At 45.1% G+C, this 72089-nt stretch overlaps 2 protein-coding genes across 2 annotated transcripts; one reads left to right on the top strand and one right to left on the bottom strand.

The window, feature by feature from the left end:
* Positions 1-1285: 1285 nt before the first annotated feature.
* Positions 1286-3381, bottom strand: LOC139567794 (ecto-ADP-ribosyltransferase 5-like). The gene is made up of 2 exons (XM_071389316.1): positions 3231-3381; positions 1286-2965 (listed from the first exon to the last, which is right to left on the bottom strand). Exons 1-2 carry the CDS (start codon positions 3327-3329, stop codon positions 2159-2161), a joined length of 906 nt encoding a protein of 301 aa, XP_071245417.1. The 5' UTR covers positions 3330-3381; the 3' UTR covers positions 1286-2158.
* Positions 3382-16903: 13522 nt separating this feature from the next.
* LOC139572936 (voltage-dependent calcium channel gamma-1 subunit-like) lies at positions 16904-46124 on the top strand. The gene is made up of 4 exons (XM_071395832.1): positions 16904-17419; positions 41327-41401; positions 43989-44126; positions 44335-46124. Exons 1-4 carry the CDS (start codon positions 17179-17181, stop codon positions 44574-44576), a joined length of 696 nt encoding a protein of 231 aa, XP_071251933.1. The 5' UTR covers positions 16904-17178; the 3' UTR covers positions 44577-46124.
* Positions 46125-72089: the final 25965 nt, after the last annotated feature.

Raw genomic sequence — 72089 nt, forward strand, 5'->3', positions numbered from 1 at the left:
TGTTGTTTCACTATGTAACTTCCAGATTTTTTTCTCCAGATTTCACATAAATGTAACATTATTTCATAAAGAGCACATGTTCAACTTAATAAAAATATGTTTCCCATCTCAAGAGGTTAAATAAAATAAGTATTTCTAGCCTGTCTTTCAATGGGTAACAGGGATGTTGTGTTATGCTCGACCCGCTCAGTTTCCCACCACAAAACAGCAGATAATGGCAAAGTAAAAAGCAATGGCAGTTTTAAGACTTTATTCATATAAAAAAACGGATTTGTTGAATGTTCCATTTGGTCTTTATTGAAGGGCACTTCATTTAATATAGCAGGCTTTAAAAATTAAATATTGTGCACAAAATCTAAAAAAAAAAAACATATTTGGCAATGACATGCAGTACAAGTAGTGGAATGTTCGATAAACAGAATGATACCCAGGCTACACTGATAGTGAAGCATATTTCAAACTAGATACAGTTTTGCTTCGAGGCTGAAGGTAATATTTGTTTACATGTAACGTGTAGTTGCTTTAGATGAGGTGGAATATATCATTCTCAGAACAGAAGCGGTGGATAAAAAGGACTGTCATAATGCTTTCTTTTTCTGTTTTTACTTAATGCTTTCAACACAAGCAGCAGTGCACATGCTAACAAAATGTCTATCAATCACACTGCTTTCAATACAAGCAGCAGTGCACATGCTAACAAAATGTCCCTCAATCACACTGCTTTCAAAACATTCAACAGTGCACATGCTAACACAATGTTCATCAATCACACTGCTTTCAATACACGCAACAGTGCACATGCTAACAAAAGGTCCATCAATCACACTGCTTTCAATACAAGCAGCAGTGCACATGCTAACAAAATGTCCATCAATCACACTGCTTTCAATACAAGCAACAGTGCACATGCTAACAAAATGTCCATCAATCACATCGCTTTCAATACAAGCAACAGTGCACATGCTAACAAAATGTCTATCAATCACATTGCTTTCAATACAAGCAGCAGTGGACATGCTAACAAAATGTCCATCAATCACACTGCTTTCAATACAAGCAGCAGTGGACATGCTAACAAAATGTCCATCGATCACACTGTCAGGGGAAATATAATCAATCCATGAAAATAATGCAGGTATAACGTTTTTAACAGGATAGATGTAATGGAGCTGATAGATTCCACAAGAAAGACATGTCTGCTCTTCACAGTATATGTCTTCCAGAAGGATCCGTAACTGAAGACGACACGGAACTGTGCTCCTTGAAGGATCTGAAGTGCCTTTAACTCTTCTTCATGTGATTGTTGGGTTCTAACCTGAATTATAAACTGGGTGGTTCAAGCCCTAAACGCTGATTGGCTGACAGCTGTGGTATTTCAGACCATATACCACGGGTATGACAAAACATGTATTTTTACTGCTATAGTTACGTTGGTAACCAGTTTATAATAACAATAAATCTCCTCGGGTGGTTGTGGTATATTGGCCATATACTACACCCCCTTGTGCCTTATTGCTTAAATATACTTCTTCATGTCACCAGATTAGAACTGATTGATTATGTTACATGAACAATAAATAAACATGTTAGGGGTCAATGAAGGGTGAAGCGGAACTTTGTGAATGGAAAGTTACTGTGAGAGAAAAGGGGAACAGAGTATATGACCCAGGTCTGTTGAGTAAGGTGAACAGGAGGTCACTGATAAACATCATGGAGAAGTGACTAGAGAAAGAGCAACTGCTACCAGACTGCTCGACCTCGAAGGCAACAGCACAACAGTTAGGCAATATTGGGCAACAGATGAGAAGTTCCAAGAAGTTGTACCCTTCTCTTGCCCTGACATATACATGGTTGTTTGATCATGTGCAGAGTGTGCTTGTAGCTGAGGCACCCAGTGGGGTTAAGACACTTTTTATAGTCTTTTTACTCAGTTTGTTCAGAACCTAACTCTGTCATTTAACTGTACAATATCCACAGATTAACTATACAATGTCAGGAGAAAAAAATAAATAAATCTTAACTGAGAAAGCAACGCAAGTTAAAACAGTTTTTTTTTAAACATTTTTATCTGAGAGCTGAACCTTTGTAAAAGCACAAATTAGATGGAACTGTTTTCTTTGTTTCAGATGACGTATCATTGTACATTGCTGGGGAATGATCAGTAATATACAGTAAATATGAACATAAAATAGAGCATTATGAAGCCTGCAGGCTTATCTGATATTCTGCTGAATGGAAAAAAGCTACCTCTCTGGTTTGATTGCACTCCATTTAGCAATCTACAATTCAGGTTGCTCTGAGATCTAGTGCTCTCTACCTTGTAGACAACCTCACACCACTGGTTCTTCTGGACTTCAGTGACTTTGAATACCTCATAGGGCGGAATTAAAACCTCACTCTCATTTGCATAGGCAGAGTAATATGTCAGGTTAGCCCCAAAACATGTTTTGATCTCAAAGCAGGAAACGTTACCGAAAGTGTATAAGGTTTTGAGTTGAGAGCTTGAGGTGAAAGAACCGAAACGGATCTCTTTGTCAACAACACTCTGATCAAAATACGTGCCAGTTCTGCGGTAGGTGGTCCTACATGTTGTTTGACTTAGTTTAAGGATGCGAATGGCATCAGTCAGATAGAAGTGCAGGGAATGGTACTGGAATGTTTTTCCATACAGTGATTTGCCATTTTTAACCGCTTTGTTGAAGTGAAAGTAGAAGGATTGTGATTTAGATTTGGTTTTGGGTTTGTTATTTGTGTACAAATACATAGCAATGGAATGCTCTCTGTTCAGACCACGTTTAGGTGACTTTGCTTTTTGTTCGGCTATCTTCCAGGCTTCATTGAACTTTGAGTTTGAATTTCTCTCTTCCTGGAGATACTTGGCCGCCTTAGTGTACATTTCCATTGTGCAACCATCATATTTGTCATCAACAGAATCTGGTGCCATGTCCAGTGTGAACGGCTTGAACTGTAAAAACAACATTTCATAGTGTCAAATAAAGACATGCCAGGTCCCTACATCCCAGAGGATTTTTTTAATGGAAACAGTCCAGTGCTTGAAATCACATTTGCATACAGCAGTAGTGGTGAGGATGGATTGTATGATGGAGCCTTGGCTTGGCTACCCCACGATGAAGGTGCTTGTAATAGAGTTTGGTAAACACTGATCGAGGGCAATCAATGACAGTTAAATATGTATAATATAATAAATGAAGAGTGAATAAATAACTCACCACTGCGTAGTAAAGACCGACGATCAACAAGATGATCAACACCAAAGATACAAAAACACCAACCAGCCATCTTTTCTTATTCTCACACTCACACCCCATATCTAAAAACGAGAGAGAAATCAGTCAAATATGATACAAGAGATTTCAACAAGAACCCAGGACTAACTGTTCCTGTTCCAATGACAGTAATACAGAAGCGCAATGACATAATTCAGCTCTGTCCTAATGTTCTAAATGTGACTTTCTATTTCTCCATTCGTCTTACGGTGGCAAAGGTTCACCTCACACATTTAAGATTAGAAGTAACTTAGTCAAGAAAGGTCTTATTTCAACAAGGATCCAGGTCTTACTAAGCCTGGTCCAAAGACAGTCATACAAACGCACAGCCTGTCAAATAGTGGGTCACTGACCTGTACTGAAGGTTGACACGAGATGTTTGAATCTCTGCAGTGAAACTCTTTCTATTCTATATTCCAGTAAATGGTCAATCATTTGTATGTTTTAATTACCTTGACAAGGACGTTATGGACATGAAAAGGTAAGATCAGATAATATAAGAAATCTTTCTTCCACACGCTGACCTAACACTCGTCACTTGTCCTGGCTCAGTGCGGTATAACGACTCTTTATGATTGTTGTTTCAGTATGTAACTTCCAGATTTTTTCCCTCCAGATTTCACATAAATGTAACATTCTTTCATAAAGAGCACATGTTCAACATAATAAAAAAATGTTTCCCATCTCAGAGGTGAAATAAAATAAGTGTTTCTAGTCTGTCTTTCAATGGGTAACAGGGATGTCGTGTTATGCTCGACCCGCTCAGTTTCCCACCACAAAACAGCAGATAATGGCAAAGTAAAAGCAATGGCAGTTTTAACAAGACTTTATTCATATAAAAAACTGATTTGTTGAATGTTCCATTTGGTCTTTATTGAAGGGCACTTCCTTTAATATAGCAGGCTTTTAAAATTAAATATTTGTGCACAAAATCTAATTAAAAAAAAACATATTTGGCAATGACATGCAGTACAAGTAGTGGAATGTTCGATAACCAGACTGGTACCCAGGCTACACTGATAGTGAAACATATTTCAAACTAGATACAGTTTTGCTTCGAGGCTGAAGGTAATATTTGTTTACATGTAACGTGTAGTTGCTTTAGATGAGGTGGAATATATCCTTCTCAGAACAGAAGCAGTGGATAAAAAGGACTGTCATAATGCTTTCTTTTTCTGTTTTTACTTATTGCTTTCAATACAAGCAGCAGTGGACATACTAACAAAATGTCCATCAATCACACTGCTTTCAAAACAAGCAGCAGAGGACATACTAACAAAATGTCCATCAATCACATTGCTTTCAAAACAAGCAGCAGTGGACATACTAACAAAATGTCCATCAATCACACTGCTTTCAATACAAGCAGCAGTGGACATACTAACAAAATGTCCATCAATCACATTGCTTTCAAAACAAGCAGCAGAGGACATACTAACAAAATGTCCATCAATCACATTGCTTTCAAAACAAGCAGCAGTGGACATACTAACAAAATGTCCATCAATCACACTGCTTTCAATACAAGCAGCAGAGGACATACTAACAAAATGTCCATCAATCACACTGCTTTCAATACAAGCAGCAGAGGACATACTAACAAAATGTCCATCAATCACACTGCTTTCAATACAAGCAGCAGTGCACATGCTAACAAAATGTCCATCAATCACACTGCTTTCAATACAAGCAGCAGTGGACATACTAACAAAATGTCCATCAATCACATTGCTTTCAATACAAGCAGCAGAGGACATACTAACAAAATGTCCATCAATCACACTGCTTTCAATACAAGCAGCAGAGGACATACTAACAAAATGTCCATCAATCACATTGCTTTCAAAACAAGCAGCAGTGGACATACTAACAAAATGTCCATCAATCACACTGCTTTCAATACAAGCAGCAGTGGACATGCTAACAAAATGTCCATCAATCACACTGCTTTCAATACAAGCAGCAGAGGACATACTAACAAAATGTCCATCAATCACATTGCTTTCAAAACAAGCAGCAGTGGACATACTAACAAAATGTCCATCAGTCACACTGCTTTCAATACAAGCAGCAGTGGACATACTAACAAAATGTCCATCAATCACACTGTCAGGGGAAATATAATCAATCCATGAAAATAATGCAGGTATAACGTTTTTAACAGAATAGATGTAATGGAGCTGATAGATTCCACAAGAAAGACATGTCTGCTCTTCACAGTATATGTCTTCCAGAAGGATCCGTAACTGAAGACGACACGGAACTGTGCTCCTTGAAGGATCTGAAGTGCCCCTTTAACTCTTCTTCATGTGATTGTTGGGTTCTAACTTGAATTATAAACTGGGTGGTTCAAGCCCTAAACGCTGATTGGCTGACAGCTGTGGTATTTCAGACCATATACCACGGGTATGACAAGACATGTATTTTTACTGCTATAATTACGTTGGTAACCAGTTTATAATAACAATAAATCTCCTCGGGTGGTTGTGGTATATTGGCCATATACTACACCCCCTTGTGCCTTATTGCTTAAATATACTTTTCCTGTCACCACATTAGAACTAATTGATTATGTTAAATGAACAATAAACAAACATGTTAGGGGTCAATGAAGAGTGAAGCGGAACTTTGTGAATGGAAAGTTACTGTGAGAGAAAAGGGTAACAGAGTACATGACCCAGGTCTGTTGAGTAAGGTGAACAGGAGGTCACTGATAAACATCATGGAGAAGTGACTAGAGAAAGAGCAACTGCTACCAGACTGCTCGACCCCGAAGGCAACAGCACAACAGTTAGGCAATATTGGGCAACAGATGAGAAGTTCCAAGAAGTTGTACCCTTCTCTTGTCCTGACATATAAATGGTTGTTTGATCATGTGCAGAGTGTGCTTGTAGCTGAGGCACCAGGTGGGTTGAAGACACTTTTTAGAGTCTTTTTACTCAGTTTGTTCAGAACCGAACTCTGTCATTTTAGAGTGAAATATGACTCACTTTGGCCTCTGCTCTGAGACTCAGCATTGTTTGCAGAGGTAGATCGATATACCTGTTTTTAAGGAATGACACTGCTCTTAGATCAAAATGTTAAAACACAGTCACCTTGGCCCACAGACAGGAACTAACAGAGAGAGTGGCTCCATTTGTTTCAACCTCCACCAATCAACTGATTGGTTTCAGATCAGTCACCCACTGGGCATAGACGTCAATTCAATGTCTAGTTTTGATTTACATTTCAACTAATGTGAATTCAATGTGAAATCAACAAAATATTTAATGTCATTGGATTTAGGTTAAATGTGTGGTGAAAAAAATATGAAATTCCTTACGTTGATAGCTTTTTGCAAATTCAATCAGTTTCCCACATTGGTTCAATGTCATCACATTGATTTTGTTTTTAAATTATGTGGAAACAATGTTGATTCAACCAGTTTTGGCTCAGCGGGCAGCGTCACACGGAGGAAAGTGATGCTGTGGTCGGGCAGTGTCACACAGAGGAAAGTGATGCTGTGGTCGGGCAGTGTCACACGGAGGAAAGTGATGCTGTGGTCGGGCAGTGTCAGACGGAGGAAAGTGATGCTGTGGTCGGGCAGTGTCACACGGAGGAAAGTGATGCTGTGGTCGGGCAGTGTCACACGGAGGAAAGTGATGCTGTGGTCGGGCAGTGTCACACGGAGGAAAGTGATGCTGTGGTCGGGCAGTGTCACTCGGAGGAAAGTGATGCTGTGGTCGGGCAGTGTCACACGGAGGAAAGTGATGCTGTGGTCGGGCAGTGTCACTCGGAGGAAAGTGATGCTGTGGTTGGGCAGCGTCACACGGAGGAAAGTGATGCTGTGGTCGGGCAGTGTCACACGGAGGAAAGTGATGCTGTGGTCGGGCAGTGTCACACGGAGGAAAGTGATGCTGTGGTCGGGCAGTGTCACACGGAGGAAAGTGATGCTGTGGTTGGGCAGTGTCACACGGAGGAAAGTGATGCTGTGGTCGGGCAGTGTCACACGGAGGAAAGTGATGCTGTGGTCGGGCAGTGTCACACGGAGGAAAGTGATGCTGTGGTCGGGCAGTGTCACACGGAAGAAAGTGATGCTGTGGTCGGGCAGCGTCACACGGAGGAAATTGATGCTGTGGTCGGGCAGTGTCACACGGAGGAAAGTGATGCTGTGGTCGGGCAACGTCACACAGAGGAAAGTGATGCTGTGGTCGGGCAGTGTCACTCGGAGGAAAGTGATGCTGTGGTCGGGCAGTGTCACACGGAGGAAAGTGGTGCTGTGGTCGGGCAGTGTCACACGGAGGAAAGTGATGCTGTGGTTGGACTCACTCGATCAACATACCAACCACATTGGACCAATCAATCAATTGAACCATTTCCCCTCCTGTCCTTCCCTCCCTTGCTCTATAAAACCATGAATAAAATAACAGAGTGGTAGAATGAGAGGAGAGGTTGAAGAATGAGAGGAGAGTTTGAAGAATGAGAGGAGAGGTTGAAGAATGAGAGGAGAGGTTGAAGAATGAGAGGAGAGGTTGAAGAATGAGAGGAGAGGTTGAAGAATGAGAGGAGAGGTTGAAGAATGAGAGGAGAGGTTGAAGAATGAGAGGAGAGGTTGAAGAATGAGAGGAGAGTTTGAAGAATGAGAGGAGAGGTTGAAGAATGAGAGGAGAGGTTGAAGAATGAGAGGAGAGGTTGAAGAATGAGAGGAGAGGTTGAAGAATGAGAGGAGAGGTTGAAGAATGAGAGGAGAGGTTGAAGAATGAGAGGAGAGGTTGAAGAATGAGAGGAGAGGTTGAAGAATGAGAGGAGAGGTTGAAGAATGAGAGGAGAGGTTGAAGAATGAGAGGAGAGGTTGAAGAATGAGAGGAGAGGTTGAAGAATGAGAGGAGAGGTTGAAGAATGAGAGGAGAGGTTGAAGAATGAGAGGAGAGGTTGAAGAATGAGAGGAGAGGTTGAAGAATGAGAGGAGAGGTTGAAGAATGAGAGGAGAGGTTGAATCAAATCAAATGTATTTAAATAGCCCTTCGTACATCAGCTGATATCTCAAAGTGCTGTACAGAAACCCAGCCTAAAACCCCAAACAGCAAGCAATGCAGGTGTAGAAGCACGGTGGCTAGGAAAAACTCCCTAGAAAGGCCAAAACCTAGGAAGAAACCTAGAGAGGAAGCAGGCTATGAGGGGTGGCCAGTCCTCTTCTGGCTGTGCCGGGTGGAGATTATAACAGAACATGGCCAAGATGTTCAAATGTTCATAAATGACCAGCATGGTCAAATAATAATAATCACAGTAGTTGTCGAGAGTGCAGCAAGTCAGCACCTCAGAAGTAAATGTCAGTTGGCTTTTCATAGCCGATCATTAAGAGTATCTCTACCGCTCCTGCGGTCTCTAGAGAGTTGAAAACAGCAGGTCTGGGACAGGTAGCACGTCCGGTGAACAGGTCAGGGTTCCATAGCCACAGGCAGAACAGTTGAAACTGGAGCAGCAGCACGGCCAGGTGGACTGGGGACAGCAAGGAGTCATCATGCCAGGTAGTCCTGACGCATGGTCCTAGGGCTCAGGTCCTCCGAGAGAGAGAAAGAAAGCGAGAAAGAGAGAATTAGAGAAAGCATACTTAAATTCACACAGGACACCGGATAAGACAGAAGAAGTACTCCAGATATAACAAACTGACCCTAGCCCCCCGACACATAAACTACTGCAGCATAAATACTGGAGGCTGAGACAGGAGGGGTCAGGAGACACTGTGGCCCCATCCGATGATACCCCCGGACAGGGCCAAACAGGAAGGATATAACCCCACCCACTTTGCCAAAGCACAGCCCCCACACCACTAGAGGGATAACTTCAACCACCAACTTACCATCCTAAGACGGTCCAACTTACCATCCTTGAAGAATGAGAGAAGTCACAGGCTGCAGATGGAGACAGAGGCAGTGGGTTTAGATGACCCCAGTTGTGACGACAGTCCTGCCTCTGAAACTAGCCAATCGCCAGTGGCCGAAAAAGCAGCGTGTCGAATGACCAACTTCTGTTGGAGGCCATTCATACCACATGATGATGCAATCTCAAACAAATGATGTTCTCTCTCTTTTCCTCTCTCTTTTCTTTGTCATCATGCACCAAACCTTCATGTTGGCCCATCACTTTGTAATTGACCTTTCACAATAGAAGGAGACGTTCAGAGGCGTGATGTGGTCTTTGAAATGCCTTATCAGACGTAAAGTGAAGGATCTGTGCATCAAATCTATAGCCCATCAGTCAACTAAAAATACTTTATTTGGAGAAAAATGCTTACAGTCCCATTACTCCAGTGGAAAAATACTATTATCTAAGATTCTAATCAACCTTTAACTGTTATAAAACGGTAAATACAGATAGACGTAGAAACTGTATGAACACGATAGTGTATTGACACTCACTGCAAAGGCGACATCTTCCTCACTGTCTAGGTTGTACTGAGGTTGTAGAATGTTATTTATAATAAAGAGGCATCAGCGCAATTGATCTAGCAGGGGAAATTATCCTTGGATATGAATATCTGATACCAGACTACAAAGGCGATGCGAGCCCTTGAACATTTACATTTAATTGAGTTTTGTATGATATTACACTCATTAACTGCCAGCCCTCATGATTGCATAATTGCACCTCATAATGTTCCTGTTTTGAATTCTGTTCTGATCCGTGGTCGAAGCTAGCGCAACGTTAGCATAACAACAGGCACATTAGCGTAAACTAGCACTAATGCTAAACGCTTGTTGATTCATTGTGTGATAGCTAAGTATTAACATGACCCTACTAGAAATGGCCTGGGGCCGGGCTAATCTCATTTAGCTTGAGTAATGTTGTCTGTCATTAGCAAAGGAATACAATCGGTCACTCAGAAGGCCCTAAAATTATGATCTGCGCCCGGTAAAATTAGCCACCAATTAAGGCTGTTTTTCTAAAGAAAAAAAGAATAACTCAGATACGATTAAGGGAGAACATTAAGGAGATACGGTATTAAAGGAAAATCGCCTCAGAGTTCACTGAATAACACTCCCAGGTGAGAGACAGAGACAGACAGTCTCCTGCCGTACGGTGTTGAGCCTATTCACTGTTTCTCATCCTTCACAGGTTGACAGAGGTTCCGTGGTGTGATGATGTTGACCATCATTGCCAGGGACGCTAGGGACATGTGTTGTCGCTGTTGGCTGTTGCTTGGCGACACCGCAGGTGGATGGTGTTTGATTCTACACCGGCACAGATAGGAGGTTAGCTGGGGAGACAGGCGGCACGGAAATATACCATTATTACAAATATAGAAAGGTCTCCCAACTGACATGTCATCAGAGATAGAGAGAGAGAGAGGGAGGAAGAGAAAGGGAGAGAAAGAGAGTGAAAGTGAGAGAAGGAGAGGGAGAGAGCTCAAAAGAGAGAGAGAGAAATTGCTAATCTTTCTCTCAAGAAGGGTGGGAGGAGGGTTGGGTTGAGAAAGAGAGAGAGAGAGAGAAATTGCTAATCTTTCTCTCAAGAAGTGTGGGAGGAGGGTTGGGTTGAGAAAGAGAGAGGTTTCACCTGAATCCAGGTGAACAAAAGTGCTAATGAACACAAAGGTCTTGATTCAACTCCATGGGCCTTAGTTTGTCTTCCAGTGTTGCTGATTGCTGTCCATCTGCTGGTTCAGTAGGCTTCTGATTGTGTTTCTGAAGAGCACGTTAGTTCTATCAGAGTGCATTCTGTTTCTGTAAGTGTGAAACATTATGATTCTCTGGGGCTTTTTAAGCACATACACACGCGCATTCGTGCACGTGCACATAAACACACAAAATTGCACGCACACACAATTGCACACACACACACCGCAGAGTGTGCCTTTTTCCCCTTTTGTCACATCGTCGCCCTCCATTTATTGTGTTAAAACCGCGGGCTGTGATAGACTTGTCACTACAGAAAATGGGCCAGAGTCCCTGCCTAAAGTGGGGCACAGTAGTTTATAAAAAGCCCAGACATCCGTATCCTCATGTCTTACACAGTGAAATACAGTATGAAAGGTTGAATTAATGTGTCTATAATGACGATTCTACTATTTTACACATTTTCTTTGATTCTGTTTCATCCCACACACACACCCTCTGAACCCAAACACACCCTCTTAACCCACACACCCTCTGAACCCACACACACCCTCTGAACCCACACACACCCTCTTAACCCACACACCCTCTGAACCCACACACACCCTCTGAACCAACACACACCCTCTGAACCCACACACCCTCTGAACCCACACACACCCTCTTAACCCACACACACCCTCTGAACCCAAACACACCCTCTGAACCCACACACACCCTCTGAACCCACACACACACCCTCTGAACCCACACACACCCTCTGAACCCACACACACCCTATGAACCCACACACACCCTCTGAACCCACACACACCCTCTGAACCCACACACACCCTCTGAACCCACACACACCCTATGAACCCACACACACCCTATGAACCCACACACACCCTATGAACCCACACACCCTCTGAACCCACACACCCTCTGAAACCACACACACACCCTATGAACCCACACACACCCTCTGAACCCACACACACCCTCTGTACCCACGCACACCCTCTGAACCCACACACACCCTATGAACCCACACACCCTATGAACCCACACACACACTATGAACCCACACACCCTCTGAACCCACACACCCTATGAACCCACACACACCCTATGAACCCACACACACCCTATGAACCCACACACCCTCTGAACCCACAAACACCCTCTGAACCCACACACACCCTCTGAACCCACACACCCTCTGAACCCACACACACACACCCTCTGAACCCACACACACCCTCTGAACCCACACACACCATCTGAACCCACACACACCCTCTGAACCCACACACCCTCTGAACCCACACACACCCTCTGAACCCACACACACCCTCTGAACCCACACACCCTCTGAACCCACACATACTCTCTGAACCCAAACACACCCTCTGAACCCACACACCCTCTGAACCCAAACACACCCTCTGAACCCACACACACACCCTCTGAACCCACACACACCCTCTGAACCCACACACACCCTCTGAACCCACACACCCTCTGAACCCACACACACTCTCTGAACCCACACACCCTCTGAACCCACACACCCTCTGAACCCACACACACCCTCTGAACCCACACACACCCTCTGAACCCACACACCCTCTGAACCCACACACCCTCTGAACCCACACACACCCTCTGAACCCACATACTCTCTGAACCCAAACACACCCTCTGAACCCACACACACCCTCTGAACCCACACACACCCTCTGAACCCACACACACTCTCTGAACCCACACACCCTCTGAACCCACACACACCCTCTGAACCCACACACCCTCTGAACCCACACACCCTCTGAACCCAAACACACCCTCTGAACCCACACACACCCTCTGAACCCACACACACCCTCTGAACCCACACACCCTCTGAACCCAAACACACCCTCTGAACCCACACACACCCTCTGAACCCACACACACCCTCTGAACCCACACACCCTCTGAACCCACACACACCCTCTGAACCCACATACTCTCTGAACCCACACACACCCTCTGAACCCACATACTCTCTGAACCCAAACACACCCTCTGAACCCACACACTCTCTGAACCCACACACACCCTCTGAACCCACACACCCTCTGAACCCACATACTCTCTGAACCCACACACACCCTCTGAACCCACATACTCTCTGAACCCAAACACACCCTCTGAACCCACACACACCCTCTGAACCCACACACACCCTCTGAACCCACACACCCTCTGAACCCACACACACCCTCTGAACCCACACACCCTCTGAACCCACACATACTCTCTGAACCCACACACACCCTCTGAACCCACATACTCTCTGAACCCAAACACACCCTCTGAACCCACACACCCTCTGAACCCACACATACTCTCTGAACCCACACACCCTCTGAACCCACATACTCTCTGAACCCACACACACCCTCTGAACCCACACACCCTCTGAAACCACACACACCCTCTGAACCCACACACACCCTCTGAACCCACACACCCTCTGAACCCACACACCCTCTGAACCCACATACTCTCTGAACCCAAACACACCCTCTGAACCCACACACCCTCTGAACCCACACATACTCTCTGAACCCACACACACCCTCTGAACCTACATACTCTCTGAACCCAAACACACCCTCTGAACCCACACATACTCTCTGAACCCACACACACCCTCTGAACCCACATACTCTCTGAACCCAAACACACCCTCTGAACCCACACACCCTCTGAACCCACACATACTCTCTGAACCCACACACACCCTCTGAACCCACATACTCTCTGAACCCACACACACCCTCTGAACCCACACACCCTCTGAACCCACACACACCCTCTGAACCCACACACCCTCTGAACCCACACATACTTTCTGAACCCACACACACCCTCTGAACCCACATACTCTCTGAACCCAAACACACCCTCTGAACCCACACACCCTCTGAACCCACACATACTCTCTGAACCCACACACCCTCTGAACCCACATACTCTCTGAACCCACACACACCCTCTGAACCCACACACCCTCTGAACCCACACACACCCTCTGAACCCACACACACCCTCTGAACCCACACACACCCTCTGAACCCACATACTCTCTGAACCCACACACACCCTCTGAACCCACATACTCTCTGAACCCAAACACACCCTCTGAACCCACACACCCTCTGAACCCACACACACCCTCTGAACCCACATACTCTCTGAACCCACACACACCCTCTGAACCCACATACTCTCTGAACCCAAACACACCCTCTGAACCCACACACTCTCTGAACCCACACACACCCTCTGAACCCACACACCCTCTGAACCCACATACTCTCTGAACCCACACACACCCTCTGAACCCACATACTCTCTGAACCCAAACACACCCTCTGAACCCACACACACCCTCTGAACCCACACACACCCTCTGAACCCACACACCCTCTGAACCCACACACACCCTCTGAACCCACACACCCTCTGAACCCACACATACTCTCTGAACCCACACACACCCTCTGAACCCACATACTCTCTGAACCCAAACACACCCTCTGAACCCACACACCCTCTGAACCCACACATACTCTCTGAACCCACACACCCTCTGAACCCACATACTCTCTGAACCCACACACACCCTCTGAACCCACACACCCTCTGAAACCACACACACCCTCTGAACCCACACACACCCTCTGAACCCACACACCCTCTGAACCCACACACCCTCTGAACCCACATACTCTCTGAACCCAAACACACCCTCTGAACCCACACACCCTCTGAACCCACACATACTCTCTGAACCCACACACACCCTCTGAACCTACATACTCTCTGAACCCAAACACACCCTCTGAACCCACACATACTCTCTGAACCCACACACACCCTCTGAACCCACATACTCTCTGAACCCAAACACACCCTCTGAACCCACACACCCTCTGAACCCACACATACTCTCTGAACCCACACACACCCTCTGAACCCACATACTCTCTGAACCCACACACACCCTCTGAACCCACACACCCTCTGAACCCACACACACCCTCTGAACCCACACATACTTTCTGAACCCACACACACCCTCTGAACCCACATACTCTCTGAACCCAAACACACCCTCTGAACCCACACACCCTCTGAACCCACACATACTCTCTGAACCCACACACCCTCTGAACCCACATACTCTCTGAACCCACACACACCCTCTGAACCCACACACCCTCTGAACCCACACACACCCTCTGAACCCACACACACCCTCTGAACCCACACACCCTCTGAACCCACACACCCTCTGAACCCACATACTCTCTGAACCCAAACACACCCTCTGAACCCACACACCCTCTGAACCCACACATACTCTCTGAACCCACACACACCCTCTGAACCCACATACTCTCTGAACCCAAACACACCCTCTGAACCCACACATACTCTCTGAACCCACACACACCCTCTGAACCCACATACTCTCTGAACCCAAACACACCCTCTGAACCCACACACCCTCTGAACCCACACATACTCTCTGAACCCACACACACCCTCTGAACCCACATACTCTCTGAACCCACACACACCCTCTGAACCCACACACACCCTCTGAACCCACATACTCTCTGAACCCAAACACACCCTCTGAACCCACACACCCTCTGAACCCACACATACTCTCTGAACCCACACACACCCTCTGAACCCACATACTCTCTGAACCCACACACACCCTCTGAACCCACACACCCTCTGAACCCACACACACCCTCTGAACCCACACACACCCTCTGAACCCACACACCCTCTGAACCCACACACCCTCTGAACCCACACACCCTCTGAACCCACATACTCTCTGAACCCAAACACACCCTCTGAACCCACACACTCTCACTCTCTCAGCACCATTTTGGAGGAGAAGAAGACCAAGGTGAAGATCACGTTCTTCGTCATCCTGGTGGGCATCTCCTGCATGCTGGCTGCCATGGTGACGGACCACTGGACTGTACTGAGCCCGCCGTTCGACAAGTTCAACACCACCTGTGAGACGGCCCACTTTGGCCTCTGGAAGCTCTGCATGAAGACCGTCTTCATGGTGGAGGAAGATTTCATCACACATTCTCTCTGATTCTGTTTCATTCATTAAGTCCAAGAAAGTCCCTTTTTTCACTATTTAGTCTGAGGATTCATTCCATTTACATTCCAGTATAGTATAAATGGTGGATTTAGTAGCATCTTCAAGCAGCTATATATAGAATACCAGACACTTAAAACACAACAACCAAAATAATGTGAAACAGCAAAGGAACAAGTGGAGACACCTGTTGCTATATACAATTACATGCACTTTCAAGGACAAACCCATTCATCTGCAGAATGGATGTACTTGAATGACAAAGGATTTATATCGCTAGACAGTAGATTAAAAACAATCATTTCATGATTCCTTCACTGTCAACTATTAAGGTGTAAAGATATATTATCTTTAGTCCTCTGTAGTCCTCTGTTAGATTTAAATAGATCCTTCCTTTTCCCGAATTTGGATTGGGTGCAGCCGTCAGGTGGGGGCCCCCGTGTCTCAGGCCCCTCAGTGATTGGTGGAGAAATAGATCAGCTCGTAATAAAGGAACTCTCCCATGAGCCCCTTAAATGGAGCCAGAGAGCAACAAGACACTTTCTGATAGGTAGAAATAACACAGGATTCTATTACAAAGAACATGTTCTAAATATTCACATTTGATTTCAAGGGTTTCTAGAACAACAATATCTACAGAATGTGTGCAATATTTACTTTGGCTTAGATATTAGTCTTTTCCACCTCTGAATCTTCAATGTCGTATGAAAGCTTAAACCAGATCGAGCCCTCAACCTGTCTCGTTCGATTGTACCCCATCACAGCACCTAACCCCTGACCCCAAGTAGCTCAGACTGGTCAAAGTGGGGACGGTTTTGGTAAATATTTCACATCCTTCTTCACAGCAGTGCTGTATAGACTCGGGCTAAACACTGTAAACATGTTCCTGGGAGGGAGAGTGAGAGTAGGAATCTAGGGCACTGTTATCTGGCCTCTTTTCTTCGAGCAGAAGCAGAGATCTGTGGATGGAGAGAGCTGGAGAGAGAGAGAGGAGACGTTTCGTACTTTATTGAGGCTGCTGGAGAAGACTAATTCTTAATACTGCTTTCTAGGAGCTAGACATCCTCACAGGGACCTTTACTATAATACACAACAACACACACACACTTCATACACTCTCAGCACCATGTTGGAGGAGAAGAAGACCAAGGTGAAGATCATGTTCTTCGTCATCCTGGTGGGCATCTCCTGCATGCTGGCTGCCATGGTGACGGACCACTGGACTGTACTGAGCCCGCCGTTTGACAAGTTCAACACCACCTGTGAGACGGCCCACTTTGGCCTCTGGAAGCTCTGCATGAAGACCGTCTTCATGGTGGAGGAGGACCCAGAGGGCCAGGGCTGTGGCCCCATCAGTCTGCCCGGAGGTAAGGGCTGCTTCTACCTTCTGTCTCTGTTAGGATCAGGGAGTCTACCTTCATTTAAGGTTATGGTTAGGCATAAGGTTAGCAGTGTGGTTTAGGTTAGGGTTCAGGTTAGGGTTAGGTTTAAAATCACCCTGCAGAGCTGCCTCCAGTACATGCGTCATCCCAGTAAATGCCAACCTGCAGGTGGTGCAGTGTGATTGTTTCTAACCCTCTGTGTCAGTTAGTGTAAGGCTGTGTCCCAAATGAAACCCTATTCCCTACACAGTGTACTACTTCTGACCAGACGCTACATAGGGAATAGGGTGCCATTTGGGACACAGGCAGAGTTTAATAACTAGCAGAGCAGTAAATGGCTCTTTGCCCTCCTGTCTCTGTTAATGTCTGCTTGCCAGGAAGGTGGGGTTTTTCTAACCCTGTTTCTTCTGAGGCTAAAAAAACACGGTTAACCCCTTTCTCTGTCTAGTAGTGTCTCCCCAGAGGCAAGAGGCTCTTGACCATATCTGTCTCTATTAGTGAGCTACAGTAAGTGTGAGGGGTTACATGGGCTGCAGATATTAATCTCCTGGCTTTCATTCATTGTATCATGTTGTTGCTGGTGGGGGTCCTTACCAATATGCGGCCTTCCAATTAGAATTTGGTTAAAACTTGTCAGGGATTCAGGGACTCTCCCCCTGCTTTTCTGTCTGAGTGTACAGTAGACCTGCCCCTCCACTTCCAGATCCATCTCTTCAGATGTCAGAGGGCAGAGGGTAGAGGAGAGAGAGCTGAGAGTGAGTGGTGTGAGGGTACTACCCTCTCATATACACGCACGCATACACACACACACACACACACACACACACACACACACACACACACACGCACACACATACAGCCCCCCAGAGTTACTGTGTCTGCGGGTGGAGCGAGAGGGTTTTCTTTGCCATGAAAAAGGAACAGAACATTTGACATACTAATTAGGATCTGGCAAAAAAATACTTGAATCAGTTATAGAACCCATTGCCCTTTAGGGTTGTGAGGTCTGGGGTCTGCTCACCAACCAATAATTCACAAAATGGGACAAACACCATGCAGAATTCAGAATTCACAAAATGGGACTCTACATGCAGAATTCTGCAAAGATATCCACTGTGTACAACGTAAAATACCAAATAGTGTATGCAGAGCAGAATTAGGCCGATACCCGCTAATTATCAAAATCCAGAAAAGAGACGTTAAATTCGACAAGCACCTAAAAGGAAGTGATTCCCAAACCTTCCATAACAAAGCCATCACCTACAGTGGAGTGAGGTGCGTACTGGCGGCAGAGAAGTCAGGCGCAGGAGAGCGAAAACTGATTTACAACTGTGTCGTTTAATATCCATAAACTACCGTCAACAGAACAATACAATAAATGGGTCAAACAAAACCCGGTAAATACCAGCATACCGTGCACAAGCACTACAACAAACAATTACCGACAAGGACATGGGGGGAAACAGAGGGTTAAATACACAACATGTAATTGATGGAATTGGAACCAGGTGTGATGGAAGACAAGACAAAACTAATGGAAAATGAAAAGTGGATCAGCGATGGCTAGAAGGTCGGTGACGTCGACCACTGAACGCCGCCCAAACAAGGAGAGGGACCGACTTCGGCGGAGGTCGTGACATACAGAGAAATTAACCTGGAGAAGAGCCCCCTAAGCAAGCTAGTTCTGAGGCTCTGTTCACAAACACAAACAGACCCCACAGAGCCCCAGGACAGCAACACAATTAGACCCAACCAAATCATAAGAAAACAAAAAGATAATTACTTGACACATTGGAAAGAATTAACAAAAAAACTGCCGTAGACAGACCTGGCTCTCAAGAGAAGACAGGCTATGTGCACACTGCTCACAAAATGAGGTGGAAACTGAGCTGCACTTTCAATCTTCCTGCCAAATGTATGACCATTTTAGAGACACATATTTCCCTCAGATCACATAGACCAACAAAGATTTTGAAAACAAACCCAATTTTTATAAACTCATATATCTTTTGGGTGAAATACCACAGTGTGCCATCACAGCAGTAAGATTTGTGACCTGTTGCCACAAGAAAAGGGCGACCAGTGAAGAAGAAATTGTAAATACATCCTATATTTATGTTTATTTATAACTATTTGCACATCATTACAACACTGTATATAGACATAATATGTGTAATGTTCACTGTTATTTTTTATTGTTTATTTCACTTTTGTTTATTATCTATTTCACTTGCTTTGGCAATGTTAACATATGTTCCCCATGCCAATAAAGCCCTTTAAATTGAAATTGAGAGAGAGAGGTTTAACTGTGAGGGAGATACAGAGAGAGAGAGAGAGAGAAAGAGAGAGAGATAGAGAGAGAGACAGCGAGAGAGGGAGAGTGAGAGAGACAGAAAGAGAGAGGGAGAGAGAGAGAGAGAGACAGAGAGAGAGAGGGAGAGAGAGAGAGAGACAGCGAGAGAGAGAGAGTGAGAGAGACAGAAAGAGAGAGGGAGAGAGAGAGAGAGCAAGAGAGAGGCTGGTTTGTGTGTGTGAGTGTGGACAAGACAGAGCTGCTCTTCCTCCCGGGAAAGGCCTACCCGCTCCATAACCTTTCCATCACGGTTGACAACTCCAGTGTTCCCCTCACAGAGTGCAAAGAACCTTTGCGTGATCCTGGACAACATCCTGTCGTTCTCTCCAAACATCAAAGCACTGACTTGGTATTGCAGGTTCATGCTCAACAACGTCCATAGAGTATGACCCTACCTCACACAGGAAGTGGCGCAGATCCTAATCCAGGCACTTGTCATCTCCCATCTGGACTACTGCAACTCGCTGTTGGCTGGGCTCCCTGCTTGTGCCATCAAACCCCTGCAATTGATCCAGAACACCGCAACCCGCCTTGTGTTCAGCCTTCCCAAGTTCTCCCATGTCACCCCACTCCACAGCCCATCCTACTGGCTCCAGTCGAAGCTCGCATCCACTACAGACCATGGTACTTACCTATGGAGCAGAAAGAGAAACTGTCTCTCCCTACCTTCAGGCTATGCTCAAACCGTACACCCCAACCCGAGTACTCTGTTCTGCCACCTCTGGTCTCTTGGCTCTCCCGCACCAACAGGAGGTCAGCACCCTCTCAGACCAGTCAAAGCTATTCTCCCAAATGGTGGAACCAGCTTCCCCCTGAAGCTAGGACAGCAGAGTCCCTGCCCGTCTTCCAAAAACATCTGATACCCTCCCTCTTCAAAGAGTATCTTGAATAATCCCACAGCACCCCCGTTTAGCAAATTGCCTTCCGTAAACTAACATTCAGACTCGCTAGTCGAATCGAGGTGTGTGAATTGACTCCCTAGTCCAACCGAGGTGTGTGAATTGACTAGCTAGTCCAACCGAGGTCTGTGAATTGACTCGCTAGTCCTACCGAGGTGTGTGAATTGACTAGCTAGTCCAACCGAGGTGTGTGAATTGACTCTCTAGTCCAATTGAGTTGTGTGAATTGACTCGCTAGTCCAACCGAGGTAGGGGAATTGACTTGCTAGTCCAACCGAGGTGTGTGAATTGACTCGCTAGTCCTACTGAGTGTGTGAATTGACTCGCTAGTCCAACCGAGGTGTGTGAATTGACTCGCTAGTCCAACCGAAGTGTGTGAATTGACTTGCTAGTCCTACCGAGGTGTGTGAATTGACTCGCTAGTCCAACCAAGGTGTGTGAATTGACTCACTAGTCCAACCGAGGTGTGTGAATTGACTCGCTAGTCCAACCGAGGTGTGTGAATTGACTCGCTAGTCATATCGAGGTGTGTGAATTGACTCGCTAGTCCAACCGAGGTGTGTGAATTGACTCGCTAGTCCGATCGAGGTGTGTGAATTGACTCGCTACTCCAACCGAGGTGTGTGAATTGACTCGCTAGTCCTATCGAGGTGTGTGAATTGACTCGCTAGTCCTATCGAGGTGTGTGAATTGACTCGCTAGTCCAACCGAGGTGTGTGAATTGACTCGCTAGTCCTATCGAGGTGTGTGAATTGACTCGCTAGTCCAACCGAGGTGTGTGAATTGACTCGCTAGTCCTATCGAGGTGTGTGAATTGACTCGCTAGTCCTATCGAGGTGTGTGAATTAACTCGCTAGTCCTATCGAGGTGTGTGAATTGACTCGCTAGTCCAACCGAGGTGTGTGAATTGACTCGCTAGTCCTACCGAGGTGTGTGAATTGACTCGCTAGTCCAACCGAGGTGTGTGAATTGACTCGCTAGTCCTATCGAGGTGTGTGAATTGACTCGCTAGTCCTATCGAGGTGTGTGAATTGACTCGCTAGTCCTATCGAGGTGTGTGAATTGACTCGCTAGTCCTATCGAGGTGTGTGAATTGACTCGCTAGTCCAACCGAGGTGTGTGAATTGACTCGCTAGTCCTATCGAGGTGTGTGAATTGACAAACAAACTGGATGTGCCCGATGCACTACATTCAGTCGTTCACACTTGGAAGACAGGCAGTGGGAACTGTCTAAATACAGCTGTGGAAACCATGGGGATGTGGAAGACCGGCAGTGGGAAGTGTCTAAATACAGCTGTGGAAGCCATGGGGATGTAGAAGACAGGCAGTGGGAACTGTCTAAATACAGCTGTGGAAACCATGGGGATGTGGAAGACAGGCAGTGGGAACTGTCTAAATACAGCTGTGGAAGCCATGGGGATGTAGAAGACAGGCAGTGGGAACTGTCTAAATACAGCTGTGGAAGCCATGGGGATGTGGAAGACAGGCAGTAGGAACTGTCTAAATACAGCTGTGGAAGCCATGGGGATGTAGAAGACAGGCAGTGGGAACTGTCTAAATACAGCTGTGGAAGCCATGGGGATGTAGAAGACAGGCAGTGGGAACTGTCTAAATACAGCTGTGGAAGCCATGGGGATGTGGAAGACAGGCAGTAGGAACTGTCTAAATACAGCTGTGGAAACCATGGGGATGTGGAAGACAGGCAGTGGGAACTGTCTAAATACAGCTGTGGAAGCCATGGGGATGTGGAAGCAAGGCAGTGGGAACTGTCTAAATACAGCTGTGGAAGCCATGGGGATGTAGAAGACAGGCAGTGGGAACTGTCTAAATACAGCTGTGGAAGCCATGGGGATGTGTAAATAATTCAAGGTTACAGATATGGACATGAGAATACGTTTATTTTTAAGTGCAAGTATAAAGATCGCATTGGCTTTGAATAAATACAACATTGTCAGTGTTGGAAGTGACTATTCCGCTATGTTCAGGCCAGTATTCACTCAATACTGCCTTTGAATGGGTGTTCGATTACATGCCACATGGTCTTGTTCAAGGAGGAAATTCACTGGGACAATTGCTGTTATTCAATGCATTGCTGCATACCATTCAACCACAATCTGTGGTATTGTGGATCCAGTTGTGTTTGGTGGTTATAGACTTCACTACAGACAGATGTAGGATCATAATCTGACCTATATTGTCACAGCAAAATAATCCTGCAGCACCCGGATTTGAACATTTAGTCCATACTGTTTTGATCAGTCAGGCTATTAGATTAGATTCATTTAATAGTCACATGTACAGAGTTACAGAGGTAATTACAGGGTACAGTGAAATTCAGGTAGCTGACTAGTGGTGGCTGTTCAGCAGCCTGATGCTCTGGGGTAGAAGCTATTGGCTAGTGTGTGTAGTTGCCGTACCAGGCTGGGATACAGCCTGAAAGTATGCTCTCGATGGTGCTCCTGTAGAACACAGCGAGCGCCCTTGGAGACAGGCCACATTTCTTCATCCTCCTGTTAGATTAGGGGCTGTTAGTGACCCAGAGGAAAGTGAGGCATAATGGGATTTATCCAGGTTTCCAGCCACACAGTCACCTGATGTTATGTGTTAGCTGCTCATTAAGACACACTGTTGGGGCTGGGGGTTGGACAGGGGTTGGGTGTGAGGCAGAATACATTAACACAGCGCAGCGCCAGCAAAGAATAGTCTGTGATTAAATTGTGTGAAAAACACAACAGGATCATACACACCTAACTGTCTACCCGTGGTGGGAGTCAGGGTGACTCACCTTAATAACATGCTTTGCATTCCAAAACGATTGGAGCTGATCAACGTGTGGCATGCGCTCCCGTTCATTTCCGTTCACTCCTGTTCGCCGTACACTTTTGTCATTTACCGCCGTAATTACAAGGCATTTGTCTCCCGCAACAAGATGCCTTGATGAATTTTGAAAACGACCTTCCCTATAAATGACACATGACTTCTTGACTGGTTTTAAATTGAACAAACACTTTAATGAACATCACCATCACGTCAGCCAGGAAATAACATTAGGGGCATATTGTTGGAGTGATGTATGGTTTCATGTGTGTGTGTCTTTGTCTGTATCTCTCTCTCTCTCTCTGTGTGTGTGTGTGTGTGTGTGTGTGTGTGTGTGTGTGTGTGTGTGTGTGTGTGTGTGTGTGTGTGTGTGTGTGTGTGTGTGTGTGTGTGTGTGTGTGTGTGTGTGTGTGTGTGTGTGTGTGTGTGTGTGTGTGTGTGTGTGTGTGTGTGTGTGTGTGTGTGTGTGTGGAATGTAAGTGCCTCACAGACAGATAGACAGTAGATAGTAGACAGTGGAATTACCTGTTCATTTGGCTGAACTCTCAGGAGGGTAGTATTTTTTTGGAGACACAGCTGGATAAATGGAGATGGGTGCAAACTGTAGTGTTTCTCAACCCCAGTGTTCTATAACTGTAGTGTTTCTCAACCCCGGTGTTCTATAACTGTAGTGTTTCTCAACCCCGGTGTTCTATAACTGTAGTGTTTCTCAACCCCGGTGTTCTATAACTGTAGTGTTTCTCAACCCCGGTGTTCTATAACTGTAGTGTTTCTCAACCCCGGTGTTCTATAACTGTAGTGTTTCTCAACCCCGGTGTTCTATAACTGTAGTGTTTCTCAACCTCGGTGTTCTATAACTGTAGTGTTTCTCAACCTCGGTGTTCTATAACTGTAGTGTTTCTCAACCCCAGTGTTCTATAACTGTAGTGTTTCTCAACCCCGGTGTTCTATAACTGTAGTGTTTCTCAACCCCAGTGTTCTATAACTGTAGTGTTTCTCAACCCCGGTGTTCTATAACTGTAGTGTTTCTCAACCCCGGTGTTCTATAACTGTAGTGTGTCTCAACCCCGGTGTTCTATAACTGTAGTGTTTCTCAACCCCGGTGTTCTATAACTGTAGTGTTTCTCAACCTCTGTGTTCTATAACTGTAGTGTTTCTCAACCCCGGTGTTCTAGAACTGTAGTGTTTCTCAACCCCGGTGTTCTATAACTGTAGTGTTTCTCAACCTCGGTGTTCTATAACTGTAGTGTTTCTCAACCCCAGTGTTCTATAACTGTAGTGTTTCTCAACCCCGGTGTTCTATAACTGTAGTGTTTCTCAACCCCGGTGTTCTATAACTGTAGTGTTTCTCAACCTCGGTGTTCTATAACTGTAGTGTTTCTCAACCCCAGTGTTCTATAACTGTAGTGTTTCTCAACCCCGGTGTTCTATAACTGTAGTGTTTCTCAACCCCGGTGTTCTATAACTGTAGTGTTTCTCAACCTCGGTGTTCTATAACTGTAGTGTTTCTCAACCCCGGTGTTCTATAACTGTAGTGTTTCTCAACCCCGGTGTTCTATAACTGTAGTGTTTCTCAACCCCAGTGTTCTATAACTGTAGTGTTTCTCAACCCCGGTGTTCTATAACTGTAGTGTTTCTCAACCTCGGTGTTCTATAACTGTAGTGTTTCTCAACCTCTGTGTTCTATAACTGTAGTGTTTCTCAACCCCGGTGTTCTATAACTGTAGTGTTTCTCAACCCCGGTGTTCTATAACTGTAGTGTTTCTCAACCTCTGTGTTCTATAACTGTAGTGTGTCTCAACCCCGGTGTTCTAGAACTGTAGTGTTTCTCAACCCCGGTGTTCTATAACTGTAGTGTTTCTCAACCCCGGTGTTCTATAACTGTAGTGTTTCTCAACCTCGGTGTTCTAGAACTGTAGTGTTTCTCAACCCCGGTGTTCTATAACTGTAGTGTTTCTCAACCCCGGTGTTCTATAACTGTAGTGTTTCTCAACCTCGGTGTTCTATAACTGTAGTGTTTCTCAACCTCGGTGTTCTATAACTGTAGTGTTTCTCAACCTCGGTGTTCTATAACTGTAGTGTTTCTCAACCCCGGTGTTCTATAACTTTAGTGTTTCTCAACCCCGGTGTTCTATAACTGTAGTGTTTCTCAACCTCGGTGTTCTATAACTGTAGTGTTTCTCAACCCCAGTGTTCTGAAACTGTAGTGTAAATTTGGATGAACTAAATCCAAAAAGCCATGTTGTGGCAACTGATGTAGACAGGGTGTCATACACCCATTATTTTATATGACAGCCTGAAATGGCTTGGTAGTGAGTTATGAGTTTGGGAGATTGGGAACCTATCTAGCTGGCTAGCTAAAGCCAATTTAATTAAATTGCTAGTTATTACAGAGAAACAATTTATTTTATTTTAATTTATTCATCAATAAGGAGTCAATAGGCTACAAAGCTTGATCAAATTCATTTAAAAACAACCTCCTGCGAATCCTGTGAATCCTGCCCATCCCTGGCAGATCAAATCAAATAGAACTGTATTGGTCACATACAAATGATTAGCAGATGTTATTGCAGCTGTAGTGAAATGCTTGTGCTTCTAGTTCCGACAGTGCAGTAATATCTAACTAGTAATATCTAACAAATTACACAACATATACCCAATACACACAAATCTAAGTAGGAATGAATTAAGACTATATACATATGGATGAGCGATGTCAGGGCGGAAATCCTCTAGAATCCTCGGAAGTCCTGCACCTCTAGAGTATCTAACGTCCTGCACCACTAGAATATCTACCGTCCTGCACCACTAGAACATCTAACGTCCTGCACCACTAGAATATCTAACGTCCTGCACCGCTAGAATATCTAACGTCCTGCACCACTAGAGTATCTAACGTCCTGCACCTCTAGAATATCTAACGTCCTGCACCACTAGAACATCTAACGTCCTGCACCACTAGAATATCTAACGTCCTGCACCGCTAGAATATCTAACGTCCTGCACCACTAGAGTATCTAACGTCCTGCACCTCTAGAATATCTAACGTCCTGCACCACTAGAGTATCTAACGTCCTGCACCACTAGAATATCTAACGTCCTGCACCACTAGAATATCTAACGTCCTGCACCACTAGAATATCTAATGTCCTGCACCACTAGAATATCTAACGTCCTGCACCACTAGAATATCTAACGTCCTGCACCACTAGAGTATCTAACGTCCTGCACCACTAGAATATATAACGTCCTGCACCACTAGAATATCTAACGTCCTGCACCGCTAGAATATCTAACGTCCTGCACCACTAGAATATCTAACGTCCTGCACCGCTAGAATATCTAACGTCCTGCACCGCTAGAATATCTAACGTCCTGCACCGCTAGAATATCTAACGTCCTGCACCGCTAGAATATCTAACGTCCTGCACCGCTAGAATATCTAACGTCCTGCACCACTAGAATATCTAACGTCCTGCACCTCGCTAGAATATCTAACGTCCTGCACCGCTAGAATATCTAACGTCCTGCACCACTAGAATATCTAACGTCCTGCACCGCTAGAATCTCACGTCCATCACCGCTAGAATATCTAACGTCCTGCACCACTAGAACAGCACCGCTAGAATATCTAACGTCCTGCACCACTAGAATATCTAACGGTGAGTTGCACCGCTAGAATATCTAACGTCCTGCACCACCAGAATATCTAACGTCCTGCACCTAACGTCCTGGACCACTAGAGCATCTAACGTCCTGCACCGCTAGAATATCTAACGTCCTGCACCACCAGAATATCTAACGTCCTGCACCACTAGAATATCTAACGTCCTGCACCACTAGAGCATCTAACGTCCTGCACCGCTAGAATATCTAACGTCCTGCACCACTAGAATATCTAACGTCCTGCACCACTAGAATATCTAACGTCCTGCACCTCTAGAGTATCTAACGTCCTGCACCACTAGAAAATCTAACGTCCTGCACCACTTAAGTATCTAACGTCCTGCACCACTAGAGTATCTAACGTCCTGCACCACTAGAATATCTAACGTCCTGCACCTCTAGAGTATCTAATCCTGCACCTCTAGAGTATCTTACGTCCTGCACCTCTAGAGTATCTAACGTCCTGCACCTTTAGAGTATCTTACGTCCTGCACCTCTAGAGTATCTTACGTCCTGCACCTCTAGAGTATCTTACGTCCTGCACCTCTAGAGTATCTAACGTCCTGCACCGCTAGAATATCTAACGTCCTGCACCACTAGAATATCTAACGTCCTGCACCACTAGAGTATCTAACGTCCTGCACCACTAGAATATCTAATGTCCTGCACCACTAGAGTATCTAACGTCCTGCACCACTAGAATATCTAACGTCCTGCACCACTAGAATATCTAACGTCCTGCACCACTAGAATATCTAACGTCCTGCACCACTAGAGTATCTAACGTCCTGCACCTCTAGAATATCTAACGTCCTGCACCACTAGAATATCTAACGTCCTGCACCACTAGAGTATCTAACGTCCTGCACCTCTAGAATATCTAACGTCCTGCACCTCTAGAATATCTAACGTCCTGCACCACTAGAGTATCTAACGTCCTGCACCACTAGAATATCTAATGTCCTGCACCACTAGAGTATCTAACGTCCTGCACCACTAGAATATCTAACGTCCTGCACCACTAGAATATCTAACGTCCTGCACCACTAGAATATCTAACGTCCTGCACCACTAGAGTATCTAACGTCCTGCACCTCTAGAATATCTAACGTCCTGCACCACTAGAATATCTAATGTCCTGCACCACTACAGTATCTAATGTCCTGCACCACTAGAGTATCTAACGTCCTGCACCACTAGAGTATCTAACGTCCTGCACCGCTAGAATATCTAACGTCCTGCACCACTAGAATATCTAATGTCCTGCACCACTAGAATATCTAATGTCCTGCACCACTAGAATATCTAACGTCCTGCACCACTAGAATATCTAACGTCCTGCACCACTAGAGCATCTAACGTCCTGCACCACTAGAATATCTAACGTCCTGCACCACTAGAATATCTAACGTCCTGCACCGCTAGAATATCTAACGTCCTGCACCACTAGAATATCTAACGTCCTGCACCACTAGAATATCTAACGTCCTGCACCACTTAAGTATCTAACGTCCTGCACCACTAGAGTATCTAACGTCCTGCACCACTAGAATATCTAACGTCCTGCACCTCTAGAGTATCTAATCCTGCACCTTTAGAGTATCTTACGTCCTGCACCTCTAGAGTATCTTACGTCCTGCACCTCTAGAGTATCTAACGTCCTGCACCACTAGAATATCTAACGTCCTGCACCGCTAGAATATCTAACGTCCTGCACCGCTAGAATATCTAACGTCCTGCACCACTAGAATATCTAACGTCCTGCACCTCTAGAGTATCTAACGTCCTGCACCACTAGAATATCTAACGTCCTGCACCACTTAAGTATCTAACGTCCTGCACCACTAGAGTATCTAACGTCCTGCACCACTAGAATATCTAACGTCCTGCACCACTAGAATATCTAACGTCCTGCACCACTAGAATATCTAACGTCCTGCACCACTAGAATATATAACGTCCTGCACCACTAGAATATCTAACGTCCTGCACCACTAGAATATCTAACGTCCTGCACCACTAGAATATCTAACGTCCTGCACCGCTAGAATATCTAACGTCCTGCACCACTAGAATATCTAACGTCCTGCACCTCTAGAGTATCTAACGTCCTGCACCACTAGAATATCTAACGTCCTGCACCACTTAAGTATCTAACGTCCTGCACCACTAGAGTATCTAACGTCCTGCACCACTAGAATATCTAACGTCCTGCACCTCTAGAGTATCTAATCCTGCACCTTTAGAGTATCTTACGTCCTGCACCTCTAGAGTATCTTACGTCCTGCACCTCTAGAGTATCTAACGTCCTGCACCACTAGAATATCTAACGTCCTGCACCACTAGAATATCTAACGTCCTGCACCACTAGAATATCTAACGTCCTGCACCGCTAGAATATCTAACGTCCTGCACCACTAGAATATCTAACGTCCTGCACCTCTAGAGTATCTAACGTCCTGCACCACTAGAAAATCTAACGTCCTGCACCACTTAAGTATCTAACGTCCTGCACCACTAGAATATCTAACGTCCTGCACCTCTAGAGTATCTAATCCTGCACCTTTAGAGTATCTTACGTCCTGCACCTCTAGAGTATCTTACGTCCTGCACCTCTAGAGTATCTAACGTCCTGCACCTCTAGAGTATCTTACGTCCTGCACCTCTAGAGTATCTTACGTCCTGCACCTCTAGAGTATCTAACGTCCTGCACCTCTAGAGTATCTAACGTCCTGCACCTCTAGAGTATCTTACGTCCTGCACCTCTAGAGTATCTAACGTCCTGCACCTCTAGAGTATCTTACGTCCTGCACCTCTAGATTATTTTACGTCCTGCACCTCTAGAGGATCTAACGTCCTGCACCACTAGAATATCTAACGTCCTGCACCACTAGAGTATCTAACGTCCTGCACCTCTAGAGTATCTTACGTCCTGCACCTCTAGAGGATCTAATGTCCTGCACCACTAGAATATCTAACGTCCTGCACCACTAGAATATCTAACGTCCTGCACCACTAGAGTATCTAATGTCCTGCACCTCTACAGTATCTAATGTCCTGCACCTCTAGAGTATCTAATGTCCTGCACCTCTAGAATATCTAACGTCCTGCACCTCTAGAGTATCTAACGTCCTGCACCTCTAGAGTATCTAACTTCCTGCACCACTAGAATATCTAACGTCCTGCACCACTAGAATATCTAATGTCCTGCACCACTAGAGTATCTAACGTCCTGCACCTCTAGAGTATCTTACGTCCTGCACCACTAGAATATCTAACGTCCTGCACCTCTAGAGTATCTTACGTCCTGCACCTCTAGATTATTTTACGTCCTGCACCTCTAGAGGATCTAACGTCCTGCACCACTAGAATATCTAACGTCCTGCACCACTAGAATATCTAACGTCCTGCACCACTGGAATATCTAACGTACTGCACCACTAGAATATCTAAAGTCCTGCACCACCAGAATATCTAAAGTCCTGCACCACCAGAATATCTAACGTCCTGCACCACTAGAGTATCTAATGTCCTGCACCACTAGAACATCTACCCTCCTGCACCACCAGAATATCTAATGTCCTGCACCACTAGAATATCTAACGTCCTGCACCACTAGAGTATCTAATGTCCTGCACCACTAGAAAATCTTACGTCCTGCACCTCTAGAGTATCTAACGTCCTGCACCATTAGGGTATCTAACGTCCTGCACCTCTAGAGTATCTAACGTGCTGCACCACTAGAGTATCTAACGTCCTGCACCACCAGAGTATCTAACGTCCTGCACCGCCAGAGTATCTAACATGCTGCACCACTAGAGTATCTAACGTCCTGCACCATTAGGGTATCTAACGTCCTGCACCTCTAGAGTATCTAACGTGCTGCACCACTAGAGTATCTAACGTCCTGCACCACCAGAGTATCTAACATGCAGCACCACCAGAGTATCTAACGTACTGCACCACCAGAGGATCTAACGTCCTGCACCACTAGAGTATCTTACGTCCTGCACCACTATAGTATCTAACGTGCTGCACCTCTAGAGTATCTAGCGTCCTGCACCTCTAGAGTATCTAATGTGCTGCACCACTAGAGTATCTATAGTCCTGCACCACCAGAGTATCTATAGTCCTGCACCACTAGAGTATCTAACGTCCTGCACCACTAGAAAATCTACCCTCCTGCACCACCAGAGTATCTAACGTCCTGCACCACCAGAGGATCTAACGTCCTGCACCACCAGAGTATCTAACGTCCTGCACCACCAGAGGATCTAACGTCCTGCACCACTAGAGTATCTTACGTCCTGCACCACTAGAGTATCTAACGTGCTGCACCTCTAGAGTATCTAGCGTCCTGCCTAGCATATCTTTCCTCCTGGGTCACTTTGGAAGAAACCACTTACTAGGGAGTATAAGGGAGGGGGATACTCTTCTTAGAAATAATTATGATAAAAAGTGGGCTTAAAAATTAAGTTTAGAAAATGTGTCTGAAAAATGGGGGCCATTGTGCACGTTATGGGCATGACCTCTCCGGATGTAGATATGTTGAGTTGATCCAGTAGGGTCTGGATCTCCAGACTTCATTCCTTTTCCTTCCCAGACTCCTCTAACTAACTGCCCTCCCTCCCTCCCTCCCTCCCTCCCTCCCTCCTCCCTCCCTCCCTCCCTCCCTCCCTCCCTCCCTCCCTCCCTCCCTCCCTCCCCCTGTACCTTTCTCCCTCCCTACATCCCTACCTCCCGTACCTTTCTCCCTACCAGTCCCCTCCCTCATCCTCAGCCTCCCAGAAGGTGAGTCTTCCCCCAGACAGTCAAGCAAGACAGACCCTCCCTACCTCCAGGTCCGCTTCCCCCTCCACCTCCACCTTCACCCCACGTGCTATGAGACAGGTGCCCCAATTTCACACCAGTTTCTCAGCCTGCTCAGTCGAGAGAGAGGGAGGGCTAAAGTGGTGAGTTTCTTTAAATGCCCAGATGTAGCCTTGAGCAAACACGTTGGCACTTAAACACCTAATCCGTTTTTACGCTTTGTGTTTGTTTGTCCTGGTTCTTGGCACGGAGCCTAGACTAGCTGACAGCAGGGGGTTGTGTGTGTGCATGTGTGTGTGCGTGTGTGTGCGTGTGTGTGAGCAACATACTGTAGCATTCAGAAAACAACCTGGCAGGTGTGTGGATTCAGTGATGGAGACTGTGATTTTGGTGGTGGTGGTAATGGTGACGGTGTGGGTGATGGTGACGGTGGTGGTGATGGTAATGGTGACCGTAGTGGTGATAGTGGTGATAAATTAAGATAGTAACAGGACAACTGTAGTAATGGGACTTGTTTTTATTTTGAACTAAACCATAGATTGTAACTTTGTTCTCTCAGGAGGGTTATGCCATTAAAATTACACACACACGCACACGAACATGCACAGACACACACACCCCTGAGTACCATCCTAGGTCGTTGCGACTCAGTTATGAATGCTTGGTGCGGGTTAGCCTTTTTAAAAGCCCCGCGATTCACATTGACCCAGAATCTGACAGTCATTCTGCACCTGGACTTAAAAAATAAACGTTTTCTCCTCACCACTCCCTCTCATACAGCCACTGTTCTCCTGTTGACAATGCCATCACCCCTTAAGCACTGCTACCAGAAGGAAGCCATTTCCAGGGGTTAAATTGAGGGCAGAAAGGTAGTGGACTTCTTTCCACTTTGATTGGAAAGAGTAGAAAACACAAGTAAAGCTCCTGTTAAAAGTCAATTCATTTTGAAGACCATTACCTCATGTCTAGGACACCACATCCATTGTTGAGAGAGGCAGAGGGAAAGGAAGAGGGTTAAGGACGAGTGACGAGGAGGAAGGGTGAGTGAAGAGGATGAAGGACCAAGTGAAGGGGATGAAGGAAGAAGGTGGATGAGGAGGAGAGGAAAGAAAGAAGAAGGAAGGATGTGGGAAGGAGGGAGGAAGAGGGAGATGGGAGTAATGAGATGAAGAGGAATATCGGGAGGATAGAGGAGGGGGAGGAGAATAATTATTATATTTTTTAAATCTTTATTTAACTAGGCAAGTCAGTTAAGAACAAATGATTATTTACAATGACGGCCTACCCCGGCCAAACCTGGACGACGCTGGGCCAATTGTGTGCCGCCCTATGGGACTCCCAATCACGGCCGGTTGTGATACAGCCTGGAGAAGGGAGTAGAGGAAACAGAGGAAGATGTGTAGGGAGGATAGAGAAAGAAGAGGATGAGGAGGAATGAAGGAATGAAAACCGAAACTGACAGGCGATACCACCTCCTAATTGCCTACTTCACTGGAATGAAGTTCCCTTATTAACCACAAGGTCAATGCTACGGCCCCAAATATTATCCCCAGAATCTCACATATCAGCACCACGTGAGTCTTCACAGCCTATGTACAGTATATGTGTTGAGTGCTGTTGTAATGGCAAAGAGTATCTCTCTCAGTGGTCAGCAACACAAAGCAAGGGTGCCTCTAGAGCAGGGGTATTCAACACTTACCTTACAAGGGCCGGAGCCTGCTGGTTTTCTGTTCTACCTGATAATGAATTGCACACACCTGGTTTACCAGGTCTAAATCAGTCCCTGATTGGAGGGCAACAATAAAAAATACAGCGGAACTGGCTTCCAGGTCCAGAGGTGAGTTTGAGGGCTTTATATCCTGATGAAACTGCCTTTCTTTACCTTCCCTACTTTAAACAGTTGTGTATGTTTAGTCATTCTTCTAGTTCCAGTGCTTGTACAATATGATATCTAGCTGGATTAATGAGACAACATTCAGCTGCTTGTACAATATGATATCTAGCTGGGTTAAAGAGACAACATTCAGCTGCTTGTACAATATGATATCTAGCTGGGTTAAAGTGACAACATTCAGCTACTTGTACAATATGATATCTAGCTGGATTAATGAGACAACATTCAGCTGCTTGTACAATATGATATCTAGCTGGGTTAAAGAGGCAACATTCAGCTGCTTGTACAATATGATATCTAGCTGGGTTAAAGAGACAACATTCAGCTGCTTGTACAATATGATATCTAGCTGGGTTAAAGAGACAACATTCAGCTGCTTGTACAATATGATATCTAGCTGGATTAATGAGACAACATTCAGCTGCTTGTACAATATGATATCTAGCTGGATTAATGAGACAACATTCAGCTGCTTGTACAATATGATATCTAGCTGGATTAATGAGACAACATTACGCTGCTTGTACAATATGATATCTAGCTGGATTAATGAGACAACATTCAGCTGCTTGTACAATATGATATCTAGCTGGATTAATGAGACAACATTCAGCTGCTTGTACAATATGATATCTAGCTGGATTAATGAGACAACATTCAGCTGCTTGTACAATATGATATCTAGCTGGATTAATGAGACAACATTCAGCTGCTTGTACAATATGATATCTAGCTGGATTAAAGAGACAACATTCAGCTGCTTGTACAATATGATATCTAGCTGGATTAATGAGACAACATTCAGCTGCTTGTACAATATGATATCTAGCTGGATTAAAGTGACAACATTCAGCTGCTTGTACAATATGATATCTAGCTGGATTAAAGTGACAACATTCAGCTGCTTGTACAATATGATATCTAGCTGGATTAAAGAGACAACATTCAGCTGCTTGTACAATATGATATCTAGCTGGATTAATGAGACAACATTCAGCTGCTTGTACAATATGATATCTAGCTGGGTTAAAGAGACAACATTCAGCTGCTTGTACAATATGATATCTAGCTGGGTAAAAGAGACAACATTCAGCTGCTTGTACAATATGATATCTAGCTGGATTAAAGAGACAACATTCAGCTGCTTGTACAATATGATATCTAGCTGGGTTAATGAGACAACATGTAGCTGCTTGTACAATGTGATATCTAGCTGGGTTAAAGAGACAACATGTAGCTGCTTGTACAATATGATATCTAGCTGGATTAAAGAGACAACATTCAGCTGCTTGTACAATATGATATCTAGCTGGGTTAAAGAGACAACATTCAGCTGCTTGTACAATATGATATCTAGCTGGATTAATGAGACAACATTCAGCTGCTTGTACAATATGATATCTAGCTGGGTTAAAGAGACAACATTCAGCTGCTTGTACAATATGATATCTAGCTGGGTTAAAGAGACAACATTCAGCTGCTTGTACAATATGATATCTAGCTGGGTTAAAGAGACAACATTCAGCTGCTTGTACAATATGATATCTAGCTGGGTTAAAGAGACAACATTCAGCTACTTGTACAATATGATATCTAGCTGGATTAATGAGACAACATTCAGCTGCTTGTACAATATGATATCTAGCTGGGTTAAAGAGACAACATGTAGCTGCTTGTACAATATGATATCTAGCTGGGTTAAAGAGACAACATTCAGCTGCTTGTACAATGTGATATCTAGCTGGGTTAATGAGACAACATGTAGCTGCTTGTACAATGTGATATCTAGCTGGGTTAAAGAGACAACATTCAGCTGCTTGTACAATATGATATCTAGCTGGGTTAAAGAGACAACATTCAGCTGCTTGTACAATATGATATCTAGCTGGATTAAAGAGACAACATTCAGCTGCTTGTACAATATGATATCTAGCTGGATTAAAGAGACAACATTCAGCTGCTTGTACAATATGATATCTAGCTGGGTTAAAGAGACAACATTCAGCTGCTTGTACAATATGATATCTAGCTGGATTAATGAGACAACATTCAGCTGCTTGTACAATATGATATCTAGCTGGATTAAAGAGACAACATTCAACTGCTTGTACAATATGATATCTAGCTGGATTAAAGAGACAACATTCAACTGCTTGTACAATATGATATCTAGCTGGATTAATGAGACAACATTCAGCTGCTTGTACAATATGATATCTAGCTGGGTTAAAGAGACAACATTCAGCTGCTTGTACAATATGATATCTAGCTGGGTTAAAGAGACAACATTCAGCTGCTTGTACAATATGATATCTAGCTGGGTTAAAGAGACAACATTCAGCTGCTTGTACAATGTGATATCTAGCTGGGTTAAAGAGACAACATTCAGCTGCTTGTACAATATGATATTTAGCTGGGTTAAAGAGACAACATTCAGCTACTTGTACAATATGATATCTAGCTGGGTTAAAGAGACAACATTCAGCTACTTGTACAATATGATATCTAGCTGGGTTAAAGTGATACATGCAATCTCCTGGATAAAAGCAGTGGTTCAGCCAAGATACAGCAAGATAAAGCAGAACCACAGTATATCCTCAGTTTAAGTGTCAGACCTAGTATCTCTTACCACAAGTCTTCTCTTCAGGCCTGCATTGACACAGGCACATATACAGTACAATCACCTCTATGATGGAAATAGGCTAGCCAAATGGAGCTGATATTCAGGCACTGCCCCCCTCCCCTTCCTGTCCCTTTCGATGGGTCTTTACTTTAAAATAACACACCAGCAAAAAACAGAGCAGCCTGTTGCTAAGCTACCTCTTTAGTGATTTTCCATCCTGGGGAACAAACATGGGAGGAGAGGATAGGGGGAAAGGGAGGGAGCAAGAGAGGGAGATAGGGAGAGGGGAAGAGGAGGGAAGAAGAGTAGAGGTGATAGAGGGAGAGGAAGAGGGGTGTCCTTGGTCTATACATGTATACCGCTCCATCACTCTGTCCAGGGAAACAGACCATACCTCTCCATCACTCTGTCCAGGGAAACAGACCATACCTCTCCATCACCCTGTCCAGGGAAACAGACCATACCTCACCATCACCCTGTCCAGGGAAACAGACCATACCTCTCCATCACTCTGTCCAGGGAAAAAGACTATACCTTTCCATCACTCTGTCCAGGGAAACAGACCATACCTCTCCATCACTCTGTCCAGGGAAACAGACCATACCTCTCCATCACACTGTCCAGGGAAACAGACCATACCTCTCCATTACTCTGTCCAGGGAAAAAGACTATACCTCTCCATCACTCTGTCCAGGGAAAAAGACCATACCTCTCCATCACACTGTCCAGGGAAACAGACCATACCTTTCCATCACTCTGTGCAGGGAGATAGGAAAGAGACTATACCTCTCCATCACTCTGTGCAGGGAGATAGGAAACAGACCATACCTCTCCATCACACTGTCCAGGGAAACAGACCATACCCCTCCATCACTCTGTCCAGGGAAACAGACCATACCTCTCCATCACTCTGTCCAGGGAAACAGACCATACCTCTCCATCACTCTGTCCAGGGAAACAGACCATACCGCTCCATCACACTGTCCAGGGAAACAGACCATACCTCTCCATCACTCTGTCCAGGGAGATAGGAAACAGACCATAACTCTCCATCACTCTGTGCAGGGAGATAGGAAATAGACCATACCTCTCTATCACTCTGTCCAGGGAGATAGGAAACAGACCATAACTCTCCATCACTCTGTGCAGGGAGATAGGAAACAGACAATACCTCTCCATCACTCTGTGCAGGGAGATAGGAAACAGACCATACCTCTCCATCACTCTGTGCAGGAAAACAGACTATACCTCTCCATCACTCTGTGCAGTGAGATAGGAAACAGATTATACCTCTCCATCACTCTGTGCAGGGAGATAGGAAACAGACCATACCTCCCCATCACTCTGTGCAGGGAGATAGGAAACAGACCATACCTCTCCATCACTCTGCCCAGGGAGATAGGAAACAGACCACACATCTCCATCACTCTGTGCAGGGAGATAGGAAACAGACCATACCTCTCCATCACTCTGTGCAGGGAGATAGGAAACAGACCATACCTCTCCATCACTCTGTGCAGGGAAACAGACCATACCTCTCCATCACTCTGTGCAGGGAGATAGGAAACAGACCATACCTCTCCATCACTCTGTGCAGGGAGATAGGAAACAGACTATACCTCTCCATCACTCTGTCCAGGGAGATAGGAAACAGACCATACCTCTCCATCACTCTGTCCAGAGAGATAGGAAACAGACCATACCTCTCCATCACTCTGTCCAGGGAGATAGGAAACAGACCATACCTCTCCATCACTCTGTCCAGAGAGATAGGAAACAGACTATACCTCTCCATCACCCTGTCCAGAGAGATATGGAACAGACTATATCTCTCCATCACTCTGTCCAGAGAGATAGGAAACATACTATACCTCTCCATCACTCTGTCCAGGGAGATAGGAAACAGACCATACCTCTCCATCACTCTATCCAGAGAGATAGGAAACAGACCATACCTCTCCATCACTCTGTGCAGGGAGATAGGAAACAGACCATACCTCTCCATCACTCTGTGCAGGGAAACAGACCATACCTCTCCATCACTCTGTGCAGGGAGATAGGAAACAGACCATACCTCTCCATCACTCTGTGCAGGGAGATAGGAAACAGACCATACCTCTCCATCACTCTGTCCAGGGAGATAGGAAACAGACCATACCTCTCCATCACTCTGTCCAGAGAGATAGGAAACAGACCATACCTCTCCATCACTGTCCAGTGAGATAGGAAATAGACCATACCTCTCCATCACTCTGTGCAGGGATATAGGAAACAGACCATACCTCTCCATCACTCTGTCCAGGGAGATAATAGGAAACAGACCATACCTCTCCATCACTCTGTCCAGGGAGATAGGAAACAGACCATACCTCTCCATCACTCTGTCCAGAGAGATAGGAAACAGACTATACCTCTCCATCACCCTGTCCAGAGAGATATGGAACAGACTATATCTCTCCATCACTCTGTCCAGAGAGATAGGAAACTTACTATACCTCTCCATCACTCTGTCCAGGGAGATAGGAAACAGACCATACCTCTCCATCACTCTGTCCAGAGAGATTGGAAACAGACCATACCTCTCCATCACTCTGTGCAGGGAGATAGGAAACAGGCCATACCTCTCCATCACTCTGTCCAGGGAAACAGACCATACCTCTCCATCACTCTGTCCAGAGAGATAGGAAACAGCCATACCTCTCCATCACTCTGTCCAGGGAGATAGGAAACAGGCCATACCTCTCCATCACTCTGTCCAGGGAGATAGGAAACAGACTATACCTTTCCATCACTCTGTCAGGGAAACAGACCATACCTCTCCATCACACTGTCCAGGGAAACAGACCATACCTCTCCATCACACTGTCCAGGGAAACAGACCATACCGCTCCATCACTCTGTCCAGGGAAACAGACCATACCTCTCCGTCACTCTGTGCAGGGAAACAGACCATACCTTTCCATCACACTGTCCAGGGAAACAGACCATACCTCTCCATCACTCTGTCCAGGGAAACAGACCATACCTCTCCATCACTCTGTGCAGGGAAACAGACCATACCTCTCCATCACTCTGTCCAGGGAAACAGACCATACCTCTCCATCACTCTGTCCAGGGAAACAGACAATACCTTTCCATCACACTGTCCAGGGAAACAGACCATACCTCTCCATCACTCTGTCCAGGGAAACAGACCATACCTCTCCATCACTCTGTCCAGGGAAACAGACCATACCTCTCCATCACTCTGTCCAGGGAAACAGACCATACCTCTCCATCACTCTGTCCAGGGAAACAGACCATACCTCTCCATCACTCTGTCCAGCGAATTAGAGGTGATAAAGAGGAAGAGATCTCAAATTGGATTTTCATTTTCTATGGGTTTAATAAAAATAATGATTTATTTAATTTTCAGAAAATGATCTCATAGTGCATAAAAATCAAAACAGAAAACAACACATTTAAATTGAGATGGTAGAGATGGAGATTGAATGTCTATATTTGGTTTGGGATGAAAGCCTGAGTTGATGAAAGCCTGAGTTGAGGCAGTTTGGATTGGAAATGCAGTGTACCTTCAGGGGAAGGGACATCGATGGTAGAGCCAGAGAGAAACAAAGACAATCTGACAAACAGGCCTGTAGCGCTTCATCAGGGCACCACAGCTGCTTTTACCATGGTCAGTTCCTCCATAGGACCCGTTCCTCCGTAGGTACTGGTCCTCCATAGGACCCGCTCCTCCGTAGGTACTGGTCCTCCATAGGACCCGCTCCTCCGTAGGTACTGGTCCTCCATAGGACCCGCTCCTCCGTAGGTACTGGTCCTCCATAGGACCCGCTCCTCCGTAGGTACTGGTCCTCCATAGGACCCGCTCCTCCGTAGGTACTGGTCCTCCATAGGACCCGCTCCTCCGTAGGTACTGGTCCTCCATAGGACCCGCTCCTCCGTAGGTACTGGTCCTCCATAGGACCCGCTCCTCCGTAGGTACTGGTCCTCCATTGCCAAACATATAGCACCCACCTGGGTGATGCCATGGTTGCTGAAAAGCACACGAAAAGCCACCACATCTTGGCAGCAGTTAACCTTTTACTGCAGGGGGCTAAATCAGGGCCACACAGAGTGTTTCTTAGTAGTCTTAAATAAATCTACTTTGAAACAAAAGCATACAGCTCACACACATGGTTATGGACTTAAAATAAAGAAGAAACCTGCACCATGTCATATATAGTTGAAATGTATTGAATTTTTAGTTAACATCCCAATATTACACTATATATACATCACAGAAGACTGAAATCTATTTTTTTTAAACTTTGACACAGAAACACCGGATTTTAGTCAAAGTTTTTGAATGAATGTTTACTAATGATGAAATGATAAAAACTATTCTGCCATCTCTGGACACAGCATGCTGTACTTGTTGTTATTCTTCCTGACAGATGAAACAATAAAGCCAGGGCTACATTATTTAAATCTAAACAGCCAGCTAGCTAGCTATAAGCCAAAAATATTGACTTTTCATCCCAATTCTTCAACTCTGAGAGTCAAGACCATGAGATTTAAGTGATCAAACCCCAGAGGAGTCAAACCCCCCAAAAGTATTTTAATAATGAAACAAAAAACACAAAAAATAACAAAATGATTTACACCATTTACAGAGCTCTCTGCCTTGAAGACCTCACGGTGCGACGGCCACCACGGAAGTGGTCTTTGAGAAAATAAAATGGCTGCCAGGCTCATTGGTAGTGCTGGAGCATTGGGAGGCAGATACAACCCAGAGCCACCATGCACCTGCACCCACTTCAATAAATGTTTCATCTCTTTCCCTCCGCAGCCAAGAACTGCTCCTACTTCAAACACTTCACTAAGGAAGAAGAGGCCAAAGGGTTCGAAGCCAAAACTCAGAAAGGTGAGTTCTCTCTCTCCTTCGTTACAGGCTTCCGGTGAATGAGCCACAGTGCAACACAAGGTTTTGTAAAAAAAATATTTTTTTAATACATTCGGTCAGTTTCACCACTGTGAAATTCTCTGTGGCGATTTTAAGCAATTTACAACTTGAGTTTGAGTTGTAAATTGAGTAATACATGAGTACAATTCCCTCAAATATGGTGCATTTCCTTAAATATCAGAACTGCAAATCCTTGTTTTCATGCAATGAGGGGCCTATGCTGTAGAGGGGGAGGCATGGTGAATATGAATGAGATGTATACTATGTGTCTATGGTACTGCTCATTGGGCTCTCAGCATGACAATAAAACACATTCAGTCAAAACACAGACATGAATGGTACCCTCTGTGATTGGCAAACACTTTCTCTCTCCCTTTCCCTTTCCCACACACACACACACACACACACACACACACACACACACACACACACACACACACACACACACACACACACACACACACACACACACACACACCAGACGTGCCTGCTATTAGTTATTACGCTTCAGGGGAAAAAACGAGTTCTTTCCGCATCTCACATTGCTCTTCTCAAAACAGATGCTATTCTAGGAGACTACTGCAGACCCCGTACAAATATACATTGTTGTGTGCAGAGTATGCTATAAGCATGATAACATTCATTAAGACAGACAGGTAGGAAGCTAGCATGGCTAGCCATCAGTAGGATTTACTGGTTGAAGGTGAAGTAACTTTTGAGTGTAATGGAGTTGACTGGTGACATTTGTACAGGAGCTAGAATCCAGTTCTAATGAAACATGTTTTAATTATGTGTGTCCTTATTGTAATGAATACGATGGGAGACAGAGAGCTGGTTTAAAGCGCAGGGCGCAGCAGGTGTTTTATTGTAAAGGACCACAGGAGGAGGCAGGTAGCAGGGTCCAGGGACAGGTAGAAGGTCATACACAGGGGGTCCAAAAAGGCAACAGTACTGTCATGGAAAAGGCTAGTAACGTCGTCCGGGAGATCAGGCAATATGTTGATAACAGGAAATCCAATAGGCTAAAGTACAGGTAGGGAATAGGCAAAAGGTGTCGTTAGTGAGGCAGGCAAAAACTATCATACACAGGAGGAGTAAATTACGGGAAAAACAGAGCTCCAAATAGAAGTGTGTCACAAAACAAACAATACTTCATAATGATGGGGTGCAAAGAGCTGAACTAAATAGTGTGTGATAATGACATACATGTGTGTGAACAGGGGATCAGAATTCAGGTGATTGGGATCTGGAGAGTGAGCTGCGTTCAGGGGATCTATGTGTTTGAGAGTGTGAGCTGGAAAGTGAGCTGGAAAGTGAACTGCGTTCCGGAGATCTACGTGTTTGAGAGTGAGGATTCTGCACTGCTTTTAACGGAGGAAAGGTTGGTTCCGTCCCCTCTCATCCCTGCTTGCGTGAATTTAGTTGAAAACATCACTTTGCCATGTGGACCTATTGGCTGTGCCTATGTCCCAAATGCCTCTACGGACTCTGGTCAAAAGTAGTGCACTACTGTATATAAGGAATAGGGTGCCATTTGGGACGCAGCCATAATAATCCTTAGCAGGTCGGTATCACAGGCAGAGGCAGCCCACCCTAACGTCTGAGGTCACACGCATGTAGACACAGATTGTATGTCTCCCTCTGTGTCTCTCCACAGCCAAGCCATGACAAAAGTAGCTACTTGAGTGGAACGATCACGCTTATTTCACGCTCCATGCTCTCCTGCTGCTCAGTCAGGGCGTTACGACGGGAAAGTGAGCCCTGGCTTATCGTAATCTGTACAATGGGCCAGGAGGATTGGAGGGGGGGGTTAGAGAGGAGAGTCGAATGAGTCACCTGGAGACAAGGCTTTCTTCATCACTCCTCTGCTAGAAGCAGTGCTAATAGACCGTTTTAGTGTATTGTAGCATGGTTAAACCGGACTGAATGCTGAGCTCAGTGAAACAGTGGGGATCGCACCATTCAGTCTGCTGGTTCAACCAGGCTAACTATATAGTCAGTGATGGTTAAGGAAGACACTGTTTAAGAGGGCAATCTGCTGTATTCTCTTCATGCTGATTAAGGTTAATTGGAGGGGGGATGGGTTAGTGGGAGTTCCGATGCCTTAGAATGGGAGATGGGTTACAGTAAGAACTGAATGATTTTCTGTTGGAAATCAAAATGGAAAGATAAACAGATTGAGGGCCCCTGATCCTCCAAAATGCTTGACTTCAGGATCCTTCTTTCTAGCATTACAATACAAAACATTACAATACAAAACCTCAAAGTTGACTCATTAGCACTGTCATAAACAATGTTAAACTGTCCATGGCCATGTTCATTTTTCAGTAAGGCACACCGTAGCAAAACGTTTTGCAACAGAAAAATGGAAATATGTGTTCTTATTGGACAAGTTGAGGTAGTATCTCCCCATTTTCTCTCCTCTGAAAAGAATCCAGGTTAACTCCCTTTCTCTCCCTCTCCCTCTCCCTCTCTCTCTCTCTCTCTCTTTCTTTCTTTCTTTCTTTCTCTCTCACTCTATCTTTCTCACTCTCTCTCTCACTCTCAGAGTACAACCTCTCAGCTGCGGCCATCGCTGTGTTCAGCCTGGCTTTCATGACCCTGGGGTCGCTCTGTGTCGTGTGCTCCTTCGGGAAGGGGAGGGACTACCTGCTGAGGCCTGCTGGGATGTTCTTTGCCTTCGCAGGTCAAACACATCTACTTTGACTGAGATATTCATGTCATACATCAGGCATGACTACAAAGAACAGTGTACATTTTTCTGCCTGTCCATCCAGGTTCATCAGTTATTTGTTCATTTGTTCGTTAGTTCGTTAATTAGTTTGTTCTTTCCGTCTCTCCATCCGTCCGTCTGTCTGCACATCCATCCTCACCTGTACCCCTTCTCCCTCTAGGTCTCTGCATCATCATCTCTGTTGAGGTGATGCGGAACTCCACCAAGCGGATGATTGACAGCGAGGAGACCGTCTGGGAACAGTACTACTACTCCTGGTCGTTTGAATGTGCCTGCACCTCCTTCGTCCTCCTGGTCTTCAGTGGCCTCAGCCTGTTGATCATCTCCATGCCCCAGATGCCACGCAACCCCTGGGAGACCTGTATGGATGCAGAGCCAGACTCCATGGAGCCCTTAGACTAGTAGTAGTAGATCAGATTAGACCTGCCCAGATCAACCCCTGGGAGACCTGTATGGACATAGAGCCAGACTCCATGGAGCCCTTAGACTAGTAGTAGTAGATCAGATTAGACCTGCCCAGATCAACCCCTGGGAGACCTGTACGGACATAGAGCCAGACTCCATGGAGCCCTTAGACTAGTAGTAGTAGATCAGATTAGACCTGCCCAGATCAACCCCTGGGAGACCTGTATGGACATAGAGCCAGACTCCATGGAGCCCTTAGACTAGTAGTAGTAGATCAGATTAGACCTGCCCAGATCAACCCCTGGGAGACCTGTATGGACATAGAGCCAGACTCCATGGAGCCCTTAGACTAGTAGTAGACTCCATTAGAACAGACCAGATCAGAAAAGATTGAAACAGAACAAAGGCTGCCAAACAAAGGCTGCCAAAAACATACATGTTTTTATAGAATCCAACTGAAGATAAACTAAATTGAGGCTGGTGGTGGGGGCAACAGAGTTAAGGATACAGAGGAATGAGAGTGGGGCACCCCGCCTAAGTAGTGGTAGAAGGGGAAACACTGCACTACACTGCTTGGTTTTAAGTGTACAGATAAAGATGTAAGGCAGCATCTCTGAGCAGTCCTCGAGGGCCACAGATGATCTTTTCTTTGGTCCTTAACTGATACATTTCTGTCATTGATTGCAGAGAGTGTCCGCTCTCCTGGTCCATATCATCCGTTACTACGCAACAGACACTGTGGCACTTGAGGACTGCCATGATATAGGGTGCGTTAGTAAATTCACCATGGCAACTTACTTTGATTTCAGACCCCTCTGGTTGGAGAGTGCCAGAGCGCAGAATAATTAATGAATTTACGAACTGCCTAAACCCGGTTGTTATGACAGATGTAAGTAAATATTGGCTAAAAAACAGAATTAAATTGTTGCCAGTAACACAGAGTCACTAACCCTCTTGACAACATGAAAACACTCTAGCACTTCTACCAGCTCTGCAAGGGTGAGTAACATGTTCAGTGAGGTGTTCTCTCATTTGTGTCTGGAAGTAGATAGCAAGCACGCTAAACAAGTTTAGCCAGTTGTCTTGGGTGCTTGACTGCCGAGTAAAGTCAGAATGCTCAGATCAACCCTACACCTCGGCCAGAGTGTTCAGCGTGAGCTCTGAACGCTCCGAGAGCCAAACGCTCTGAATTTTCGAACACTCAAAGCACACTCCGAGTGCACTCTGACACTCTAAAGTGAATTTACAAACGCACCTATAATGTACAGTATTAAAATGTAACTGTTGCTATAAAGTGACCACAGAGACAGAAAGAGCTAAAGAACATGGCAACATAGTGAGCTGCTACTCTGTGTAATTAATATAGTTTGAGCTGTCTTGTACACTTCTAATATACATTTCTGCTCTAGCGTTCTACATTTTTGTAATGAAATAAGTTAATGCTTTAATGAACGTTGCATTGTAAATTGTCACCCCTCCAGGCAGCTACAAACAATGTTTATTTATTTAACATGTATCAATGGATTAAACCATATTGAAGCTCCAGTGCAATGCCTGTACACGGATCTACTGTATTAGTTAGGGAGCTATTCTGCTGTTTGTGTTTACAGAGGACACGTAGAATGTACAGCGTGTATACAGTACTTGTATGTTTCAAACATGGGCCTATGAAGATGATAGATATTATGTTGTTTTTTGTTCAATAGTAGCTTCATCAAACAATCCATTGCAATCTAGCTTGAACACAAAACATTCAAGCCCACCAAGTGGTTATTGACAGATACATTGTCTCCACTGAATGGCAATATCTCGCATTGTGTACCTCTCTCTCTCTCTCTCTCTCTCTCTCTCTCTCTCTCTCTCTCTCTCTCTCTCTCTCTCTCTCTCTCTCTCTCTCTCTCTCTCTCTCTCTCTCTCTCTCTCTCTCTCTCTCTCTCTCTCTCTTCCCATCTGTTTCACTTAAAGTTCCAAATCAAAAGATGAAGTGTGAGAATGTTTCAAGGCTTTTCTTTCTGTTGACACAGGACAGTTGTTGCATAATGAATAATCTTCAAAGTATTATAGCCAGCTGGACAAGCTAAATTGTAGTGATTTTCAGTCAACAAGCGACGGGCATGTTCTGTTTTTGGGCAACACTTTTGTGTAGGTACTGATTTCAATAGCTACAAAGCTGTAATGTTCTGTGCTGACAGATTCAAGTACATCTAAACACGAACATCCCTTGTTCTCACCCATCTAAGCACCTAACCCATTGTTTTGTACCAGGTTCTCTGACAGGTACAGTATAACATATATTTTCTACAAGGCCTAACCATTGCTGTTTCGCTGTAAGCATATAGTCATAGAGTTATTAAAGAGGCAATCTGGAGTTCAAACAACAACAAAAGATCACCCTGCCACTGATTTGGTAAACAGCTGAGGGATGGGACTCGAGATACAATATGTAACTACTCTCAATGTATAGACAGAGCTATGGATGCAAGGACTGGCCATCCTTTAGATCAATGATAGTTTTAATCATGTTTTGAGGATATACAGTGTATGAAAAAAAGCTTATATTTTGGGTTCTGATGTGGTATGACAGTTGAACCAAGCTAATGAGGCATTTCAATGGGATAACGGATGATAACGGATGTCTCTATCACAGATTGCTCCTTTAAACAGAGATATATTTGACATATATAGACCTTATCTTTTCTTCCCTCAGCCAGAAACCCCACAGCTTCATCTCTAACCCACCATGACACGCTTTCACTTCTATTTCATTCAGAAAGCTGTTCTAGATTGAGAGAAACATTTTCTAAACGCTCCATAAACATGGCATCTTTGAGGTCATGGCTTCTGTGAGAAGAAGCCGTAATGGATGCAGAACACTGACCTGCATCCTAAATGGCACCCTATTCCCTATACAGTGCACTACTTTTGACCAGAACCCAATTGGTGCCATTTGGGAAACAGCACACTGAAATCACAAATCATTTCTAGCTCTGCTCCCCTCAGAGCCAATGTTCACCAGCAGACAGACAGCTAGCTTAAAGTAGTAGGATGTGTCTCTGTCTGTCTGCAGTGGACCCAGGCAGCAGAACACGCCTCTCTACTTTTAACCCTCTAGCTGCTGTAGCACATCCGTTCTGTTACCTGGGCTACATCCTAAATGGCACCCTATTCCCTTTATAGTGCATTCAATTTGACCAGGGTCCATAGTCAAAAGTAGTCCACTATATAGGGAATAGGGTGCCATTTGGTACGCAGCCTCTGTCGCAGTGAACCCAAGCAGCAGCACGCATGTCTCTGTACCTTTAGAACTTAAAGGGTTCTTCGTTTGTCCCCATAGATAACATAGATAACCGTTAGAACTAAAAGAGTTCTTTGTTTGTCCCCAAGAACCCTTTGGGGTGAAAGAGGTTTTACTAAGAACCTGCTAGTGGTGAAAATGTTCCACATAGAACCTTAGTGGAAAGGTATTAGTGGAAGGGTTCCACTTGGAACCAAAAATAGTTATTTTCAAACTGATGAACCTTTTCTGGTTCTAGGTAGCACCTTATTTTCTAAAAGTGTACCCTGTCAGTTTCCAACACATCATCCCTGTCATACACACAAGTGTTTGGTTTTTCAAAAAGAATGATAAAACCAAGCTTCAGTTCTTCAGGTGTTAATGATCAAACTCCCCCATTTGATTACAACTTAATAAAATCGAGTTTTATAAATGATTAGTGTCATGTACAATAATGATTAATGTACTCATAAACACCACGGCACAAATGCATTAAATGCACAGAAACACGTAATCACTTTATTTGGATTTTCCCATGGATAGAGAGTACGTACCTATTCCCCATCACAACAGGGACCGACTGCAGTTTGAGGTCTTTAGTGGAAAGACTAGCTTTGACAGAGAGTGACAGAGGAGATATGAGAGACTGAACAAGAGATACACATTCGGAGGGAAACATGGACGCACTCACGCATGTGTACGGATGCACTCACACGGGTGCACGGACGCACACACACACACACACACACACACACACACACACACACACACACACACACACACACACACACACACACACACACACACACACACACACACACACACACACACACACACACACACACACACACACACACACACACACACACACACACACACACACACAATACTAGACTTCAGATCTCTTGATGGAGATCAGTCACATTGAAACCATCAAGTTGTATTCCATATCACATCCCCATTAGAATGACAAACAGTCACATTGAAACCATTAAGTTGTATTCCATATCACATCCCCATTAGAATGACAAACAGTCACATTGAAACCATCAAGTTGTATTCCATATCACATCCCCATTAGAATGACAAACAGTCACATTGAAACCATCAAGTTGTATTCCATATCACATCCCCATTAGAATGACAGTCACATTGAAACCATCAAGTTGTATTCCATATCACATCACCATTAGAATGACAAACAGTCACATTGAAACCATCAAGTTGTATTCCATATCACATCCCCATTAGAATGACAAACAGTCACATTGAAACCATCAAGTTGTATTCCATATCACATCCCCATTAGAATGACAAACAGTCACATTGAAACCATCAAGTTGTATTCCATATCACATCACCATTAGAATGACAAACAGTCATGCTGAAACTATCAAGCAACCTAAAACTCAAGGTCATTGGCCACAGATAAAATTATGTCAAATCACGTTATATGTACAATAGCTTTGATTGGACTGATGTCAACATCATTCTTTCAAAATCTTAACTAGCAGTCACCATCATGAATCAAGTCGACAATCTCCTGGCAAATCCTTTCTAATCCTTGTCATATGAAGAGAAATAATGAAGAGAAATGATAGCTAAAACGTACCGGTGCTCATCGGCCATTGGATAGAAACAGGTCAATTGACCAATGAGTGGTTTGGAAGGAATCAGTGGCTAACTGCAAGCATGGATGTGTGGTCCCAAGTCTGGATTTAAGGGTCTCTTTTTCAAGCTTAAAATGATAAACATTCAACATTGGCCATGCTGTCAATACAGCATGATTTCTGCCGCACTCCAAACAACTGTTAACTCAGAACTGGGAAATCTGACTTCAGGGAGTTCAAGACAACTGGGAACTCGGGGGGGGAAAACGAGCTCCGACTAGGAAATAGGTTTTGAACTGTCATCCAACTCAGATTTGTATGTCGGGAACTCAGGCCCGTTTCTAGAGCTACGACCTAAAGATAAATGACGTCAATATGATTCAACCTTATTATTTTGAAAGTTCCCAGTTGTCTTGAAAGCACCATAAATCCAGGGAATGCCAGACTTTGATGACAAAGTTTGATGACAAAATTTGCCCACGAAGGACTGCCGCGCCCTCTTCCTGTTCAAGTGAGCACAGCACAAGGAGGGGAGTCCAAAAATGTCTTGTATGCTGCTGCATAAATAATGTCATATGCCAGGGAGATATGTACAGTAACTCAAGTACGCCTAATTGATAATCTATAGATTTATCAGTTGCACGCTGACCGTACACGGTGGTGAAAATAGGTTATCCATGTCAGTCAAAGAGAATCAAATCAAATTTATTTATAAAGCCCTTCTTACATCAGCTGATATCTCAAAGTACCCAGCTTAAAACCCCAAACAGCAAGCAATGCAGGTGTAGAAACACGTATCTTAGTTTTCTTTTAGAGTTTGGTTCTCCATTCTTTCTGTGTTTACTCTCCGCCATGTTTTTCTTTTGACTGCATCAGTAGTGTTTTTCTATAAAATGTTATAGCCTTACAGTTGTTTTGAGTTATTATCCAGTTTGGATGTTGTTGCCCACTAGGGAGCAGATCAGCATGAAAGTACTATTATTTGGTAAGTATTAGGGACATTTAGAGACATAAGCTTTTTCACGAGGCATTTACAAGACATTCTGCACCGCCATCTGCAGTCCGCCATGATATCTCTCCCCAACACACAGTATTGGTCAGTGGTGACTTGGGCTAAATTGGAGCGGCTGTCCAGTAATGAGGTAGTGCTCTTGTTTTGATTGGTAGAGGACTATGACTCGCAAGAAGCCTCATTTTTATCCACTCCACTGACCTCAGCTCCTCTCCTTCTGGCCCTCGGCCTACACTCTCTCTCTCTCGCTCTATCTAGCTGTTTTCCAGCCTCGTCTCTATGTGTTTCGTTCCCTCTTTCTTACTCTCTCTCTCAGTTCAATTCAAGGGCTTTATTGACATGGGAAACATATGTTAACATTGCCAAAGCAAGTGAAGTAGATCATAAACGAAAGTAAAATAAACAATAAAAATGTACAGTAAACATTACACTTACAAAAGTTCCAAAAGAATAAAACATTTAAAATGTCATATTATGTCTATATACAGCGTTGTAACGATGTGCAAATTGTTAAAGTACAGAAGGGAAAATAAGTAAACATGGTGTTACAATGGTGTTTGTCCTTCACTGGTTGGGTTGCCCTTTTCTTGTGGCAACAGGTCACAAATCTTGCTGCTTTGATAGCACACAGTGGTATTTCACCCAGTAGATATGGGAGTTTATTAAAATTGGATTTGTTTTTGAATTCCTTGTGTATCTGTGTAATCTGAGGGAAATATGAGTCTCTAATATGGTCATACATTTGGCAGGAGGTTAGGAAGTGCAGCTCAGTTTCCACCTAATTTTGTTGGCAGTGTGCACCTAGCCTGTCTTCTCTTGAGAGCCAGGTTTGCCTACGGTGGCCTTTCTCAATAGCAAGGCTATGCTCTCTCTCTCTCACTGTCTTTCTCTCATTATCTTCAGTACACCAACTCTCTCTCCCCCTTGCAAGAACAGTCAAGAACAGACTATGAGAGGCACACAGTACTACATATTGTAGAACCATGGCTACTTGGAACTCGATTCCGCATCAGGTAACTGATGCAAGCAGTAGAAACAGATAAAAAAAGCTTATGAAAATACACCTTATGTAACAACGGGGACTGTGAAGAGACACACACACAGGCACAGACACATATACATGATAAGACATACACTTTATACACACATACACATGGATTTTGTATTGTAGATTTGTGATAGTGGAGTAGTGGCCTGAGGGCACACACTTAATGTGTTATGAAAAGTGTTATGAAATTTAATGTCATTAAATATTTTAAATTTGATAGAATTGCCTTAATGTTGCTGGACCCCAGGAAGAGTAGCTTCTGCCTTGCCAGCAGCTAATGGGGATCCTTAATAAATACAAATATAAATGGTTATAAGGACAGACAAATGGTCCAATTCACACACTTATCAAGAGAACATCCCTGGTCACCCCTACTGTCTCTGATCTGGCGGACTCACTAAACTAGTGTTGGAGTGGGCCCCTGGAACTCCGAACACTTTAAAAACAAGAAAATGGTGCCGTCTGCTTTGATTAATATAAGGAATTTGAAATTATTAATACTTGTACCTTTGATACTTACGTATATTTTAGCAATTACATTTACTTTTGATACTCAAGTATATTTAAAATCAAATACTTTTAGATTTTTACTCAAGTAGTATTTTACTGGGTAACTTTTACTTGAGTCATTTTCTATTAAGGTATCTTTACTTTTACTCAAGTATGACAATTGGGTACTTTTTTCACCACTGGAAGTACCTTACTGGTACGTATGGTCAAAAATAAATATAAATAGCTCCTTAGCAAGGAGCAATTTCTCAAGAAATCATTTTGCTAGGACTATCTGGGAGTGGTCTGAGTGGGGAGGGGGAAACTGAAAACTAGCTGTTATTGGCAGAAAGGTTTGGAACTGTCTTTCTTATTGCATGGTCTATTAACACATTTCAGCATGAAAGGCCAAAATCCCATCCCACCATAACAGTCTGACATTTCAGGCAGTCTTTTCAAACAGCTCTTACACGAAGGTCATTATTATAATTTCTTCACAATTTCACAGTATTATTCCAAGCTCATAGTGTGGAAATATATATAAAACACAGGAAATCACGTTTTTGACTACACTGGGCCATTAACAAATGCTACACGGCCTTGGGCGAATTGTCACATGCTATCTAATATGACCTGTAGGTTAGGGAACAAAAACATCAAGAGGACAACACTACTTCTATATTCTCCATATAGAGCAGAGTAGCCTTCATGGATTGGTTGGTTGCTAAACTGCTCTCTGAACTAGGAGAGAGAAGGGAACGCTGTTGAGTATGTTTACCCCTAACCACTGATACAGGGTCAGCTATTTCCATCCCCTAATGGCAGTGCTGTAGTCCGGTCTAGAGACCACTTATTGAGTGTCTCGGCCTCGTCTCGGGGGTGTCGGATACATTTATACTGGGTCTTGACTAGGTCGAGACCAGCGGAAAAAACTCCTAATCATCAGCTTCCATTCAGTCAGCGGATAAAACCACTTCGAACAGGCCAATTATATACACTCCTTTCTTGAAACGTGATTATCTTAACAGTCTTTATATCTATTACAGACATGTTTGTGCATTTGCGAACCTATAAAATCAAATCAAATGTATTGGTTTAGCAGATGTTATTGCGGATGTTATTGCGGAATGCTTGTGCTTCTAGCTCCGACAGTGAGGTAATATCTAACAAGTAATATCTAACAGTTTCACAACCTATATGCCGTCCGTGTGTGACAGGTTTGGGATTCAGAAAGGACAGCAACTATAATATCAGCACACTCATGTAGGAGAGGCCACTTGTTTTTCAGTGGGCATTGCTTATCACATCTTAATCCCTTCTGATGCATATCAAAGTAGTGTAGTGGAGGTATACGACATCTCAATGATGTAGTGCAACAGAGAAATCATGCACAAGGTAGCCTACACAATCACAAAGTAAAAATATTCCCATGCGTGCTGCACACACAGCCTAGTTTCAGCGAACTATCCTCTGCAGGCAGCTCTCAACTGGTTTTGGCAAGAAGCAGCTCACAGAAGAATGACATCGGAAAAGACGTTTCAGCTTATGATACAGAAACACAAGCGTGAAGCATTTCCCAATCGAAATGTACAACTATTGCTTCCAATTGCAATTTGTTTTCTTCATGTTTAGCACACAAAGTAACCGGTGACCTAAAGTTTAACGTGGAACTGACAGTGTTTTAACAACTCTGCAGATATGAAACAAACAGACAATCATAATATCAGTCAAACATATACAATTCCTGGTTTATGCTACAAAACCAAATTTATAAGAGGTTTTAAAAATAGGTTCTATTTGACTCAGCGTTCCATGACGTACACTAAGGCATTGTTGGCAGAATAGATGGATGCAGTTCAATACATGAATAATATCATTCACCAATACATTTCTTGGTAGTCCAAAAAACACTGCTATCAGGTTGTAAATCACAGCTGGCCTGGTACAGTGTTTGCTGCTTCCATTCGGGATGCACTGTTTCAGTTTCAATGACTCAATATTCTGGACAAAAACAGACGAATGTAACCAAGGCTGGGAATGTCAATACAATCAAACTATCAAGGGCAATGATCACAAGTCAGTCACAACGTGGCTAATAGGCTAGCGTATCTATTTACGTAGCAAGCTAAAAACATGGAGTCTAACGTTAGCTAGATAGCTAGCTAGCTGCTAGGAGAATGTCATGTCATGCCATTGGAGGAGTGGGTGAGTGACCGACTTGTTCCCCTCATATCGTTTTTTCGGTGGCTGTACACAGCTAGAGATGCAGGTGTCATTTGGTTAGATAGCAAGAACTTGAATTACTGTTATACAGTTAGCGTATCTCTAGCGTTCGCAAATTCACTCTGGCTATCTACTCTGATTTTAGAGCACTCTCATTTGAGTGTGCCAGAGCACAGAACGGATGAATTTACAAACACGCAACACCTGCTGAATATGGGCAGTGTCAGTAAACGTAGGCAAAAAAAGTCATAGTTAGTCAAGAACCCTCCCGGTCTTGGTCTTGACTCGGTCTCGCCTCCCTCCCGGTCTCGGTCTTGACTCGGTCTCGCCCCCCTCCCGGTCTCGGTCTTGACTCGGTCTCGCCTCCCTCCCGGTCTCGGTCTTGACTCGGTCTCACCCCCCTCCCGGTCTCGGTCTTGACTCGGTCTCGCCCCCCTCCCGGTCTCGGTCTTGACTCGGTCTCGCCCCCCTCCCAGTCTCGGTCTTGACTCGGTCTCGCCCCCCCTCCCTGTCTCGGTCTTGACTCGGTCTCGCCCCCCCTCCCGGTCTCGGTCTTGACTCGGTCTCGTCCCCCTCCCGGTCTCCGTCTTGACTCGGTCTTGGACCCCTTGTCCCCCTCCCGGTCTTGACTCGGTCTCGCCCCTCTCCCGGTCTCGGTCTTGACTCGGTCTCGCCCCCCTCCCGGTCTTGGTCTTGACTCGGTCTCGTCCCCCTCCCGGTCTCCGTCTTGACTCGGTCTTGGACACCTTGTCCCCCTCCCGGTCTCGGTCTTGACTCGGTCTCGCCCCCCTCCCAGTCTCGGTCTTGACTCGGTCTCGCCCCCCCTCCCGGTCTCGGTCTTGACTCGGTCTCGCCCCCCCTCCCGGTCTCGGTCTTGACTCGGTCTCGTCCCCCTCCCGGTCTCCGTCTTGACTCGGTCTTGGACCCCTTGTCCCCCTCCCGGTCTTGACTCGGTCTCGCCCCTCTCCCGGTCTCGGTCTTGACTCGGTCTCGCCCCCCTCCCGGTCTTGGTCTTGACTCGGTCTCGTCCCCCTCCCGGTCTCCGTCTTGACTCGGTCTTGGACCCCTTGTCCCCCTCCCGGTCTTGGTCTTGACTCGGTCTCGCCCCCCTCCGGTCTTGGTCTTGACTCGGACTCGATTTGCTCTGGGCTTGGTCTTGACTCGGTCTCGCCCCCCTCCAGTCTTGGTCTTGACTCGGACTCGATTTGCTCTGGACTTGGTCTTGAATCGGTCTGGCTTTAGGTGGTCTCGAATACAACACTGGTTGAATGGCAGATGCCTTTATCTAGCTTCTTATGTCCTAGCCTAGCAAATTACTGACTTAGCTAGCTAGATTTATCTCCCCTGAGACCAGCAGAGAAAAATCTGTCCTTCTTTAGGTGGTCTCAAACACAACACTGCCTAATGGTCAGAATAGGATTTGGGGTAGGGTAATCTGATCCTAGATCTGTGGTAAATGGCACTTTCTTAAGCACGCTTGGCTACAGTTGGGGGGGGGGGGGGGGGGGTGAACGAGCGTCTGTTTGTCAGAGTGTGATAGTATATAGTGACAGTGTAGTCCCAGTACCCTCTATCTGTCAGAGCAGGACAGCACCTGAAGCACTACCAGAGGGAGAGAGTCAAGGGAGGTGGGGAAGAGATGGGAGCAGAGGGAAGTGGGAGAGGAGAGGGGGACTGACTCGCTTTAGATACAGACTTCAGAGGGCATGTGTTACTGTATGCACACACACAAGCTCCCTCCTAAACACACTGGCTGCTAAGGGCGACCGTGAGTTCTCAGAAAGGCTAATGTATTTGTATGCCTCACGGTAAACTGTCCATTCTAATGTAATCAATTTTCTAAAACAGTTTTTACATCAGCAGTCTTCACAGAGAGGAGAAGAGTGGTGGAAGTAAGGAGCTGTGATTGCTGCACTTACATGTTCCAGCGAGGAAACAATGTTTATGTTCTGATGAGCACGGGGGCGTTATTCAATCCAGCCCTTGTGGAAAGATCAATTTGTGCTTGATGATTATGTTTTTTCTATTACACACTGTGAGAGGATTAACTGCCTTGCCATTACACACCCACCCACCAACCCACCCACGCACGCATGTACACACCAGAGGGGGCTGCTGAGGGGAGGACGGCTCATAATAATGTCTCTCTCTCCTTTTTCTGTCTTCCTCTCTCTTACCACACATGTACGTTCTCTCTCTTTCCCCTTTTCTCATTATCTCTCTTCTCCCTCGCTCCCTTTTCCCCTCCCTCACATTATCACTCTATCTCCCTCTTCCTCTCCTGAGCCCTGCTCTCATAAGAAGCGATTGATAAAATGTCTTCAAAACATATCGTCTCAGGTGACATATGAAAAGATAGAAGGTAATGAGGTGATGGAGGGAGGAATAGAAAAGAGGAGGAGGAGGATCACAGGGAGGTGGAGAAAGAGATGGAGGAAGAGAGAGGAGGGAGGAAGAGGAAAGGGAGGAGGAGATGGAGGAGGTAGTTGATATTGCTTTTATTAGAAGTTGATAATGCCTTCTGATAACTGCCCTCGTCCATGTGGACATATTCACTTCCACTTACCAGAATCATCATTCATCATCATACCTTAATTTTTCTACTTTCAAAAGGTGCCTTGCCTTTCACAAAAGAAAGGATGTCCATTGCCATGACAACAGAGAGCTTTCGCTGTTAAATCAAATCAGATATGTGGTGCGGGACCTGTTGCTGTGGCCTTCCTCTGGTTGTTGTCTTGTCGGGGCTGGGAAAGCACATCGTGGTCAGATGTGTGTGTGTGTGTGACTTTGTGCTTGCTTATGTGTGTGTGTGCGTGTTTTTACTATCCTTTTGGGAACCTGATGTCCTCACAAGGATAGTAAAACAAGGACAATTCTGACAAGTGGGGACATTTCGCCGGTCCCCACAAGGAAAAAGGCTATTTTAGGCTTATGGGTTAGGTTTAGGGTTAGAGTTAGGGTTAGGGGTTAGATTTAGGGGTTTGGAGTTAAGGTTAGGGTTAGGTTCATGGTTAGGGTAAGTCTTAGGGTTAGGGATGAGGGAAAATAGGATTTTGAATGGGAATCAATTGTTTGTTCCCCACAAGGATAGTAAAACAAATGTGTGTGTGTCTTTGTGCTTGCTTGTGTGTTTGTGTGTGCGTGTGCCAGGTATCTGTAAATGCCTCCCTGCATGTGTGTGTGTTTTGTAGATTATTCCTATTAGTTGTCTGGCGGAGTATCTCACTCTAATGAGAGGAGCAGACACAGCCTGTGACATCTACAGCATCAACATTTACATTTACATTTAAGTCATTTAGCTGACGCTCTTATCCAGAGCGACTTACAATTTGGAAAGTTCATACATATTCATCCTGGTCCCCCCGTGGGGAATGAACCCACAACCCTGGCGTTGCAAGCGCCATGCTCTACCAACTGAGCCACACGGGAGCCATGTAGGGTCGAGAGAGAGATAGAGCGCGTGAAAGAGAGAGAGATAATGAGAGTGCGTGAAAGAGAGAGAGATAATGAGAGCGCGTGAAAGAGAGAGAGATAATGAGAGCGTGTGAAAGAGAGAGAGATAATGAGAGCGTGTGAAAGAGAGAGAGATAATGAGAGCGTGTGAAAGAGAGAGAGATAATGAGAGCGTGTGAAAGAGAGAGAGATAATGAGAGCGCGTGAAAGAGAGAGAGATAATGAGAGCGCGTGAAAGAGAGAGAGATAATGAGAGCGCGTGAAAGAGAGAGAGATAATGAGAGCGTGTGAAAGGGAGAGAGATAATGAGAGCGCGTGAAAGAGAGAACGAGTAATGAAAACAGAAACAGAGACAGTACTAGTATTTATCATGTTTATCACCTGACACCTGAGTTGACAACTGTTTGGAAAACAGTCTCATGGACAATTTTCCCTCCTCACGGCCGTTGGAACGCAGCTCAGATTGATGCTCCCACTAAAGTAAGTATCTACTGGAGAGTGAAACGCTCACAACAATCCACTTCACTGTCCTCCACTGATTACAACGGTTTGGTCTCTAGCTAACATTATCAGTACCAATGCTGATTCAGATTGACAGGCTCTTACAAACACGCACACACACTCAGGCATACGCCAACACACACGTTCTGGCATGCACACGGACATACGCATGCATACAAGCACACGCATACGCACATACACAAGTGGAGGCTGCTAAGAGAGGACGGCTCACACTTGACTTGCTCTATTCAAGATGACTGGGTTAGAAACCAAGCCTGAAAGACATTTCTCCCTCACAAACATGCCTCCCTGCTTCAAAGATTACAACATAGTGTACATAATCACAAAGTCTGAGTCCACCCAAATTTTTTGAGGTTGTGCCCTAATGAATATGACCTAGGCAAATTTGCATGTTTCTTCCTGGATCCTAGCTTGTGTCCAGCTCAGGGGCCTCCAGCTGGGTCCAGGTCAGCCCAGAGATGAACCCCTGCAGCCTGGGTCCAGGTCAGCCCAGAGATGAACCCCTGCAGCCTGGGTCCAGGTCAGCCCAGAGGTGAACCCCTGCAGCCTGGGGGCAGGTCAGCCCAGAGATGAACCCCTGCAGCCTGTAGCCAGGTCAGCCCAGAGGTGAACCCCTGCAGCCTGTAGCCAGGTCAGCCCAGAGATGAACCCCTGCAGCCTGTAGCCAGGTCAGCCCAGAGATGAACCCCTACAGCCTGTAGCCAGGTCAACCCAGAGATGAACCCCTGCAGACTGTAGCCAGGTCAGCCCAGAGATGAACCCCTGCAGACTGTAGCCAGGTCAACCCAGAGGTGAACCCCTGCAGCCTGTAGCCAGGTCAACCCAGAGGTGAACCTCTGCAGACTGTAGCCAGGTCAGCCCAGAGATGAACCCCTACAGCCTGTAGCCAGGTCAACCCAGAGGTGAACCTCTGCAGCCTGTAGCCAGGTCAGCCCAGAGATGAACCCCTGCAGCCTGTAGCCAGGTCAACCCAGAGGTGAACCCCTGCAGCCTGTAGCCAGGTCAGCCCAGAGGTGAACCCCTGCAGCCTGTAGCCAGGTCAGCCCAGAGATGAACCCCTGCAGCCTGTAGCCAGGTCAGCCCAGAGATGAACCCCTGCAGCCTGGGTCCAGGTCAGCCCAGAGATGAACCCCTGCAGCCTGTAGCCAGGTCAGCCCAGAGATGAACCCCTGCAGCCTGTAGCCAGGTCAGCCCAGAGATGAACCCCTGCAGCCTGTAGCCAGGTCAACCCAGAGGTGAACCCCTGCAGCCTGTAGCCAGGTCAGCCCAGAGATGAACCCCTGCAGCCTGTAGCCAGGTCAGCCCAGAGATGAACCCCTGCAGACTGTAGCCAGGTCAGCCCAGAGGTGAACCCCTGCAGCCTGGGACCAGGTCAGCCCAGAGATGAACCCCTGCAGCCTGGGACCAGGTCAGCCCAGAGATGAACCCCTGCAGACTGTAGCCAGGTCAGCCCAGAGATGAACCCCTGCAGACTGTAGCCAGGTCAGCCCAGAGATGAACCCCTGCAGCCTGTAGCCAGGTCAGCCCAGAGGTGAACCCCTGCAGCCTGTAGCCAGGTCAGCCCAGAGATGAACCCCTGCAGCCTGTAGCCAGGTCAACCCAGAGGTGAACCCCTGCAGCCTGTAGCCAGGTCAGCCCAGAGGTGAACCCCTGCAGCCTGTAGCCAGGTCAGCCCAGAGGTGAACCCCTGCAGCCTGTAGCCAGGTCAGCCCAGAGGTGAACCCCTGCAGCCTGTAGCCAGGTCAGCCCAGAGATGAACCCCTGCAGCCTGGGACCAGGTCAGCCCAGAGATGAACCCCTGCAGACTGTAGCCAGGTCAGCCCAGAGATGAACCCCTGCAGCCTGGGGCCAGGTCAGCCCAGAGATTAATCCCTGCAGCCTGTAGCCAGGTCAGCCCAGAGGTGAACCCCTGCAGCCTGTAGCCAGGTCAGCCCAGAGATGAACCCCTGCAGCCTGTAGCCAGGTCAACCCAGAGGTGAACCCCTGCAGCCTGTAGCCAGGTCAACCCAGAGGTGAACCCCTGCAGCCTGAGACCAGGTCAGCCCAGAGGTGAACCCCTGCAGCCTGTAGCCAGGTCAGCCCAGAGGTGAACCCCTGCAGACTGTAGCCAGGTCAACCCAGAGGTGAACCCCTGCAGCCTGAGACCAGGTCAGCCCAGAGGTGAACCCCTGCAGCCTGTAGCCAGGTCAGCCCAGAGATGAACCCCTGCAGCCTGAGACCAGGTCAACCCAGAGGTGAACCCCTGCAGCCTGTAGCCAGGTCAGCCCAGAGGTGAACCCCTGCAGCCTGTAGCCAGGTCAACCCAGAGGTGAACCCCTACAGCCTGTAGCCAGGTCAGCCCAGAGGTGAACCCCTGCAGCCAACCATAAGCCAGCCATTTAATAAGACAGCTATTGTCATAGATACAGCTACAACCATAGACACAGCTACAACCATAGATACAGCTACAACCATATTTAACCCTTATTTTACCAGGTAAGTTGACTGAGAACACATTCTCATTTACAGCAACGACCTGGGGAATAGTTACAGGGGAGAGGAGCGGGGATGAATGAGCCAATTGGAAGCTGGGGATGATTAGGTGGCCATGATGGTATGAGGACTAGGAATTGAGGAAATTAGCAAGGACACTAGGGTAAACACCTCTACTCTTACAATACGTGTCATGGGATCTTTAGTGACCACAGAGAATCAGGACACATGTTTAACGTCCCATCCAAAAGACAGCGCCCTACACTGGGTAATGTCCCCAATCACTGCACTGGGGCATTGGGATATTGTTTTAGACCAGAGGAAAGGGTGCCTCCTATTGGCCCTCCAACATCACCTGGTCTCCCATCCAGGGACTGACCAGGAAAAACCCTGCTCAGCTTCAGAAGCAAGCCAGCAGTGGGATGCAGTGTGGTATGATGCTGGCTAACCATACACGTAGATGCAGCTACAGCCATAGATACAGCTACAACCACAGCCAAAGCCACAGCCAGCCAAAGCCACAGCCAGCCAAAGCTACAGCCAGTCAAAGCCACAGCCAGCCAAAGCCACAACCAGCCAAAGCTACAGCCAGTCAAAGCCACAGCCAGCCAAAGCCACAGCCAGCCAAAGCCACAGCCAGCCAAAGCTACAGCCAGCCAAAGCCACAACCAGCCAAAGCTACAGCCAGCCAAAGCCACAACCAGCCAAAGCCACAGCCAGCCAAAGCCACAGCCAGCCAAAGCTACAGCCAGTCAAAGCCACAGCCAGTCAAAGCCACAGCCAGTCAAAGCCACAGCCAGTCAAAGCCACAGCCAGTCAAAGCCACAGCCAGCCAAAGCCACAGCCAGTCAAAGCCACAGCCAGCCAAAGCCACAGCCAGTCAAAGCCACAGCCAGTCAAAGCCACAGCCAGCCAAAGCCACAGCCAGCCAAAGCCACAGCCAGCCAAAGCTACAGCCAGCCAAAGCCACAACCAGCCAAAGCTACAGCCAGCCAAAGCCACAACCAGCCAAAGCCACAGCCAGCCAAAGCCACAGCCAGTCAAAGCCACAGCCAGCCAAAGCCACAGCCAGCCAAAGCCACAGCCAGTCAAAGCCACAGCCAGTCAAAGCCACAGCCAGTCAAAGCCACAGCCAGCCAAAGCCACAGCCAGTCAAAGCCACAGCCAGTCAAAGCCACAGCCAGCCAAAGCCACAGCCAGTCAAAGCCACAGCCAGTCAAAGCCACAGCCAGCCAAAGCCACAGCCAGTCAAAGCCACAGCCAGTCAAAGCCACAGCCAGCCAAAGCCACAGCCAGTCAAAGCCACAGCCAGCCAAAGCCACAGCCAGCCAAAGCCACAGCCAGCCAAAGCCACAGCCAGCCAAAGCCACAGCCAGTCAAAGCCACAGCCAGTCAAAGCCACAGCCAGCCACAGCCACAGACACAGTCCTCCCACTTACAGTCTAACAGTCACGCAGACTGATTACATGGTCGGCCTTGACTGCTGGTGACATTTCCTGGCCTGCAACGAATGGCTGATGCGAGGCAATCTATGTTTCCATGGAGACCAGCGAGCTGAAGTTGGGTTTAGATGTGCGTGGGGAGCAGAGGGAGCTGATGGGAAGGCCTAGAGGGCCCAGAGGTTTCCACACCACACTGTGGTCCCACCTGAGCATGATAAGTGGTTCACTCTCCAAACAGGAGTGTATAATTGCAGCGATATTGAATGGATTTAGTTTAATCGCCAAGGCGACCTGAGTCGAGGTTTCGGACTCAGAGAAATCTCACCTCCCTTGCAGCAATATCTCCTTGCTGGCAACCAGGTCAGGTTTCATGATATATTACAAAGGGGACAATATTGGGCTCTCTAACTATGTGTGTGTGTGTGTGGGTGGGTGGGTGTGTGTGTGCGGAGGGGGGGGCATGCGTGATACATGGTTGGCTAACCTGCTGCATTCACAACAGCATTGGTATTCTTATTACCTAACTGTGTATAGAGGTTCTGATAGACCCCTGTGTATAGAGGTTCTGATAGACCCCTGTGTATAGAGGTTCTGATTGAGCCCTGTGTATAGAGGTTCTGATTGAGCCCTGTGTATAGAGGTTCTGATTGAGCCCTGTGTATAGAGGTTCTGATAGAGCCCTGTGTATAGAGGTTCTGATAGACCCTGTGTATAGAGGTTCTGATAGAGCCCTGTGTATAGAGGTTCTGATAGACCCCTGTGTATAGAGGTTCTGATAGACCCCTGTGTATAGAGGTTCTGATTGAGCCCTGTGTATAGAGGTTCTGATTGAGCCCTGTGTATAGAGGTTCTGATTGAGCCCTGTGTATAGAGGTTCTGATAGAGCCCTGTGTATAGAGGTTCTGATAGACCCTGTGTATAGAGGTTCTGATAGAGCCCTGTGTATAGAGGTTCTGATAGAGCCCTGTGTATAGAGGTTCTGATAGAGCCCTGTGTATAGAGGTTCTGATTGACCCCTGTGTATAGAGGTTCTGATTAGACCCTGTGTATAGAGGTTCTGATTGACCCCTGTGTATAGAGGTTCTGATTGACCCCTGTGTATAGAGGTTCTGATAGACCCTGTGTATAGAGGTTCTGATTGACCCCTGTGTATAGAGGTTCTGATTGACCCCTGTGTATAGAGGTTCTGATAGACCCCTGTGTATAGAGGTTCTGATTGACCCTGTGTATAGAGGTTCTGATAGAGCCCTGTGTATAGAGGTTCTGATTGACCCCTGTGTATAGAGGTTCTGATAGAGCCCTGTGTATAGAGGTTCTGATTGACCCCTGTGTATAGAGGTTCTGATTGACCCCTGTCTATGATGGTTTTGGTCCTGAATCAGCAGGGATGCTTTCCCTGTTAGAAGGGGTGGTGATATGTAACTATGGCAACAGGGCCAACTTCTAGCTTCAATCACTCTTCAAAAGGTCACATCTGCATGTTTAATAAAGATTAACACACACACACACACACTGCACTTACACACTCACGCACTCACCCACGCACACACGCATGTACGAACACACACACAAACGTACACACAGACAGACACGGACAAACACACGCACACACACACACACTTATAATGCTAAGCTTCCTCTCTACTTTGACTCCTTGCTTTAACAATTGCATCATAATTATGCAATACAAAAAGTAAAGAGAATCTACATTCTAATGAATTTGACTGGGAAATCAGCTCAACTAGGAAATGCATAGATATCTGTGGCAGGACAATGTTTGTAGATATTATGCTAAACGATTCATCATAAACAGATGCTCTGTGTATTTTTGAACAGAACTCTCCATATCTCCGTATTAATTAACATTTAAACACTTAAGAAGACAGATCAAGGTCATTTAATTAATGAATTCCACTCCTCTCATTCGCCTTCCAAAGATTTGAGACCTCAGATATCTAACAGATGCTAAGCTACTATAAAAGTACTTTTTCGCCCAGCTACCTTAGCAACAGTGACAGGGCGGGCTTGGCGGTGTTCATTTGCAGTGTTGACACTTCTATTACAGCTTGGAGAGGTGTTCCATCTTCCAATGTGTTATTGTCAACTCTCAATCGTGCCTCCACTCAAACGATAGGAGTTGGTGTGAAGGGTGAAGCATGAGTGTGTGTGTGTGTGTGTGTGTGTGTGTGTGTGTGTGTGTGTGTGTGTGTGTGTGTGTGTGTGTGTGTGTGTGTGTGTGTGTGTGTGTGTGTGTGTGTGTGTGTGTGTGTGCCTAGAGGAAAGACACAGTGAAGAGATCCATCACAGTTTAAAGGATTAGTCATCTCTGGCCAGGACACCAGCCTCCATCTCAAATGGTATCCTATTGTAGAACACTACTTTTGACCGAGGCCCACAGGGCTCAGGTCAAAAGTAGTGTACTTTATAGGGAATAGGGTGCCATATGGGACGCAACACCACAAGGACCAGGACCAGGATTGGGAAACAATGGTCTAGGCTCTAGGGGATAGATGTGCCGCTGTTGGGTGTTGGGTATTCCAACACAACTCCATGATCACCAGCTGTTAACAAGTGTCTCCAGATCCAGGCAGTTCCAAGCGGCACCCTATTGCCTACAGGGTACATGTGGGCCCTGGTCAAATGTAGTACACCATATTGGTGATTCTACAAAGTGGTATTAAATGCCAAAATTCTATTAAAAAAACTGTTTCCAAATGTATTTACATCAGGATATTTTCAATCAAAGGCAATAACAAACATAATGTTAAATTAATATAGTACAAAGTACAACTATTTCTATTGACAGATTACTGTCCCAGACTCCTAAACTCCATGTTATTTATACTGAGAGGTGTCTGTCCCAAACCCTGACTCCTAAACTTCATGTTATTTATACTGAGAGGTGTCTGTCCCAAACCCTGACTCCTAAACTCCATGTTATTTATACTGAGAGGTGTCTGTCCCAGACCCTGACTCCTAAACTCCATGTTATTTATACTGAGAGGTGTCTGTCCCAGACCCTGACTCCTAAACTTCATGTTATTTATACTGAGAGGTGTCTGTCCCAAACCCTGACTCCTAAACTCCATGTTATTTATACTGAGAGGTGTCTGTCCCAAACCCTGACTCCTAAACTCCATGTTATTTATACTGAGAGGTGTCTGTCCCAAACCCTGACTCCTAAACTCCATGTTATTTATACTGAGAGGTGTCTGTCCCAGACCCTGACTCCTAAACTCCATGTTATTTATACTGAGAGGTGTCTGTCCCAAACCCTGACTCCTAAACTTCATGTTATTTATACTGAGAGGTGTCTGTCCCAAACCCTGACTCCTAAACTTCATGTTATTTATACTGAGAGGTGTCTGTCCCAAACCCTGACTCCTAAACTTCATGTTATTTATACTGAGAGGTGTCTGTCCCAAACCCTGACTCCTAAACTTCATGTTTGAAAATAAATGTTTTTTATTTTATTTCAATAGAACATCTTGAGTTGTTTAATTATGACATTGAAAGATACTGATGTAATTAGTAGTTTTGTTTACATAGAAAAAGTCTCTGTCACTACACACACTTTAAAAGAGTGGAGAATGAACATGTCTTAATCCACAACCCTACAGATATCACCAGGTGATGGGATGCACCCCTCTTCACTATGGACACATGGTGAGTAGTCTGTCTGCAAACACTTTGGAGAAAATGTGTGAGTTGGTCACTCTTTGTGTATTTGTAAGAAGTGTCACTACCGAACATTTAATATATCAAAAAATATGTTAAGTATGGTTTTACGACATGTGAAGTGCACAAGTGCACACTTCCGGAAAAAGTGTAGAGTATTGAGATGCATAGCCAGCAAAAGGGCTCCAACCCTTCACGCGCCCAAATATTGCTTTTCTTTTGGCCAAAACATAGATGTCTATAATGTGCTCTACTGTACTGTACACTACTGTACTGTGTTCTATTCTACTGTACTGTATTGTACTCAAGTTTAATCTACTTTAGTTTCTTACATTTGAAGAAAGGGCCCATGGAGTCTTCATTTACTTGTCTTGGTCTTGAGACCACATACATTTGGTCTTTATCTTTTCGTGCTCTCAACTCACTGGGTCTGGATCTTAGGACCAGTGTCCTGGTATAAATCGTGCTCTTGGCTCCTGGATATTACCTTAGTATTTGGTTTACAAACCATAGGCAACCCAATTTGAAGAAGACATTGCTCTCTGATCATTGCCTGGTCACTCCCAACCCATAGGAATCCATGCCCAGTTGACAACTTTTAAATTGTAGAAGCCCTCAATGTCTATACCAGAACGAGTTATTTCCGTTTGGAGTCCTTTATTTCTTTCTATGATTGACACTTGACACCAAAACTCCTGTTATTTTGCCTAAATAAAAATAAGATAAAGTGATAATTTAAACAACTAACAAAATCATTAATTAGATGCGTAAGTAATTATATCACTCAACAAGTTTCAGATTCATACAATCAACATTGAACATTTTACAGAGAATAATAGATATTATATTTTCTCTACATTACATTTAAAAGGTTTTGAAAATCAGTTTAAAATCCTGTTTTTACTGTATACAGTAATCTGGTATGCAAATACAATTTCCAAAATGTATCTGTAATAGAAGGTTCATCAGAATGATCACTACTGTCCATGGTTCTCCCTTTACTGCAACTTATAACTACGTTTCAGAAGGGACACATTTAGTGGGGAGGTAAGGAATTCAGGTAACCATTTCAAATATGTAATATAAAGTGTGTGACTAGTATATCCTGTATGTCTACCTGACATATGTTGGAAGACATGTGTAATGAAAGTTTGGGAGAAGTAGAATACAAAATGTTTTTTCTACACCCAATTTACACCACTTCTGTAGAACGACCCATATACATTTACATTTTAGTCATTTAGCAGACGCTCTTATCCAGAGTGACTTACAGTAGAGTGCATACATTTTATTACATTTTTTACATACTATGACAGCCAAATGACAGCCTATATAGGGAATAGGCTGTCATTTGGACCGGAAAACAGCCTTTCTGACAGGTAACAGAAGACACAAGATAACTGCAGAGTGAACAGCTTACCCTGTCAGTAGACATGCTGGAGTCGATCATTAGGTAGGCCGTAATAAACAGTCTTCTACTTCACACGGTTTTCAGGCAGGGAGTGTGTGTGTGTGCATAAGTGTGCATGTGTGCGTATGATTCTGTGTGTGTGTGCTCCCGTGTGTGTGTGTGTGTGTGCTCCCGTGTGTGTGTGTGTGTGCTCCACGTGTATGTGTGCTCACGTGTGTGTGCGCTCCATGTGTGTGTGTGTGTGTGTGCTCCCGTGTGTGTGTGCGCTCCATGTGAGTGTGTGCGCATCCTGATAAATGTTTTTAATAACGCTTGCTACTCTCTCAAACCTTTCTGATTGGTTCAAAAAAGACTGGCTGCACTTGGCAGCTTCTCATAACATCTGATGTAATTGAGTAATTTTCTCCAATTATATCCTTTGGCTGCGTTTCTGACTGAGAGGAAGCCACATGAACCACTTGTGCTTGACTCCAGATCTACATGAAGGCCATTCATAAGGTTACACTGTTCTAATCAATTAAGTTGTTTCACCTTTGGGATAATGAGTGTTTAAGAAGAACTGTAGAGATCTCTTGTCTGACTCAACATCATGTATGTCATGTCTATAGGCCCTGTAATGCATGCACTCGAACGCACGTACACACTATAGAGGGCACTGCATAGTGTGTGTGTGTGTGTGTGTACGTGCGTACGTGTGTGTGCGTGTGCGTGTGTACGTGTGTGTGTGCGTGTGTGCATGCATGTGTGCTTACGCTAGCTTGCTGAAGAAATTCACTGACCACATCTCAAGTGCATCTGAAATGTCACCCTATTTCAGGGCCCTAGTCAAAAGCAGTGCACTATATAGAGAATAGCATGCTATTTGAGACGCCAACCTCCACCTAGCCATGCCTGCTCACCTGCCTGAGCTGCTGAGCTGAAGCTGAAAAGTACACAAACAAGCTCCCTGTTACACCTTCCATGGACACACATGAAATATGAATGTTCATGGGATGGTTCCATTACTGAACAGTTGACTATAAATGCCAGTATATTGTCTGCTCAGTATTCTACTGGGGATGTCTCTGGCATTCGTATTGCCTAACTCCTACACTCTAAAAAGAAAAGGTTCCTGGAAGATCTTTTAGGGGTTCTTCAAATTGAAACATTTTGGAGAATCTCTATAAATACCTCGAAGAACCCTTTTAATTATTATTATTATTATTAATCAGCATAACAATAACAAGAACAACACAATATTTTATTTGTCAATGTTTATTATGATTTTAGTGGCAAAGCAGAATTCAAACATCTAAATATGAGGTAAACTCCCAGCAGACCTCCAAGTTCAATCAGTTTATCCTCCGACGTGTTAATGTGTTGATAACCTTCATCTCCGTAGCCAGAAGGATTTTGCAGTGCATGGTGATTGAACAGGTTTCCAGTTATATTCATGTAGGGGGGGTGAAGTCTGTGAATAGAAACATAATAATTATACAGATGATCAACAAAACGTGCACACGACAGTATTCATACCTTGGTTTTGTGTTAAATGTGAATGAAAGAACTGTTCACTTTTGACCACGGTTTTCATACACACACACCGTGTCCATAATGTAGAGACCTCTGGGATCTTCATTGAAGAGGTCAGGGAGGAGGAAGATGGCTGCTGTGACTGAGTCCTATAACGTTTTAGAGAAACCATTAATACAAATTAAATGATAGCCTACATGTGATCTGCATAACATTATGCGACAAACCAATAACAATTGTACATATGTGTGCCTCCTCGTCAGTATACCTGCAGACATCTGCGGCCAATGCAGCTATAGCCTACAACATAGTCTTACCTCTTTGTTGATTGACATCCGTTGAATTGTGACTATTTTCTGTTTTAGAAATAATTTTTAAAGGGAGAAAGTGCCAAACAACACCGCCATTTGCACAAATATGAAAAAGTAGATGGTATAATCATAAAACAATATACATTTAGATCATAGAAGGCAGAAACCTTCAACTGAGGAGATGTTAAACATGTTCAGTTAGGTACCTGCACCTGCTGTTTTCTCCAATTCAAATCCAAAGTTAGGTTCCTGCAAGAACCCCCAAGAACTAACGAGGTTCCTCGATGATCCCCACCTCCTATGGGGTTCTTGGAAGTACCTTTTTAAGGGGAATTTTTCAGTGGTAAAAACCCTAAGGTTCTTCAGAGATCTTTGTTTATCCTTCATTTATCTATTTATAAAATAGACACTATACGGTTGAGTGGAAGAAAATGAGAAGAGCCCTGGAGCACAGCAACAAATGCACTATCAGACGATAACATCATTCATCTCCACTGAGCATTCAACATAAGGGGTCTCACAAATGTCACCCTATTCCCTGTACTGTGCACAACTTTTAACCAGAGCCCTTTGGGCCTTGGTCAAAAGCAGTGCACTATCAAAGTAGTGCACTATGTAGAGAATATGGTGCCATTTGAGATGCAATGACTGACAGTCATATTCAGCTCAACCCGAGGTCCCCATCAACACTAACAATTCCCTCAGACATCTCATAAAGACAGGACAGTCTTTACAAAGAGGTACATTTGCATGATAATAACATTGTGTCAGTTGGAGCGGCGAAACCTTGGACCCAATATAGCTGAACTGCTCTTCTATTTGACTGACAGCACTGTGTGTGTGTACGTGTATGTGTGTGTGTGTGTGTGTGTGAGGGTGTGTCACAGAAGGCTGATAAGGGGAGGACAGATAATAATAATGGCTGGAATGGAGTCAATGGAAACCATGGAAACCCTGTGTTTGATAACATTCCATCAATTCCGTTCAGCTATTACTATGAGTCAGTCCTCCCTAATTAAGGTGCCACCAGCCACCTGTGGTGTGTGTGTGCGTGTACGTGTGTGTGTTGTCCTCTTCTATCTGACACCTCTGAGGCTCGAGCCTCTAACAGCTGCATGTTGCCTACTGTTGAATAATTCACATTATATTCATAGGTGTCACATAGAATTCAACTAACAGTGATGGCGAAGATGGCAATGCTGATACGTGTGTGTGTGTGTGTGTGTGTGTGTGTGTGTGTGTGTGTGTGTGTGTGTGTGTGTGTGTGTGTGTGTGTGTGTGTGTGTGTGTGTGTGTGTGTGTGTGTGTGTGTGTGTGTGTGTGTGTGTGTGTGTGTGTGTGTTTGCATGTGCGTGCGTGTGTGTGCGTGTACATGTATTTTATTTTGTAAATGTATTTTAACCTTATATTACCAGGTAAGTTGACTGAGACACATTCTTTTTTTACAGCAATGACCTGGAGAAGAGTTACATGGGGAAGGAGAGGGGATGAATGAGCCAATTGGAAGTTGGGGTTGATTAGGTGGCCATTATGATATGAGTGCCAGATTGGGACCTCTCTAGGACCTCCCTAGTCTCATTAAGCTCCTGGAATACTGTAATCATAATGATAGGAGCTCTGAATGATAATGACAGGAGCTCTGAGGCTCTACTGTACTGTACTGATAATGACAGGAACTCTGAGGCTCTACTATACTGATAATGATAGGAACTCTGAGGCTCTACTGTACTAATAATGATAGGAGCTCTGAGTCTCTACTGTACTGTAATGATAATGATAGGAGCTCTGAGTCTCTACTGTACTGTACTGATAATGATAGGAGCTCTGAGTCTCTACTGTACTGTAATGATAGTGATAGGAGCTCTGAGTCTCTACTGTACTGTACTGATAATGATAGGAGCTCTGAGTCTCTACTGTACTGTAATGATAGGAGATCTGAGTCTCTACTGTACTGTAATGATAATGATAGGAGCTCTGAGTCTCTACTGTACTGTAATGATAATGATAGGAGATCTGAGTCTCTACTGTACTGTAATGATAATGATAGGAGCTCTGAGTCTCTACTGTACTGTAGTGATAATGATAGGAGCTCTGAGTCTCTATTGTACTGTAGTGATAATGATGGGAGCTCTGTCTCTACTGTAATGATAAAAAAATAGGAGCTCTGTCTCTATTGTACTGTAATGATAATGATAGGAGCTCTGAGTCTCTACTGTACTGTAGTGATAATGATAGGAGCTCTGTCTCTACTGTAATGATAAAAAATAGGAGCTCTGTCTCTATTGTACTGTAATGATAATGATAGGAGCTCTGAATCTCTATTGTACTGTAGTGATAATGATAGGAGCTCTGAATCTCTATTGTACTGTAATGATAATGATAGGAGCTCTGAGTCTCTACTGTACTGTAATGATAATGATAGGAGCTCTGAGTCTCTACTGTACTGTAATGATAATGATAGGAGCTCTGAGTCTCTACTGTACTGATAATGATAGGAGCTCTGAGTCTCTACTGTACTGTAATGATAATGATAGGAGCTCTGAGTCTCTACTGTACTGTACTGATAATGATAGGAGCTCTGAGTCTCTACTGTACTGTAATGATAGTGATAGGAGCTCTGAGTCTCTACTGTACTGTACTGATAATGATAGGAGCTCTGAGTCTCTACTGTACTGTAATGATAGGAGATCTGAGTCTCTACTGTACTGTAATGATAATGATAGGAGCTCTGAGTCTCTACTGTACTGTAATGATAATGATAGGAGATCTGAGTCTCTACTGTACTGTAGTGATAATGATAGGAGCTCTGAGTCTCTATTGTACTGTAGTGATAATGATGGGAGCTCTGTCTCTACTGTAATGATAAAAAAATAGGAGCTCTGTCTCTATTGTACTGTAATGATAATGATAGGAGCTCTGAGTCTCTACTGTACTGTAGTGATAATGATAGGAGCTCTGTCTCTACTGTAATGATAAAAAATAGGAGCTCTGTCTCTATTGTACTGTAATGATAATGATAGGAGCTCTGAATCTCTATTGTACTGTAGTGATAA

This window comes from Salvelinus alpinus, chromosome 1 (genome assembly GCF_045679555.1).
Source record: "Salvelinus alpinus chromosome 1, SLU_Salpinus.1, whole genome shotgun sequence".
Taxonomy (NCBI): domain Eukaryota; kingdom Metazoa; phylum Chordata; class Actinopteri; order Salmoniformes; family Salmonidae; genus Salvelinus; species Salvelinus alpinus.

Excerpts from the sequence above, each read along its gene's own strand:
- LOC139567794 (XM_071389316.1), bottom strand. The coding sequence starts at position 3,329 with ATGGGGTGTGAGTGTGAGAATAAGAAAAGATGGCTGGTTGGTGTTTTT. Across the intron at positions 2,966-3,230 it reads TCGGTCTTTACTACGCAGTG|TTCAAGCCGTTCACACTGGA; the intron begins GTGAGTTATTTA and ends TTGTTTTTACAG.
- LOC139572936 (XM_071395832.1), top strand. The coding sequence starts at position 17,179 with ATGTTGGAGGAGAAGAAGACCAAGGTGAAGATCATGTTCTTCGTCATC. Across the intron at positions 17,420-41,326 it reads CCCCATCAGTCTGCCCGGAG|CCAAGAACTGCTCCTACTTC; the intron begins GTAAGGGCTGCT and ends TTCCCTCCGCAG. Across the intron at positions 44,127-44,334 it reads GATGTTCTTTGCCTTCGCAG|GTCTCTGCATCATCATCTCT; the intron begins GTCAAACACATC and ends TTCTCCCTCTAG.